Consider the following 72,089-nt stretch of genomic DNA (forward strand, 5'->3'; position numbering starts at 1 on the left):
TGTGACTGGGTGGACATGGCTTGGTGGTCATGCTATTGGCTGGGTGTGGTCAACACAATATCACTCACATCGAGGCATGCATCTCCTCGCCTGGCCTCTCATGACTGTGGGGATGCTGCAACAGTAGTAAATGTGAAAAATGGTCATAAGTCACGTTTTTCAGTGCCATTGTAACTTTGAATGGTCACTCCACACAAGCAAAGTACCAGCAAAGGAGGGGGGAAAAACTCCAGATAAGTTCCAGAGACAGGAAGTCTAGTCCTGCCAAGAATGTAATAAGGGAAAAACTCCAGATAAGTTCCAGAGACAGGAAGTCTAGTCCTGCCAAGAATGTAATAAGGGTTAATGGAGAGGCAGTTTCTGTAAGCAACACCAGAATGTTTCCTTCCTGCCTTCCTTACAGGATTAGGCCAGGAATTTCTTCTAGCAACCGGTTCTCCGAACTGCTTAGAATGTTAACAAGCGGTTCTAGTGAATAGGTGCGAACTGGTAGAATCCCGCCCCTGGGGCCACCTGGATCTGTACTTTTTCTAGAGATCTGCTGGGGGATGTTGCAACATTTAAAACCAGCATTTGGTTTAGTGGGAAACTGTAGCAGAACTGAGCTCTCCAGATAGGTTTCTGTTATGAATAATGCAGCCAAATGGTTTCTGTCAAAGTTATAGAACAGCTGAAGAATGGTTTGAAGTAGGTTCAAAAAAAAGCTTTTAGAGAGGATAGGAAGACACGGCAAGGATTCTTTCCTGCAGGGAAAGGGGCCTCAGGTTCTGCAATGAATGTGAAGCCGATACCTGCATTTAATTCAGTCAATTGCTATGCTGCTTGGGAAAACATCGTCTAGCTCAATATTGATTAAATTCTTAGAATATTGAAGTTTATACAGAATGGAAAAGGCTATGTAGAGTCGAGAAGAATAAACAGCCTGGGATAACTGCCTGCATTTGCTGCAGAACTATTAAGAGCAAAAATATATATATATATATATCTTCAAGGATGAAGAATGAACAGAAGATACTCTGAAGAAAAAGGAATAAAGATTTGGGTGGAGAGGAAGCCCAGCGATTTATTTATTTATTTATTTGTTAAACATGTACAAGATAACAAGTATAAGTATGAACATAAACAAGAACAAAGGAAGTAAATACAGATAAATGGGGACAGTAAGACAGGGACGGTAGGCATGCTGGTGCGCTTATGCACGCCACCTTTAAGGACCTCTTAAGAATGGGGTGAGGTCCATGGTAGAGAGTTTGAGGTTGAAGCTGTGAGGGGTGGAGGCTTTAACGATGGACTCTGTTAGGGCGTTCCAGGCACTGACTGTTGCTGAAGTCGTATTTTCTGCAATTGAGTTTGGAGCGGTTTACCTTGAGTTTGTACTGGTTGTTTGCCAATGTATTATTGTGATTGAAGCTGAAGAAGTCATTGACAGGCAAGATGTTACAGCAGATAATTTTGTGAACTATGTTTAGATCGGACAACAGGCAGTGCAGTTCCAGATTGTCCAGGCCTAGAATTTCGAGGCTGGAGGCATAGGGAATTCTATTGTGAGTGGAGGAGTGGAGTACTTTTCTCGAGAAATATCTCTGATCCACAGGTGGGATTCTACCGGTTCGGACCGGTTCTATAGAACTGGCTGTTATGATTCTGCGCAGTTCAGAGAACTTGCAAATTGTGCCCCTAGTACACAGTGAACTGGTGTACTATTTTCAAAACCTTTTCCTTCCTTCCCTGTATTCCTTTCACCTTCTTGTATTTGTGTTGTTTTTATATTGTGAACTGCCAAGAGTTGTCCCAGAACTGGGTAACATTGAAGTAATAAATAACATTTTGAAAACCATGTATGGAATTTATTTCTTCACCTCTTAAATCTACGTTTTTTCTTCCTAATGTTTTTCCTACAAGTGCACTTTTTAAATTAAGTTGTTGATTCATTGGTTGCAACAGAAATTGATCAACCAACTTGTCGCCTAAGCTTGATATCTTAGACTGGAGAGTGACTGGTCAGCCACCCAGCTGGCTTTCATGCCTTAGGCAGGATTAGAACTCACAAATATCCTGGTTTCTATTTTTATTATTTTTACAAATAACTCCAGGCGGCAAACATATCCAATGCTTCCTCCTCCCTTACTACAATTGTGCTAAATCAAGTATTTGAAAGATCTGAAAAAGAGAAATGGAAATACTCCCGTGTTTTTGGACTTGGTGGCGCAGTGGGATTTTTGGGTGGGGGGTGTCTATGGTTTGAATTTAAAATTAATATATTTTAAAACTACTTTGCTAGGAAATTTCAGCCATAATTGATACATTTATATTTTATGTTTAATGTTGCACAAAGTGGACCAAAATTCTCAGCTTCATCACTCCTTTATGATTTAAGTTTCATGCTGTAAAAATTATTGAGGCAGATCAGTTTTGAAATACAAATCGCAGGGCAATAAAGTACTAGCACACCTATCCATTCAAATTCCACAAAATCCTATTTATTCAATGCAGGTATTTCCTACGAGTTTAGGATCCTCTTTTGCAAATAGATCAAGAAAACTGAGTTGCGAATCCAAGTGTGATACTGTTGGTAACCTTGTCTTGTCCGTGAAACAGAATCTCCTTTCTTGTATGCCAAGAACCAAAAGAAAATTGTGGTAAGCAGCTAAATACAATATTCCTATTTTCCCTGCATACTTCTTCCTCCCTTGGTTAGGGTTAGGGTTACAGTTATGGTTATACTTCTTCCTGCAGTGAAACCATGCCGGCCGGGGTAACTATCTTTGGAAGCTGGTAGAGGCATTATATAAATTGGCACAACTTATATAAAAGACACCAAAAACCAGTTGGATCCTATAAATGAAATATGAATGAAAAGTCATGGCACAATACATCAAGCAAGATTCTCCCCTCTTTTTTAAAGATTAAAATGGTATTATGAAAAAGGAACATCAAAAGAGCAAGCCCACGTTGTCATTCGTGTTTTATATGATCCTCATTCACAGCAAGTCATGCTTTGCCTCTTAAAGCAATGGAGAAGGGCGAGGTCTTCTTAACTGTATAATCAGAGACACAGGACCTTAAGCTGGGAAGGACTATCACAATACAGGTAATCCTTGACTTACAACCACAACTGAGCCAAAAACTTCCACTGCTAAGCAAGACAGTTAATTTTGCCCAATTTTACCACCGTTCTTGCCACAGTTGTTAAAGTGAATCACTGCAGTTGGTTAAGTTAATAACACAGTCGTGAAATGAAACGGGCTTCCCCATTGACTTTCTTTGTGAGAAGGTCACAAAAGATGATCACGTGACACCCCCCGGGACACTGCAACCGTCATAAATACCAGCCAATGGCCAAAGGTCCAAATTTGGATTTTGTGACCATTGGGGATGGCTGCAACAGTCCTAAGTGTGAGAATCAGTCATAAGTTACTTTTTTCAGTGCTGTTGTAAATTCAAACAGTCACTAAACAAATGGTTGTAAGTCAAGGATATCTACCTATACAGGATATCGAGGTGAGAAATAGGAATTTTACAGTAGGCTTAAAATATTTTTTCAATAATTGGGAACCATCTGAAAAACAGTAAACTGTTGCTCCTCAGTAAAAGAGGTTTTATTTTTTTTTAACCCAAAAAAGAAAAATCAACCTTAAGTTTCACTGAATTAGATATTTCACTGTTATGAACAATTAAGTGGGTATTTTCTGGTTTTTAGATGTTCTGATGCTCAGATGTTTCTGTGGCACTATCACGTAGTTACTATTTTATTTTAAGTTCAAACATGAATTTTTTCTTACTGGAGAAAAAATTGCTTAACTTTTGCTTCAGGAAAGGTTGTGAAATCTTATCCAGTATTTCAAAAAACCATCATATTTTTTTCCCTATTTGTGGTTTTTACAGGGAGGAGAAAGTAAATGGTAGGCTTTAAACTGGAATTTAGTGTTTCAGAAACAATACTTAGAAAAACCAAGCCACAGATGAACACTGGAACAATCAATCATTTACCCTGTTTTGAACAGACACATGAAATAAAACTTTAAATTTCTTCCAAGAGAAGAAATTTCAACTTATATTATCAAGCTTCACCTCACCATTTAAGAGTGATGTGTCCTGTCATCACCTCTTAAATGAAGACTGACCTCTCCTCACCCCGTTCCTGTAATCTTAAATTCTGTAGAAGAATTTAAGTCTTAAATTAAGTTCTGCAGAAGAAAGACCTGCTATTTTAATTCACAGGATGGAACCATGTGAAAGTAAATCAAAGAGCATTCCAACTCTTTCTAAGTGATTGACAGCAGAGGATTATTTCCAGTGCTGATTTAAAAAGCGTGAGTAAAAACAACTCCTTTTGAATTGTATCTTGCAAGAGAAAGTGCACTGATGCACTTTAATCAAGATGAAAATTGCGATTTTGCAGTCCTTTTCAGAACTTTAAGTTATAGAAAGAAAATTGCTTAACATGATAGTTCCCCCACAGCTTAAACTTAATGCAAAGTATCAAGGGGCAGCTCTAATGGCCTTGGCCTTCATTCTATCCAGATTTCCCTCAAATATGAGGTTAGCACCCTGATCAAAGTAAATTAACATCTGCAGCGTTTTCTAAGGGAACAGTACCACAACCATTACTCTTACAACACTTTTAAAAATACATTTTGGCAACAAATCTATAAAAAAATGCTTTAAATATGGAATAGTCACTAAAAGCAAAGTTACTACAACAAGCTTAAGTGCTTTGCTGGCATTTCAAACTACTGTAAATTTTAAGACATGCCTAAATTGAATCTATTTTCTTTTATTTAAGAAAGAATTTTTCTATACACAATGATGTTGGATTGTTATGTGTAAAATTGATCTGGTTGTGCAGTTCCTGGTGCTGATCAGAAATACTTGCTTTAGCGTTCAATTGTTCTTTGTATCCTTGTTCAAATATATTGTGGTAAGCGGTACACTGATTAAGGTTGTTTATTAAGGTATTTTCAATCTAAGCCAGTGGTCACCAACTGGTGGGCTACGGCCCACTGGTGGGTCTCAAGAAAATTTTGGTGGGCTGCAGAGAAACGTCACCCCCAGAGCAATTAATCCAGACTCCGCAGGAACACAAGGCTGCACCGCCCACATGACCTGCAGGAACCCTCCCCACCCACTCATTCCTTACCTGGCAAACTTGCCTGCTAAGTTGCTATTTTTCCTTTTTCCGACCATCTGCTGTGCCGGGAGATTTAGATTAGCTAGAAAGCAGAAAATCGTTGGATTTCTTGCTTTCTAGCTAATCTTTAGATCTTCGGCTCTGCTTTTAAGCACAGCCGAACCTCCCTTAGGACTGAAAGTTCTCTTATTCAGTGCAGACTCACAGCAAGCAAATTTTATGTGACAGACTGAGCTAGCCGATGGCAGATAAGATAGATCACTGAATGATTCTGTAAGCAACTCAATCTGCCTGCCTGCTTTGCCTGCTTTTGGGTAAAAGTTGCTTTTTTTAATAAAAAATTCAATATTTACATACAAGGTGTGTTGTGAGTTAATTTTGTGAGTTTGCTTGCTAGCAAATTTTATGTGACAGACTTAGCTAGCCCATGGCAGATGGATCTCTGAATGAATCTGTGATTCTATGAGCAACTCAATCTGCCTGCCTGCTTTGCCTGATTTTGGGTAAAAGTTGCTCTTTTGTTATAAAAAATTCAATATTTATATAAATATTTATAATATTTACATACAAGCCATGCCCAGCCAGTCACATTACCACCAAGCCACACCCACAAATTAGGCCATGCCCATAGAACCGGTTAGTGGTCCCTGGGATCTAAAATTATGAGTTTGGTGGTCCCTGAGGTCCAAAAGGTTGGCGACCCCTGATCTAAGCAATCTAAATAGAAAGATCATTGGGCCCTATCCAACAAGATGCAGTTCAATGAGCAACGATGATTAGGGGACTGGATACTAAAACACATGAAGAACAGTTACAGGATCTGGTCATGGCTAGTCTGGTGACGAGAAGGAACAGGGGAGACATGATAGCAGTGTTCCAATATTTGAGGGGCTGCCTCAAAGAAGAGGAGGGGTCAATTTATTTTCCAAAGTACCAGAGGACTGGACAAGAAACAATGGATGGAAACTAATCAAGGAAAGAAGCAACCTGGAATTAAGGAAAAATTTCCTAACAGTGAGGACAATTAACCAGTGGAACAGCTTGCCACCAGAAATTGTAGGTGCTTCATCACTGGAGGTTTTTAAGAAGAGACTGGACAGTCACTTGTCTGAAATGGTATAGGATCTCCTGCTTGAGCAGGGGGCTGGACTAGAAGACCTCAAAGGTCCCTTCGAGCTCTATTCGGATCCTAAATGATTCTAAAGTTTCCTTTTCCCATTCCCTTAAGCAGCTGCACACAAAAAAAGGCACAAACAGCTTTGGATGGGCTAAGGTGACCCAGGTAAATGCAGTTTATTTTTTATAAATGGGGGGAAAAATGAGCACTTGCTTGAAACACATGGAAATAGAACCAGGAGGAACCATGAAAGTATTTGATTCAGTGATATTTTTGTGCATTATCTGAATCGCAAAGGTAGGGGAACTCACTTTCATGGCTAAAATCCGTTTTATGTGTTGCCTTCAGAGACATCTGCAGGAGGGGGTAAAAAAAGGTCAAGATAGCAACCATGACCACAGAAGTTCCATCTTGACATATTTTTTTAATAGCCTCCTTTGAATACCTCTGATGCTCTTTTATGTGATCTGGCTATTTTTCAAGTATGAAAATGCAGCCGCAATGGATACAGGAGTTCATTTTTCCTTCAAACTTAGCTCAATACCGAATGATTTTACTAAAAACGTGCAGCCTGCAGCAATTTGGGAAAGAAGACTTTCCTGTTACAGAGACAAGACAATGATTTACTGCTCTCTGAAGAATCTTGGATTAAGCTGTGAAGCCTCATAACTAAATCGACTCATGTGAAGCAAGAGGCCCTTTTCAATGATCTAGCACAACAGCTCCTTCTGCTTAGAAATACTGAATTTAACAACGAATGAATATCAATGTACCTGAAGTTATTAATCATCTCTCTTTAGTGAACTGTAACTCTTAGGAAAGATTAAGAGAGCTAAAAACTCTTAGTGGAGGCCACTAAAAAAAAATAAACAAAGCCTGAAATGGAAAAAGAGAGAAGCTTGTTGTATAGGTTGTATATATGAGCCGTTGGTGGAGTAGTGGTTAGAATGCATGATTGCAGGCTAACTCTGCCCATTGTCAGAAGTTCGATCCTGACTGGCTCAGCCTTCCATCCTACCGAGATCAGTAAAACAGGACCCAGATTGTTGAGGGCAATACGCTGACTCTGTAAACCCCTTGAGAGGGCTGTTAAGCACTATGGAGTGTATATAAGTGCTACTGCTACATGTAAGTTTTTCAGAATTATTTGTACTTAGTATTTCAGACACCTTCCTGTACGAACAGAGGCTTCATTTAAAGGTTTCTATTGGAGACAACGCACACCTGAGGCTCACAACATAAATCATTCTCCACACCATCAAGAACTTTCAAAAAGATTTTGTATTATAAATATATTGTCTTTTTTCAGAAAGCCCCTCCATTGGAACGTAAGATTTGGTATTGTTGGTAAGGGAAGTAGGCATTTTCTTATACATATGGTTTCATACAAATTCAGACTTGGTAGATAAGGCACAGTGCTCTATGTTTAAGTTAGAACTGATCTTGTCTCCATGCCTTCATGGGGTAAAATTGTTCTTCCTTACAGAATAAAAGCAGCAGTACATTTAAAATTACAATCTTGAGTCACAGTGAAATTTAAAAAGACGAGCCGTACTTAGACACACACAAAAAAGTCATTTTCTGCAACCTGCCTTCACACAGTGTCCTCCGACATATGTAGACAAAGCACAGCTGCAGTCTTTTAGATGTGGACAGTTACTGGCTCATTTCTTGGAATTAGCTCAATGAGCTTGTGAGGGATAAGGGGGAAAATCGATACTGGACAGGATAATTTGTTTCTGAAGTTTTTTGGCACTTGGTAAAACCAGACAATTTGGAGTGAAGGCCTAGAAGCACAAACGGCTAGGTGTAGAAATTTTGAAGTCAATCAAATCTGGTTTACGAGCCCTTAACCCAGTTCTGCAGAAAAGTTCAGGCATTCAAAACCAAAGAAACAAGCAGAAGTGATATATAATATCTTACCATCCAAGCAAAGCACTTGTCAGATGATGAGAAGTTGATATATCCATTCTGCTTCCTTCACAAACTTGGTGTCTCTACAGAACTGTTTTAGCCATGGCATTATACAGTTGTTAGAAATGAAATATATCACTCAATAAAAATGTTTAAATGGGTATATCTGCAAAATATATATGTGTATATATTTTGTCCATAGATAAAATATTTGTCCATAGATGATTGGCACTGGAGACAAAAGTTGGAGTGGGATATTAGTGTAAACTATCACTGTTAATCAAGGCAATGAGAAAGGGAAAATAATTTGGACTAAAACAATAAAAAGGGGAATGGTATCATTCAAACTCTGATAAGGCACACCGTCTTCGAAACTCTTGCCCACGTTCGTGGATCCATTTATTGGAGACTATAAAAGAAGAAGAAAAGGAAGTATCTGTTAGCTCATAAAATGTCCATCCGATTTTCCCTTCAAAAGCTCAAGACAGTGTACACAGCATTTGTTCCAGCAACCATCAAAAGGGTAGGTTGGGCTGAAAGACAATGACAGAAGCTAGTGAGATTTCTTGGACGAGGGTGAAGATGAACCTATTTCTCCCCCAGTTCTCAACCAACACCATAACCATCTCACCACACCGGTAATTCAACCTGGTTATATTTAATGATTAATCTACCTATAGAAGTGTCATATAAATTGCATCATATAGGTCAGTGGTGGCTAACCTTTTTGGGCTCCTGTGCCAAAAATTGTGTGCACAATCCCCTCACACCGCCCCTCCACTTACCTGCACTGTGCCTCACAGCTGATTTTCGAATAGGCCCGTTTCTTCACTTTCTGTAATACTGGAAGTAACAAAGCAGGCCTATTATTTGGGCCTGCAGAGGCTTTTTACAAAGGCTGAAAATCAGCTGTGAGGCATGTGCATGCACAGTGAGGTAAGTTTGCCTGCGGCTCACATGCCGGTACAAATGGTTCTGCATGCCACCTGTGGCACGCGTGCCATAGGTTCGCTATCACAGATATAGGTAGTCCTCGACTTATGACCACAACTGAGCCCAAAATTTCCATTGTTAAGCAAGACAGATGTTGTGAGTTTTGCCTCATTTTATGACCTGTCTTGCCACAGTTGTTAAGTGAATCAGTGCAGTTGTAAATTTAGTAATATGGTTTAAAGTGAATCTGGCTTCCATCATTGCTTTGCTTGTCAGAAGGTGGCAAAAGCTGGTGCACGTGACCCTGGGACACCACAACCGTCATAAATATGAATCAGCTGCCATATATGACCATAGGGATGCTGCAACACTCATAAATGTAGAAAATGTTCATGTCATGAGTCGCTTTTCTTCCAGTGCCACTGTAACTTGTAGATTGAAGACTACCTGTACTTATTATTGGGATGAGGAGAATTAGAGTGCTGTGCTTTTTTTTAAAAAAAGTTTGTTTTATAGCAAAAAGACAAACAAATAAAACCATCTTTCTGTTCAACGGTGTGTCGGTTGGGTACATATATCTTGTGCACATAATAATATTATCATACATTCTTACTTGTTTATATTTATAACCATTCTAATCAATATTTTATATCACATTTATCAGTTGTTGTATTATCATTAACATTATACCCTGTTTCTCCAACAATACGGCCTCCCCCAATAGGAAGTCCCAGCATGTTTTATAGGCATGAAATGAAATTAAGCCCCTCCCCCCAAATTAAGGCCTATATTAAAACATGCGAAATGGGGGGAATGGTGGGGGGGCTTGCCGTTAGGAAGTACTTTTGTTGCACACCCGGATATGGTGCTGCCTGCGTTGACCTCGATACGAAGTGCTCCACCAACGCTGAGGTCAACATCCAAGCTGTCACCGCCCGCCCGAAGATGCAAGGGGGGGGGGGAATTAAGTCACCCCCAAAAAGACGACCTAGCCATTTTTTCGGGGCTCAAAAAAAAATAAGACCCGGCCTTATTATATGAGAAACACGGTAGCTATTGTCTTTCAAAAATATATTTCATTTTTACTTAAATTATATTCATTTTCTTACTCAGTCTAAATTCAATCAATTATGATATATTACACTATTATTACATATTTCAATTTCTTACTCTTCTGTCTAGCCATTCATAGAATAAATTCCAAATTTTATAATAATCTTTTTAAAAAATAAGAGTGCTGTGCTTGAACCATGTCTGTCAGGCCTGAGCCCAAAGACAACACGATCCAATCAAGTTCAATCCTTTATTTGCTTACAACTACCCTGTTTCCCCCAAAATACGACCTACTATCTTAGCTTGATTTTTACACGTGCACCCAATATAAGCCCTACCCCTAAAATAAGCCTTAATTAAGATTCCACCCACTCCAGAGTGCACTGGTAAAAATCAAGCTAGGGTGGGGATTGGGGGTGGTGGAGCTGCTCTGCTACTTACCTTTGGACAGCTGTAGCCAGGTCTCACACACCCTGATACCTGCCTCGCTGGCCCATTTCTTCTGCAGCCGGCAAGGCTTTCCTGAAGGCCTCTGTAACTGGTAACAGAGCTCCAGATCGATCCGGAGCTCTGTTATCGGCTGCAGAGGCTTTCAGGAAAGCTTTGCTAGCTGCAGAAGAAGAAATTCCTGAAGGCCTCTGACAGCGAAAAGGAGGATGGTGGCGACAAGTGAGGTTAGTCGGTGGTTGACACCCCCCCAAAATAAGACCTGGTGCCTTTTTTGGGTGGCAAAAAAAAAAAAAAAGACAGGGTCTTATTTTCGGGGAAACAGCGTAATAGACAGAATCTTGTGAAGCAAAAGTGCTATCCTTTTACTATCTAAGAGATTCCAGGATATGGCTATCCTGAACCTTTTCCTTCCTTCTCCCACCAGCTCAGGTCTGCACTGTCTCTTAATCCAGGCCTTTCTGTGGGAATTCTCCTCACTGCTGTTTTAGATGCACATTCCATCAAAATACCTAAGTGTCAAACCATTTTTCAAGTTAGAAACAGGTTCTGGTTTTGGACCCGAACTTCACATAGATCACTGCTGGGACTAAGAGGTACTTAGCATCAGAGGGATCATTAAGTCATTTTCCACCCCCAACCCGTTTCTAAATAGCCCGTGTCGTACGTTGTAGATTAAACAACTTCTCTTCGCTGTTTGCAATGGGAGAAAGTAAAAATATATACAAAAAACATTCAAGTTTGTTTCCAATTCTGATTCCACACTCTTCCTAAAAAAGTTTAATAATTCCTTCTACATGAGACATTTCAAGTATGTTCCACACATGATTTAAAAGGAGACTATTAAAATCTTATCTTTCAAATTTCATACATACCCCATTTGTTACCGACTAATACTGGGCATGCGGCGTGCCGGGTGCTGTAGTCTCCTTCACCGCTTGGGAAAAGATTGTACCAAAATACCGCTGTCCCCTGGTAAAACACAAAGTAACAGCGACTTATTTGGGAGCTAACTTTTGAAAAATGCCATACTAAAGAGGGAATACAGAATGTAAATATTCACCAAGTGCCTGACAGGATGTGGCAAAGCACTCCCCATCACCCCTGCTTTGGTTTCTAATATTTCTCAAATGCTGCCATTTCAGAGGGTGGGCAAGATATAGATAGTCCTCAGTTAACAATAATTGGAAGTGGAATTTCCATCGCTAAGTGATGAGATGCAACATCATGTTAAAGAATTTCTTAGCAATAGCAAAACTGACACTTCCTATTGCCATTGTTAACCGAAACCCCGCCCCCCCGACCCGACATTAGTTGAAGATGCACCAAGACCACTTCCACCCATCATGCCAGGACAAGCTACCAGAGTATAACATGGGAGCAAATCCCATTTCCAAACAGCACTGATGGAAGTTACCTAGTTTGGTAATGAAATGTCTCCTAGAAAGCAACCAAGTTCAAAGGACCAAGGACCTCTCATTTCAACCCCGAGCTACAAATATTCTCCTCTATGAAGATCAACCCCAATACAAGCTATTCCTGGCTTGGTTCCCTCCCAGCTGTGAGCCTCAATAAGGTAAGAGTCTGCCGCCATTTTAACTCCTCTGACCCACTTTATCTTTCCCCCTCCATCTCTGCCCTTTGGGCCACCATGAACTCCACTGCTTCTGACACCACCACCACTCCAGGTGATCTACACTGTCTTCTTCCTCCCTGTTCTGACCCAGCTTCCCAAACACAACAAACCCTCTGAAGTGAACTCCACAAAGATTCCTTTACTAGGAATGCCAGCAGCCCCAGCAAAAATTCATCTCGCAGGCTAACAAGTCTGGCCGGAAGATGAATAGTTGTCTGCCACACCTATTCATCTCCACCTCCTGCATTTTGTCCCAAGCTAGGGAGGGGCCTCATTAGCAGCAGTGGTTCTTCCTTCCCCAGGATTGGCTCACGGCTTTCCATCGCTCTCCTCTTCTCTGCCTATTGTGCATCCACACATCAGGCACTGGACCCAGCTGTTCCTCTTCTTCTTCTTCAACCACCTCCAAACCTAGGAGCTGTTGATTCTCCATCTGAGGGCTGATGGATGGCCCAGGCTCCGCCTCTGTCTCTCTCTCTCTCTGCCAGCTCAATTTCCTCTTCCCCCTTGGGGCTCCCAGGTTGCCCTGATGCTGATCCTAACTCCCACGCTGCCTCCTCCTCTGATTCTGCTGTTGGAGGGGCCGGCGGCTGACAGGCCACAACACTCCCGCTGAAGAGGCACACCTGGGCTGGCCCTGTACAAGGCACTTGCTGGCTGTGCCAGGTCTTCTTCCCAAGAACGTTTGCAACCTTGTCCAAATAGTGTGTAGCTTACTCTTGAGGCTTTGGAAGTGGAGCATAGGGTGTAGGGCCAGGAGAGGCAGCGGAGTGGAGGGCAGTCAAGGGGGTAGAGATAAGGGGGAGACAAGCAGGTGGGAAGAATTGAAGCATCTCTGCAGTTATGAATGTGGATGGACTGCCAAGCCATCTGAATTTTGATTATATGATTGCAAGGGTATTCTTTCAGTAACCATACGTAACTACTATTCCTTCAGCAGTGCCCTAGCTTTAAATGGTCACTGAACAAATGGCCACCAGGAGAGGACTACCTGTATTCCATTTCAAAAGATTTTAAGGGTGAATTTTCACAAAATTATCCATCTCAAGCACAAAATGCTGAAAACAACTCAAAAGTAAAAGGTCGATGGAATTTCACCTGGGAAATGGTTGAAAACAGAACGTTTTGCACATCCTATCTACATTCTTCTCATCCAAGTTTAAACAGCTGTGCGTTATTTCAGTTTCATTACAAATGAGGACAGCCCCAAATCTTTTAATAAAAACATTCTTAAGACTATTTATTTCTTATAATTTATTGTAAAACGTAACAGGAATGGGCAAAAAAATTAGGATTGCAAACTGATGTTTGCTTCTGATGTGGAAGCTAAGCTTGTTGCCAGTGTTCAAATTGCTGTGTCTAAACTTAGATATAATAACAAAGAATTATTTTGTAAGTCCAGAGCTATTGCTTCAAGGCCTATGAGAGAAGAAAGAAAAAAAGACGTGTGGCACAACGATTCCTATGTACAGGTAGTACTTGACTTACAGCTGGTCTCTCAGTGACCATACAACTGACACCCCCCACCAAAAGCACCAGACTAAGAGAAAGCAAATTGACAGGTCATGACTGGTCCTATAGACTGACAACTTCCAAGGTGAAATCAGAAGCTGTTACAACTGCTTCCTATTCTGGCAACCCAAACTATTGATATAGCCTAAGATGGAATCAAAAGACATAAAGAATTCTTTGAATCAGTGTATGGTAAGAGAACAAAATGGCAAGCAGTGTGATGACCCGTAGTCTCTCAAAATAACACAAAACCCAAAACATACATTAAAGTCTGATAAGGCCTTCAACTTAACTTCATTGTTTTATTAGGCAGTTTAAAGTCACAAAAGTAAATAATGAGGCAAAAAGAAAACCAAAACAAACCGCATTGACGAGAGTTCTCAAGCAAGCCAAGATAACTAATCATAAACTCCAGGAAAATAACCGAGGAAACCTCTTTCAAAGTAAACACTTAACTCTGATTCCAGCAATTCTAACTGTGTCAGTTACAGACGTATATACATAGCTCCCAGCTGCAAGCCACGAGGAGGATCATGGTAATCTCCTCTTGAGTAGACCTCGCTTTTCCCTGATCCTCTCCTCCCTGCGTGACCTAGGATGGATAGGGGATGGGCCTGGATCCTCCTCTGACTGCTCAGCCGGCCTCTGCCCTTCCCCAGCCTCCTCCACCACCTCTGGAGCCACACTCCCACTCCCTGTTGGCTGTTCCTCCCTCCTCTTCCTCAGAGTCAGTCTCCAACAGAGGCATGACAGGCAGGCAGGCAGGGAGGGAGGGAGAGACGGCCTGGACTTGTCCTATCTTTTCTTTAAAAGTGTTACTTCCAAAACCCAACTCTTACCTTTCTGCCAGCAAAAATGAAAAGATACTAATACTTTTATGAGGTACATGGAGAGAATGGCCAGAGATGGTCACTTTACATGTACACCTTCTGCTTACCTTCTTTGGCCAAACGCTGGCTCCGACTTCAGGGAATACCGTTGCTCCTCCTGCTGCCACATCACTCATCTGAAAAGGAGAAAAAGTGGCTATCTATTCACAACTCTCTTTGAACCATAACTGAAAAGGAATCCCACAGATTCCATCAATGAACTGATAAAACAAGGTAAAATTTTGATGGCACCAAAAATTATTTATGCTACCCTGTTTCTCCAACAATACGGCCTCCCCCAATAGGAAGTCCCAGCAGGGCTCAAAACAAAATAAGACCGCCTATTTGACGGTAATTGAAAGAAAGCAATAATCAAAGATGGTAAAAGGCTGCAAGAATTCTTTATTTGGCAAAATAGTACATATAGCTCAGTAATACAGAGGTACATATATGCTGATCATACGAATGCTGATGAAACTATATTGTTAGGTTACGGACAAGGGAAAAGCTTTTGGGATTGTGGTGGAAAACTGAGAGAAAAAAAATTGCCCTGTGGATATTTGCTGTGAAAAAAGACAAATTCCATGTTGGGAAAATCAGGAGGAAAAGAATGAGAAAATAAAGCTACCAACATCATCATGTTTTCTTAAAGCTTAACCTGATTTGGTATGTTTTGTGCTTTTTGTGCTTGCCATAAAAATATTGTAGCCCTTAAAAAAGGGGCAGAAAATAATAAAATAATTAATCATCTGAAGCCAACATCATAACAAGGAAAAACTCCGTCCAGAGTACACTGGGGTAAGACAGGTGGCCAATAAATTTAATAAATAATTTTAAAAAGTGAACACAGATGAACATAAGGGGGATGACAGTGGTAAAGAAAGCCAATCGAGAGAGATATTCCCCCATTTTCTCACATCTAGAACTGAGATCTCCCAGTGAAGGCGAACAATGCGAAATTTAGGACAGGATAAAAGAAATGTGTATGACCCCTTCTTATGAATGCCTCCAATAACAGTACCTGCCCTTTGGAACACCTTGCCACCCCAAGGCAAGATCTGCTCCCATGCTTCTGACCTTCCCTAAGGACCTGAAGACCTGCCTCTGCCAATTGGTTTGGGGGCCCAATGGGAGTGCTGGAAGTGGTTGATGGATTAAGAGAAGACCCCCCTACCTCCCCCCTCCCATGCATCTTGCTCCCTTCCTTCCCATCTTTTTAATTTAATCTTTACTGTTATGAAAGATATTTGTTCTCCTTGGTTTCATTGGCTTTCATTGTTGTAAGTCGGCTCGAAGTGAGATGGACAGCAAACAAATCTTATGATTTTCAATATTTACTTAAAGGGGAAAAAAATACAGGAGGATGAGGAAATATTTTGCTCGTGGGCTCCTTGATGGGTTTTCCAGAAGCATTTGGCTGGGCACCATGGTAACAGAATAATGGCTTAACTGGCAGCACAATAGTGAAGTAAAAACTTTCCATGTTGAAAGTTCTAAATCTTCAATTAAAAGCCACAACTAAAGTACTGTACTATGGGAAGCTGGTTGGTCTGTTTGACAGACTTTAGAGAAGTGCTATCATTTATAGGTGACAATCTTCAATTGAATGTGCCAATTCCCTGACTTAGGATATGTCCATCGGCATAGTCTGGTACACACAGCACTGGATGGGCCAATCTTTGATTTGATCAAGCACACCTATTACGTTCTTACTGGATATTTATGATAAGGGATATCTAGCTATGGATACCAATGAAAAATTGGTTCACTCCATTAACCTATAAAAACATAACTCATGAGGTACAATACGGAATATTTCTCCCAAACTGCTGTGTGTAATACAAAACACTTGACCTTCTATGGTGCCATAACATAAATCAGAACAATACAACACTCCCCACCAAACTCTGTATTCTTCAGCAACTGATATTTTCTCTCCCACTGAGACAAATTCCTTCACTGCATTATAAGTGCGGACATCTTGTCTTACTTACGTAGAATAGCCACGTAGCAATTCTATTGCCTGTACCCAGTTCTTTAAAGGCATCTGGTTCATCTTTCTGTGTTCAAAGACATAGATGGTATTAGGAGTAAAAAAACCAATAGCACACAGAGGAAACATTTTTAAATATAATTCTTCTTGGAATGTCTGAAAAGAAAGGAAGGGTTTTCTCCTTGAAGTTAAAATTGTTTTATTCAGGTAATAACTCTTTTGAATACCTGGGTTACAAAGTTAGCCCACAAAATTCTTAAGACACAAAGCATGGTTTTGTTATTCCATCACTTTATATACAAGGGGAAATCTGCAACACGTACTTGTTGAAAACTCTCTTCTTTTGGGAATAGATAAGAGAGCCTATGTTCATGAAATTGATCAGGAGCTTTTTTGGAAACCCACCCAAACAATGCCAAGATACGTAATAATATCCTATGCATTTATGTTGTCTTTGTAACAGGTCACTGCAATGCAATGGTTCACTTTTTGGCAATTAAAATTCCAGCCATTTTGAGCCAACGCTTTATGAATGCCTGGAACACATCATGGATGATCTTCCACCAGATGTTATATGCAGGGGTGGGATATGACCGGTGTAACTACCGGTTCGGTGATTTTACATTTTGCGCAAACGTTTTGCATGTGCGTGTATATCATCGTCAGCTAGCTGCCTGGACAGCTGAGCAGCGCTGCACGCAGGTGCACAGCGGTTGAAAAAGCACTTTTCCTTGCTTTGTCAACCGCAGCTGTGTTGCGCAAAGCAGCTGTGGTTGAAAAACAGGAAATAAAGGTCAGGTAAGAGCCGGGCGGGCCAAAACAGCAGTAGACATAGAACCGGTTCTATGTATGCTCTTTGTCTGCTGCTCTTCAGAACTACTGGTTCTACAGAGGTAGACAGAACCGGTAGAATCCCACCCCTGGTTATATCCTATTTTTCCTATTTTACAAGATCCAATGTGTTTTGGAGAATCCATTATGCAATTGCCTTTAATCTTCTGTTTTGTGCGATTTGCCAAATTTGACTGGATGTACAGTCGCACTTGAAAGATTACTGGTGATATAAAGTCTACTTAAGGTACTACGATTCCAATACCACAGCCATTACTAAACAGCCTTCTTTAAAGCACACGGGTTTTCCAAATAGCCCACAAAGAAACAATCATCAGTTAAACAGAGCAGACATATGCAAATCTCTTTATACCCAGCTTCCAGTGTGCTACAGTACCTACAAAACAAACTCTCCTACATCTAAAAATAATTTTAAAAAGTCCAGACAAGAAGGGATTGTATGCTGTCCACTAGCTGCAATTCATGTCAGCCAAACAGCTAAATTATACTTGACAGCTTAACCATGTTCTGCCAATGCAAACAGAATGTCTTTCATCCTAGAATTACAAGATAAACCTTTTCGTGCTGGTAAACTTAATTACTTTCATATGCAGATGTTTAAAATAGTTTTTAAAATTGCGGTGCTTCTTCCATACTATTAAGGACTGCAATAGTTTCTTCCCTATGCTCAATTTAAACGGGAGATTTTTTTTTTTTTTTAATAAAAAAGTTTTATTGATTTTAACAACAAATAAAAACACATAAAACATAAAACATAACATAAGAACATCATCATTCTTCATAAATTTACAGACAGTGTATCGGTTGGTTTATCACTTCTTTTTGTGCATCTATTTCATAGTCATCATAATAATTATATTACATAATAACTCATATTATCAATCAACAATTATATATCCTAATATCCTTATTAAACAATCATTTGACTATAATTTAACTAATTCATGTTGCTTACAGATAACTATAATTTAGTTAATTTATAACAAATCGTAAAATCATACCAAATCTATCTTAATATAATATTCTAAAATATTATCAAAACCAAAATATATATATATTCTATTATTATATTGTTTTATCTAACCATTGATAAAAAAGATCCCAAACTTCATAGAATTGTTTATCTTCTTGTTCTCTAATTTCAAATGTCAATCTACTCATTTCAGCACATTCCAATAGATTTTATTTTTAAATGGCTAGGAACAAACTATAATCATAAATCAAGGACTCCAGTCATCCCACGGAAGTTTGTTTGACACCTGTGCTCTGATATTTTTTAAACCATGTATGTACACTATAATTAGCTATTTTTTAAAAAATCTTAATTGTCTCAGAAGTTGTAGAAACTGGGATATCATTGGATACATGATGTTTCTGCTGCTACTGTATTGCATTTATCTTCTAATTATTTGGCACTGATTTTACACTTCATGGTTTTCTTTCTTATAAATCACTATTTTATTGTAAGTAGCCCTGACAAGGCCCATTAGTGGCTGGAATAAAAACATCATTAAATAAATAAAATATTAAACTGAAATACGTTGGCCATTATGTAGCATAGTAGAATTTATAACACAACACTATAGAAGTTCACAGGTACACTGCAAAAATATTAGGACAGAAATTAAAGTTATGCATGATTACAGGTTAATACATTGTTGATTTTGAGAAACACACCAGAGGATTTTAAGCAATAGGGTGAATCACAGTTTGATCTTGTGTTAAGGCAAGAATTTTTTAATTACTGTCGGACAGGAGGAAAAATGTTAATTGAAAATGTTACTTTACACCAATGCTCTGTACATCACCATTTGAATTTATCCATATCTTTGATTAAAATAGTTCATTAAGAAAAAATAAATAAACAGGCATTAAAATGCAGATATACTCAATTTCAAAATCATTTTATTACTATTTTTTTGATCAGCACAACACTTAAACCAGGGATACAAACTGTCATTATTTTAATGAGCTAAATTTGAGAAATGAATATAGTTAAAAGCAAAAGCTATTGCATTGTCTATGTGCCGCTGATATAATATAAAGTTGCTTTATTCCCTATGAGTCAGCAACTTTTCTCTGTAAAGCAATTCTATGAAGTGACACTTTTAAGGCTTTCCTTAAGAGTTCACTGCAACTATCTTTTTATCGTTCAAATGGTGATTTAAGAAGCTTTATCCATTCAGACGGATTAGACCACTCAAAAGCCCAAATTTAATACAGATATAAGGCACTTTGGACAGGGTCCCCAAAGCCTAAAATCCGCAAACTTTTCCTTCACCCATCATTTTACTTGCCCGAGCAAAGTCATAGTGAGGCTCATATTGTCCTCCCACTCCATAATTTGCTACCTGGAAAAAAAAAGAAACACAGGACATATGAAGAATCCCAAAGGCGAAGAAAGACTTACCCTTCCGAAATCAAAATGAGGCTCGTACTGGCCTCCTACTCCGTAATTGGCTACCTACAGTAGAAGAAGCACAAACACCCAGTGAAAGATCTAGGATGGGATCTTATACATTTGCTTCATTTCTAACGTGAAATCCGGCTGAAAGACAGTAAAACAACTTGACTTCAGAGTCAACCAGTCTCCTTAAAGCAGGGGTGTCAAACTCAAGGCCCACAGGCCGCATCCGGGCTGCAATGTGGTCGGATCTGGCCCGCGGGGGCTGTCGTGGAAAATGTATCTGGCCCGCATGGCTTCGGCCTGGTCTATCCAATGCGAAGAGGAAACAGGGCAGCAGTTTGGGGAGTGGCATCAAGCTGGCTCCACTAACCCAGTTGGCAACATCCACCCAATCGGCCACGACTGCCCGGCGCCCCGAGGTCAACCACAGCCCTGATGCGGCCCTCAATGAAATTAAATTTGACACCCCTGTCCTAAAGGAATATACAAGTAGTCCTCAACTTACGACCACAATTGAGCCCCAAATTTCCATTGCTAAGCCATACAGCTATTAAGTGAGTTTTGCCTCATTTTGCAACCTTTCTTGGCTTAGTTGTTAAATGAATCACTGCACTTAAGTTAGTAACATGATTGTTCAATGACTCTGACTTCCCCATTGACTTTGCTTGTCAAAAGGTCGCAAAAGGGGATCAATGACTCTGGGACACTGCAACAGTCATAAGTACAGGCCAGTTGCCAAGCATATGTGACCATGAGGATGGTGCAATGGTTATAAGTGTGACAAAGGGACATAGGTCACTTTTTTCAGTGCTGTTGCAACTTTGAATGATCACTAAACAAATGTAAGTCAAGGACTACCTGTGTAAGCAATTGCAAAAACTAAAGCAGGAACTATTGCAGACTTGCAAATAACACTTAATGCATGAAGTGTTATTGAACATATCTGAACATATTATTTCAGTGGCCCTCCCAAATGTATTGGAATGCGTAATATGGAAGATTTTGTTTTTATGCTTTCAATTTCATTCAACATAAAGTGAAAGTTTATCTACTTTGTTCATTTTATATCCGATAATTTTAATGTTTTCAAAGTTTTATGCCGCAACCTAAGAGATAGATAGATTCTGAACTGGGTTTGATTATATATTTAAGAGTTGGGCATCAACTACATTCTCTATTTTTTAAAAATGAAAAAAAAAATCAGAAGGAAAGTTTGGGAACTGAATTAACTTGGGTTACTTGGCTTTCTTTTTCCTCTAAGAAAAAACTAAACTAAACAAATTGACGAATAACCATAGGTTCTAGCAGTTTAACTGTGATGAATATCATATAGACAACGCCAATAAAATACAAGACTAGAGCTGCATCACAATGAAGACAAGATCCTCAACTTACAAAAATGCGGAGATTTGGCATATACCTCTTTGTTTTTCAATCCTTCTTGGGTCCATGCTAACCTGGTCAGTCACATACTTTTTTTTTTTTTTTACAAACTCACCTGGAGCTCCTCAGCCGTGGAAACATCCAACCCTGTTAGATCCTGTATCCTTTTATTTATACGTGCCACTACAGGGTTTTCATATCCAGATAGCCAGGCACTAAAAATGGAATTATAGTGTTATTCATGAACAATAAGATTTGAGTATTAATTTTCATGACCAATCACAAACTAATTTTAATTGTGCAAAGTAGGCTATAAAACTTAACCTAAAAGTAATTTACAAGGAATATTTTTAAGTCCACACATTATTTCCACATGGAATTCAGACTTGTTTAGCTAGAGCACCATCCATGATTAATTAAAAAAAAAAATCTGCTGAGTCAAACTTCAGATAGTATGTCTACGACATTGCAACAGGATTTTATAGTCCTTTAGGGACAGTATATTCTGTGAGGAATGTATTATTTTCTGCATAGGATTTTGGGGGTAATATAAGTGAAATAAATAAGTGAACACAGGATCTCTTATGTTGTGTGTGTCAGAAAAAATACTGGATCACTGCTTTAGACCCACGTAATTTTTTCATCATTAACTATAATTGAAAGCGGGGGGAATATTATTCAAATATTCATTTATCCAATTCTTGCAATTGTCAGAATGCTATGAAGCAAACTTTAATACAACAAGTATTAATTTAAATGGAAAAAAATGACATCTATATAGACTTCAAACTGGAAAAATCAGTGAAAATTCTGCTTTTCTTCCTGATGAACTGTTAACTTTTCTGATGAAAGTGGGTTTTTTCCCCTCCAAAGGAAGTGTTTTAGTCTGAAATGTTTGGTTTGTGGCCACTTTTTTCCATGCTAGATTGTAGTTCTTTCAGATTATGTTTTTTATTTATTATTCCACTGATAGCACTGCTCCAGCAACTAGGAACTGACCCCCCCACCCAAATTCTTTCAAGATGTGAATCATCCTGGCTAGATGCGTGCTTGCCCATCGCTATTAAAAGCAGTAAATGTGATGGCGATGCTTGTGATCTTATATCTGGTAATTTAATACCACCAATGATCAGTGTACAGGAACTCCTCAATTTACGACCACAATTGAGCCCAAAACTTATGTTGCTAAGTGAGAAATTTGTTAAGTGATTTTTGTCCCATTCTATGGCTTTTCTTGCCGCATTTCTTTAAGTGAATCACTGCAATTGTTAAATTAGTCACACACTTGTTAAGTGAATCTGACTTCCCCATTGACTTTGGTTGTCAGAATATCGTAAAAAGGGGATCACAGGAGTCCAGGACATTGCAAGCATCATAAATGCAAGTCAGTTGTCAAGAATCAGAATGCTAGTCACATGACTATGAAGATGTTGCAACGGTCATAAGTATAAGTCACATTTTACGGTGCCGTTGTAACTTCAAACTGTCATTAAATGTTGTAAGTCGGTGACTACCTGTATTCTGGGGTGCACATTTCAAAAGAGACTGAATGAGCCAAAGCTGCAAGAGAACCCAGGATTACTTTTAAAAATCATCAATGACCACTGAAGGATTCGAGAAATCCTACACATTCTGCTGGATTGGAAGGATGAAGTTATGCATTTACTCCAGCAGATTTGCTACCTTCCTTTCTACAGGAAAACAACAAATCCCTAACCAAGAGCAGCAGATCGTGAACCAACAGAGATTACAGAATCTTCAAGAGTGTGGAGGAAATACAGTTGAACATTTGCCAGATATAGAATGATTTTTTTAAAAAAAAAAAATACTCGGTTAATGCACTTGTTAGTATATTGCTGGCATACTGTTAGTGTTGCGTATCGTTAGTATATGAATCAAAGCAGACCAGAAAAAGAAAAAAAAAAGAATTTCCTGCCTCAAAACAAGATGAAATTAGATCAAGCATTATCAGGAAGAGTTATCTCCTAAAGAGGGAAATTAAGTTTACAGCAACGAAGGTTTTAAAAGTAATGAATATGTAGTACATTCCATATTTAACTAATGAACAACTACAAGTAGCTGGGACTCCTGGTTGACATTTCATGCTGGCAGCTCAATACCTCCTAGCAACCAAACTAAAATAATAATAATGTTTTCTCACACTTCTTCTTACAGAGAACAAAATAAAGGTAGTTCCGTTGAAAGAGTAATTCTATACTGTTGGGCTTTAGCAACCTACAATTTGTCTATCTGCAATGTATCCTCAGAAGTGACTCTGATTGATTTAGACAGGATTTGCTCTCAGTACATTTGTACAAGAGTGTAATTTCAATGTGTGGCCCTGACACAACGGAATGCAGCAATAAGTCAAGCAGAGTCAAATAAGTCAAAGCTTTCTAAATCCCTCTGGGATTGCTTTGTCTACTAACTAGCTTTTAGACCTATATTCCTCATTCTTGACAGTTTTAAGATGGGTGGACTTCAATTCTCAGAATTCCTCAGTGAGCCTTAGCGGCTGGAGAATTCTAGGAGTTGCAGTCCACCCATCTTAAAGGTGCCAAGATTGATACATTTCATTTAAAGACTCACTTTAAAGTGCTGGTTATTATATTCAGAAACTGCTAAATAACTGGATCATTTCTTAAAGCAGGGATGTCAAACTCGCGGCCTGAGGGCTGGATGCCTCACATGCTGGCCATGCTCACCCCTGGTTTAGCGAAGAGGGAAAAAGTCATATATGTCATGTGACATGGTGACGCCGCAAGTTTGACATCCCTGTCTTAAAGTATTTTTTTTGTTTATTTATTTATTTTGTTTGTTTGCCACCCAACTCACCAAGAGATGATTTATCCCATATAAACCTTTACATGCTTCCTATATGCATTTGAAAGCAGTTCTGATTTCAATCCTGTTTTCATCAGTATCTGGATGTGCTTTCAACACATTCTTGATTAAGTTTGTTAAAAAGGAAGCCTGCCTCTTACTAGATTGTTACTCAATACTGCTTTGACCTACATTATCCCAGAAATTATGAGGTTCTCTTGCAGGCCAACTTAAATATCATTTTGGCTAAAAAGAAAGCAAAGGATTAGTTAATACTTAAATTTATTGCATTGCTTCTCTGTAGTAGTATACGTCACCTTCCTTCCCATCTTACTGTTATTGTAACATGTACTCTTCATTTTACAGTACTGAACCTTACAGTTTAGTCTTCAATGGCTCTCTTATTTTGACTTTAATTCATCAATTTTATATCCATTTCTTTTTCAGGGAACTTGAAATCTCAACACATTTCATTTTTGTTCAAAGTATTCCAAGGTAAAATTATTTGTATTGTCTGTACAATACAATTTACTCTTCAAAAAGTAAAGCTAGCTAAATACTGTTGTGGAGTTACAAATATGAATATTACATCTGAAATTTTTTTAATTCAAAGGCCAATCTAAATAGTTACCACAGTGGGGGGGGTGGTTGACTGAGTAACAACAGATCCCACCTTACCCCAATCTGCCCCCCCCCATGTAATTAGATTTTAAATTTTCATGATTTATTTATGTTTTAATGTAGATAGATGATAGATAGACAACATACAGACTTTTATGACTGTAAGATCCCCAGAATTACCCTGTGGTATGATGGGTGGCCAATAATTTTATAAATAAACAAACAAATGTTTTTCTGAAGTTATTACTATTTCAAATAAACAAGCATTCATCAGATATGTACACCTTTCTCTGTCACTGCAATAATAAATGTTGATTTTTTTTACTTTTTTCAAGATTCCACAATTCTACTGACAATCTACTAAATCTCCTGTTGCAAGAAAGGATCTTATAAAATACTTCAGTCATATTATTTTAAAGTATTCTCTCCTGTGATGAAAAAAAAATGTTTTTACTTAAAGTAGGAATTTCGACAGAGAAGAAAGTGGGTTTCTTAGAAGTATACACCCTTAACTGCATTTCGCAGAGGGTTGGGCTAAACTGACCAAATTATTTTAGTACAGCACTTGGCTTGACTCAAAATCCTGGGCCAGTTTATACTATCTGCCTGCCACATACTTCAGAATGAACAGGAGTCCTGTCATTAAAAAGAGTATACTGTAATATGAAAAGTATTAAGTAGGAAAAAGTTACTGGAATGCCTGGACAGAGAAAACGGTCTTCTCTTTAAAATACAAGGAGGAGTTATTTTGGTTCCTAGTACCAGGCCATGGCCTGTTTGAAACCAGGCCACGGGAGAGATAGGCAAGTGGGTGTGCATGAAGTTCCATTGGCGCGATCAGAGGGCGCTTGAGCTCACAGGTCCATTTACGTGAATGGAGCTTCGTGTTCGAGTACCCTCTGCTGGCACATGAAGGTCCATTACCACTCACACACCCCACTGCCACTCACACGCCCTTCCCCTGCCCCCCCAAGCTGGAAAGGTTGGGTACCACTGTCCTAGTGGATGCTTTTTAAAAAAATCAAGGAACTGTTCTGACATCCTTGTTAGTTTTGCCAATGCTGCTTGTGCTTTGGAAAATTTTAGCTTTCAACATATAGAATAGAAAAACAGAGTTGGAAGGGACCTTGAAGGTTTTCTAGTTCAACCCCCTGCTTAGACAGGAAATCCTATATAGCATTTCAGACAAATGGTTATCCAATCTCAACTTAAAAACTTCCAGTGTTGGAGCATTCACAACTTCTGGAGGCAAGTAGTTCCACTGATTGTTTTCACTGTCAGGAAATTTTTCCTTAGTTCTAGGTTGCTTTTGTCCTTGATTGATTTCTACTCATTGCTTCTTGTCCTGCTCCCAGGTGCTTTGGAGAATAGCTTGACTCCCTGTTCTTTGTGGCAGCCCCTGAGATATTGGAAGACTGCTATCATGTCACCTTCTAGTCCTTCTTTTCATCAGACTAGACATACCCAATTCCAGCAACCGTTCTTTATATGTGTTAGCCTCCAGTCCCCTAATCATCTTTGTTGCTCTTCTCTGCACTCTTTCTAGAGTCTCAACATCTTTTTTACATCATGGCGATATAGGTATAAGTTTCCTTAATCTAGGTAGTATTTCACAAAATGACATCAAAAATATCCCCCGTGAAGCTTAAAAATAAAAACAACCATGAAGCAATATAAAACATCACACTCCACATTCAGCAGCTTATTAAAATACTTTTTTGTAAATATTCTGCGATTGTATTTTTTTTAAAGGCAGCTGAAGAGCATGTACGGTATATTTTGTGTGTTCTCTATTTAAAAATAGGTGCTGAACTAGGAATTTCAAACTATCATTACCACTTGCGGCCTCCTGCTTGTTAAGAAGTCTTAAAATTAAGATAGATATTGAGACTCCATGGGAAAAAGCAAACAGATGGTAGGAAGTACTGTAGTCTCTCTAGTACAGGCACCAGGTTAGGAAATTCACACAGATTGTGTTTAAGATGAAATAATTCAATGTGCTAGTTTTTATTAGGATCATGCAGAGAAATAGTACACAGAATGCACCAACTGCTTTAAAAAGCACTAAACCACACTGAGTTCAATGAGTGAAGGACATGCTTTAACAACTTAATTTGGGTTAGCACATGCATCTCAAGGTGTCCTTTTTTAAAAAAACATTCCAAACTTTCAATTCCATAAGTGTTAGCAATCTGTTTTAAGGCTGTGTCTACTGATCAGGAAAAAACCCGTCCCAACCTTTGACGCCAACCCCCGATTGAAAAATCCCGTAGCAGTTCAGACGTAGCCGTCTCCTCTTACCTCTTAGAGACTCTGTAATGTGCTGTAGTCAGTTTCCCAGTCTGAGGGTCATGCACAGTAGCTCGGCTCAGCTACAAAAAAAATAAAAAAAGAGAAAGGACAAGGGCTTACTCTAGAAGCAAGCGTCTGGGCAAGCCACAGGCAATTGGGAGGGTTCCGATTGGTCAAGTTAGAATGTAATGCTCAGATCAGCAGGAACGCTTAAAGGATTGCAGTATCTGCTGTATTACTCTGCCCCAATTTAATTCAATTGGTTTAATCAAATTTTGTTAGGTTGTCCTTTCACTTTTTCTTCCCCAAATGGAAAGCTTATGCAAGCCACTTGTATCTGCCAAGTTTCACAGAGAACTTCTCCAGAACCCAGAAGTTAAAGGCTCTTCATCCTTTCTACTGCTTCCAGTTATTCTTTCTTTGAAAAAAATATGTATTAATAGGTTACATGCTTAAACCGTATCAAAGTTAGGGTGTTCCAACAACTAACAGACTGCTGCATTTATAGGACACACTATAAATATTCGGAAATGTTCTATCATCACAAAGAAAAAAAGTGGGATTAAAAAAAAGCGGGGTATGCCTTAAAGTGAAATAAATAAATGGAATAAATTAACAAAATTAAAAAAGTTTCTGAACGAAACACAATACTTCGCCTCTACAACAACATCGGGTAGGAACCACTTTTAAGAGCTGGATTTTAGCCAGAGAAATTGGAAATTCCCAGTATAAGAGACATGTTGGAATTCCACACAGGAGTGAGATCCAATTATTTTAAAATTTTAAAATTATTCTAATTGTGTATAAACAAGTGGGAATTCCCCATTTTCAGCAGTCATATATGGAACAATGAATAAATAACAATGATTTAAGAGGAATTCGTGAAAGCAAGTAGGGTATTTTGAGACTCAAACATACCTAAAACTATTCTAAACTCCACTTAACAGCATATGTGGCTTCAATAAAGCCAAGCGGAAATTAATCATAGGGCATATTAGTGTTACAATAGACACATATGGAAACAGTGCATATTTCAATATAAAGAATCAATTTGTAGCCTTGTCAAGACAAGCTTGATTTTTGTATATAGGAAGCAAAAAACTATGCATATTACTAAATAAATAATTGTGCATGCCCACACTATCATGAAAAACATAATTCCAAAAAAAAAAGAAGCTAGACTTTTTGGAGGAAACTTTCAAACCGCAAGGCAGAAAGCAACATGAAATCTCTTTGTCAGTTACACCAAGCATCAAATATTCAAAATATACTTTAAATAAGCAAATAAGGACAAAACTTCTGGCTACAAGAAGCATCTGAGAAACTTAGCAGTAACGAAGTGTTAAAAGTCTCTGTGAATAGCACAAATGACCAGAAAAGTTATAAACCAACTTTTTTCTTCTTCTTCTGGTCACTCTTCTACACAAATGAGTACTACAGAAGGTCTCGTCACAAGGACCGAAGGTATGGCAAGTAAAGTCTTACCTTTTGCTAATTCTGTAATGTGCAGTCTCCAAGACTCCCGTTACGGGGTTTGAAATGGTGGCCCGCCTCAGCTGTGAAGCGAACCAATCAGAACAGTCGCATTACAAGGTACATATTTGCATCACATTTATGTGACCATTCAGAATCCGGGGGCGGAACCCCAATTTCAGTAGGGTTCTTTTCCATTAAGGAACAAAAACCACCACCACCACCGAACAAGAAACATGGAACACGAAACAAGTTAAGAATGTCAAAAATAATAATATTAAGTGCAATACTGAATTTTTTTGCCATACCAATGCAGGGGTGGGATTCTACCGGTTCGGCCTGGTTCAAGCAAACCGGTAGCTCTGAGGATCAGCTGGGAGTAAAGAGTTTGGTTTGCTCTGACGATCAGCTGTTGGGCCCATCTGCCCACCTGGGCTCTAGGCTGTGCTTTATATCCTATTTTTCAAGTTCAACTGATTTGCGCGGCACAGCGGATTGCAGTGTGTTAGCTGTTTAACACACAGGGATTGCTGGAGAAGGTCAGTAGCAAATGCTTTTGCATGTGCGCAAAGCATGTGCTCACCGAACCGGTTGTTACACCGGTTGAATCGCACCCCTGTACCACTGCTATATTTTTGTAGCGTACTAGGAGAAAACAATCTAGGCTTCTTTTGAAGCCACAAGCGTTATAATTATCATTCTAAACTGGGAAAGTGTTAAGAGTGCATGTGAGCATCCTACGCGTTACTTACCTTCCTGGTGCTCCTAAAATAAAAGGAAGGATTATTGGGAAAAGTTAACTAGATTAAAACACTTTGAACCCTCAGAGTGGCATTGCCCAAGCCAGCACAGGCACAAAACTATTTACAGGTAGTCCTTGACTTACAACCACAATTGAGCCAAAAATTTCTGTTGCTTAGTAAGGTATTTGTTAAGTGAATTTTGTCCCGTGTTATAACCTTTCTTGCCACAGTTGTTAAGTAATAGGGTTGTTAATGTGAATCTGGCTTCCCAATTGACTTTGCTTGTCAGAAGGTCACAAAAAGTGATCACATGACCTCAGGACACTGCAATTGTCATAAATATGAGCCAGTTGCCAATTGTCCAAATTTTGATTGTGCAACCATGGGATGCTGCAACAGTCTTAAGTGTGAAAAACAACCTTAACTTTGAACAATCACTAAACAAATGGCTGTAAGTTGAGGACTACCTGTAGTAGCATGAACAAAAAAAAAAAAAAAGAAACATCAGAAGCTGATTGCTGAAGAAAGGCAATCTTTGGATTTAGTTATAAAAGAATTCCTATTTAATAAAGGTGATAAGCAGAAAAACTTTAATCTCAACTTTTCAATTAAGAACAATAAATCCAAGCTTCCTTAAACTTTTACTGAATTGGAATCTCTTTTTTAAAAAATTGCCTTGATACAGAATGGATCAATCAGACATAACATTCTAGTAACTTGCTGCATGATGATTTAATCCTACAGAAATAAGACTATACACCACTGTACTGTACAGAAAAAATCAAGCACATAATTATCCGTCGTTAGAATTATAGCTTAATCTACTATTAGAATTTGTCTTGACAAAGTGTAACAATGGTACTAAAATTTGTCAGTTCACCTGCAGTAAAGAATTGTTAAGCTTTTCATTACTGTTTTTCACAACAAGCTCCCAAAACAGGGCATGCCTACATTTTATTCGACATAATTGTTGGATAAGCAACAATGGTTCAAATATTGGAGCTATCTGTCAATCTATTCTGCTTGGGCCCAACCTGATAAGCAAAAGCTAGTTTGCTACTTCAGTAATAAAATGAAGATGCTATTAAGCTAAAGGACTGCAAGAGGATATTTAGCAAGGCTCAAGCAAGCTGTAATCAGGAAGCAAGCATTAGGGTGAGGAAGTCATTCCTTGGTGGTCTTGTTCAAAGAGTGTGGACAATTTAGATTCTTTACCCTTGGTTTTGCAAGCTCTTTGACTTTTTCTATTTCTTCGTCAGAGATAATGTTAACAAAGCGAACAATCCGAGGGCGATCCCACTCATCTTCTTGTTTGACAGGTCCCAGGATGTAATACGGGTTCCTGTTCCCATCGAAATAACGGCAAAACAGCTCCTTTTCCTTTCTAGGAGTCTAAAAGTTTGAAATAAAGGGCAAGCATTAGTAACTCAATGCATTATTTTTCATCATCCACAAATATTCTGTTATGTTGGTATTGCACACAAGGGAGGACCCAAAGGTGCTTTTTCAAAAGGCGACTGGACTTTCTTTGCTTTATCCTTAAAGACGTTTGGCTTCTCATCCCAGAAGCTTCTTCAGTTTTGACTGAATGGTAGGGAATGGAAGGGTTTATATTCCTTGCAGTCATCTGGCCATTAGCACTCTTTCTTATCTCTGCTCTTAGGGTCACCCAAATAGTGCAAATGGATGTGGAACCTTCTTGGAACTGCTGAAAGATCCTTCTGAAAAAGCACCTTTGGGAAAACCATGACTTGTATGATTGTGAACTTCCATAGACATCCCCATGTTTCCCTGAAAATAAGACCCAGTCTTATTTGTCCCCCCCCCCCCCAAAAAAAATAAGCATTAGGGCTTATTTTGGGGGGGAAACACAAAACCAGGGTGGTCAACTTGGAAGATGGTGGGATGGAGTGAGCGGGCAGCCATGGGAGGCTCATCTGTGTGTCTCTTGGCTTACTTGCAGCCTGTGCAACACGCGCCCGGATCACGTGTCTTCTCCCTGCCTCTGCCTACTGCTTGGACAGATAATAAACTCACCTGCGCTATGCAGGCTATGGCTGCTGCCAGACACCATCGGCCCCCCATACCTTCGCTGCCTCCGGTGCTGGCCATACCACCCCCCACCTATGACGATCTTAACTAGGGCTTATTTGGGGGGGATGAGCTTATATTAGAAGCACAATAAAAATCAGGGTAGGTCTTATTTGGGGGGAAACACAGTACAAGGGAGAACATACCATTTTAAGACCTTCACCACGGCATAGTTTTTCATACTTCTGTCTCTCGGGCAGATAATCTTTGGAAGGTCCTCTTTTCTGAGTCTTCACTTTTTTTCCAGTCTGCTCATCTGTGCTGGCCACAGACGCATTGGCTTCTTTTTCTTTTTCTTTAATCATGATGTATTCAAAGTATTTCAAATTTCCGTTTGCTCTCTGATGCTCGGGATCTGTTGGAAAAGCAGATAGAGGACTGGTTAACTCCATGGAAGAAAGCTAATTTTTAAGTGATTTTGTCCTTTAGTTGGAGTTCAGTTGTCGTGAAGTTTTGATGAAATCTGTATATGTCAGCATCTAACCCACTTATGTCAGCTGGAATGTATCTCTATCTTCATATATAAATACCCAAGTCACAGGAGCAAATGGCACGTAAAGCAATGGGGGGAAAATTAATGCTTCCTAACCACATTTGTAGTTACAGGGATTCCCAGCAACATTTTGTCCTTCACTCCACTGCATTAATTAGTTTGAAAAGCTTGTACATCCAAGTGGAAAATGTCTGAGGGGGGGAAAAAAAAGTTAAAGCAGTGCAAACATGCTGAATGCAAGAAATATTAACCTACCCAATTCAAGTAACCGTTTGGTGAGCATCATTGCTTTGTCCAAGTCCCCCTGCTGGTATATAGCATAACTTAAGTAATCTAGAACAGAAACTTTGTTGATCGAAGAAGAAACTTCTCCCGCATCCAACTGTTTCAGAGCTTGCTCCATCCACAATTCAGTATGGTAGTAGTCTGCTTCAGTATAGGCAATCTTTCCTAATTCAAAGCAATCTTCGGCAGTTAGAAATACCTTATGTTTCACTCCTATGGAAATAAGAACCAGCAACAGCTGTTAAAAACCCTTTGAAATCATGTGGTTTTGCATTTATGTTTTTTTTCCTGCAGCCACACTGTTTAATTCTTATGCCCTCATTGATAAAACTAGATAGACTACTAGAGTTATTTAACTGTGTTATCAAATGAAACAAACAAAAAGTAAAAAAGTGTGATATTTACAATATATAATTACTTATGAAGCACATCGAAATTATATTAAAGTAACCGAAATATGTTTACAATCCCCAAGGCATGTCACAATTTTTGAGCACCCCTAATGTTTGGAAATTGAAAGTTGTAAAAATTGACACACCATTTCTCGATTTATTTTTTTCTCGTTTTGAAGTGATTGCACTAAACTGGATATCAGATAACAGATAATCAGAGTTGGAAGGGACTTTACAGGTCATCTAGTCCAACCCCCTGCCCAAGTGGGAGACCCTACTCCATTTCTAACAAATGGCAGTCCAATCTCTTCTTGAAGGTCTCAAGTGATGGCGCTCCCACAACTTCCAAGGGCAAGCTGTTCCATTGTTTGATTGTTCTCACAGTCAGAAGTTTCTCCTTATTTCCAGATTAAATCTTTCCTTGTTCAGTTTCCATCCATTATTCCTTGTCTGGCCTTCAGGTGCCTTGGAGAATAGCTTGACCCCCTTCCTCTCTGTGGCAGCCCCTCAAATATTGGAAGACTGCTATTATGTCTCCCCCTGATCCTTCTCTTCACTTCATCATATAGCAGGGGTCTCATCACTTCATCATATAGCAGAGGTCTCCAACCATGGCAACTTTAAGCCTGGCAGACTTCAACTCCCAGAATTCCCCAGCCAGCTTTGCTAGCTGGGGAATTCTGGGAGTTGAAGTCTTCCAGGCTTAAAGTTGCCGAGGTTGAAGACCCCTGTCATATAGTACACGTAGTTCTTGACTTACAACCACAATTGAGCCCAAAGTTTTTGTTGGGAAGTGAAACATTTGTTAAGTGAATTTTGCCCCATTTTACGAGCTTTTGTGCCACAACTGTTAAATGAATCGCTGCCGTCGTTAAAGTTAGTAACAGGGTTGTTCAGTGAATCTGGCTTCTCCATTGACTCTGCTTGTCAGAAGCTCACAAAAAGTGATCACATGACCCTGGGACGTTGCAACCTTCATAAATACAAATTGGTTGCTAAGCATCTGATTTTTGATCATGTGACTACATGGATGGTCATAAGTGTGAAAAATGGTCATCAGTCACTTTTTTAAGGCCGTTGTAACTTGGAACAATCTGTAGGTCAGGGGTGTCAAACTGGTGGCCCGCGAGCAGAAGCGTCAAGTGCAGGCCACGTCCGCCCCAGCTCCGCAAAGGGGAAAACGTCACGTGACAGCAACGTGATGCTGCGGGTTTGACAATCGTGCTCTAGGTCAGGGGTCCCCAACCACCGGGCCGCGGACCGGTCCCGGTCCGTGGAGCACTCTGTACCGGGCCGCAAAGAAAATAAAATTTTAAAAATGGCAGCTTTCTTCGCCTTCGGTGAATGCTGCTGGGATCAGGGATCAAGGACACAAATGAAAGAAGGGGAGGGAGGAAGCAACCAAAGCCTGTCCTGCTCTCCGGCTCAGCGGCTTCGGTTTCCTCCCGCCTCGTTCCTCTCTCAGTCGCTTCTCGCTCCTCCACCAGCCCAGGAAGAAACTGCTTCAAAGAAGCCGGGGGGTGGGGGTGGTTCGTCGCCCTGTCGCCGCAGCCTGCCTCCGAGCGCCCGCGAGCACATGAGAATAATAACTATTCGCCTCTTTTTATCAGCCGAAGCTGCTCCAAAACAACCAGAAACGCAGGCAGGCAGGCAGGCAGAACGGAGCACTGGATTGAACCGCGGGCGGGCGGGTGGGGTGAACGGGCGCTCGGAGGAGGTGCGGCGACAGAAAAGCCACCCCGGCTTCTTTGAAGCAGTTTCTTCCTGGGCTGGATGTTAGAGGTCCATTGTAGCTCTGAATGATCCCTAAACAAGGACTACAGGAGCTTCCTAGGGAAAACACACTGACTAAATGCTCCTCATTCAATTCCTGTTTTCACCAAACAGAGCTAAGAGAAACATCTGCATGAAATTTTGTAGCTACACAGCTGGGCAAGACCTAGAACTAGAGAGACTGCAGTCAGGTGTCTTTAATGCTAGTTGTAGGGTAAACATAAAGTTTTGGGAATGGAAAATAGAATCTCCCCCCCCCCCCGCCAGTCCTTGAAAAAGTGTTTCTGCTTGAAACTGGTCCCTGGTACAAAAAAGGTTGGGGACCACTGCTCTAGGTGAACTGTTGTAAGTCAAGGACTACCTAAATCTTCAGATATTATATTACATACAATTTTACATTTATGTTAATATTGTATTTTTCTAGTATGATATTCCTAAATATAATTCAGAGATACATCTATGGCTGAATGTTTAATTTGTTAAGTTTTTAGATGATTGGAAGATTTCTTTGCAGTGTTCTATGGTGTTTTTTTTTAAATTTCCTAAGTTCTAGCAGTACCAATAAAATAGTGACAGAGCCACTTAACTTTTTGAGAAAGAGAGGGGGAGACCTCTCACGCTGAATTTTTAATTCACAGGCTAAATCTGCCTTTTGTCTTGCAAGAGCAACTAAAAAAAAAGCAGACCGAAGGAAAGCAAATCCTGTTAAAGCAAATATGGTGGTGGTGGTGGAAATCACAAGTTTCAAATCACAGGAGAACCACCATCTGCACTTGATTCTGAATGTCATGGATCTAGTGGGAGAATAATCCTGAGACCAACACAACTCAGGTGTGTGCTTTCCTCTGTTAGTTTCAGCTATCACCCCCAATACTTAACCTTTTCCAAAAATGATATGCTTGAAAAAAATCTTTAAGAGATTCAATCTCTTAAATGATCAATGCACAGGGATGTATTGCATTATACACTGTTCTAAAAAAAAAGATTAATATACAATGCAATTCCCAGCTTTAGTTATTGATAGCAGCAAGACTAAGGTAAAAAAAACAACAAAGATGCACAAAACAAAACTTCTGTATCATAAAAGGCCAACCAGAAATAATACTAAAAAAATTAATGATACCTACGATAATAACCCGAATATATTTTAGTTTTTACACATTATGATGCCCAGAGTTTTACTTAGTTATAGAAATTCACACAGGAGATCATTTGGTCCCATACATAAAAATTGCCTATATGTTACCTGTAATTATTATTTCTAAGTAAAAATGATTTTTTAATGCAGAAAGCATAATTATATATTTTCTTTTTTACTGTTATTCCTTTCTTCTCTTCCTCTGTCTACTTATTCTGCAATGAAAAATTTGAAACACACACAGAAAAGTGTGTTTAAAATCAGAGCTTCTTAAAAGAAGAGAGAGAGAATAAACTATGAGGCTGTTTTGATCTTCCCTACAGCTAGAAATCACATATGAATGCGCCCTGTCCCTCTGAAACAAAACATTAGGGAAACATTTTGCTTCCCTAAAATGCTGGTATCTTACATACCTGGAAGGTTTCCCCTTGAGATCGTGTCAGTATCCAACTTATATGTATCTTGGAGTCGCAAGAGAGCTTTGCCAGCACCAGTCTGATCTTCATCATCAGGGAAAACCAGCCGTTGAACTGTCATGTTGGAAATAAACCCTAAAAATAATTTTAAAAGGGGGTTCTTGAAGTAGATAAATGATTTTTATTATAGTCACAGACCAGCATTACAAATAAAAGCATTTAAAATAATGATAAAAATAAATAAAAAATAAAAACAGACAAATAATATGATTAGTGGTTATCAATGGGCAGTCAGCCTAATTTTGCATACAGTATAACAATTTGGGTATATTCAGAGAAACTACATCGGACTGAACTGACCACAGAACTGTACAGAGAAGAGATTCAATGTTTTCTTAGGTATTTTATCAGGTGAGGTGTTACAAAGTGGGTGTTTGAGTCCTTACAGAGCAGGGGTGTCAAACACAAGGGTTTGGATCCAGCCTGCAATGTGGTCAGATCTGGCCCGCGGAGCTGGCCTGGAAAGTGTAAGGGGTCGGCTTTGGCCCGGTCTACCCAATGCAAAGAGGAAACATCAGGCCAGCATGGCTTCGGCCCAGTCTACCCAATGCAAAGAGGAAACATGCCAGCAGTTTGGAAAGTGGCGTCAAGCTGACCACACCCACCCAGTCGGCCACGCCCACCACCCCGAGGTCAACCACAGCCCTGATGCGTCCCTCAATGAAATTGAATTTGATACCCCTGTTATAGAAGATTCACTATAGCAGACATGAGTTGTAGCTTCAATACTCCCTTGACTACAGGGGCACAATCTCAGCTCATATGGCTTTTTTTCCCCCTATGAACCTTTCAAAACTGCTGCAAGAATTGCATTATAGTACTTTCAGTTCCTCTGCATGGATCACAATTCCAAACCGATCTCTACCCGCCTTCCTTCCCCCCCACCCCATCTTTGTCCATAATTTATCCTCCTCTTCTTCCTCTTAGCTGCTTCCAGACTGATGACTGGCTCATGAATGCTTTAGGCATGACTAAACCTGGATCCAGTCCCAGATTTTTTTGAGGGGAGGAGGGGATAATGTCACCATCTGCAGCCTTCTTGTTATAAATCACCTTCTTTTCGATAATGGAAGTGATATTACTTTGTAAGAAAAATGGGTTACGGGTCAAATGCGTACTTTACATAACTGCAATAAGGCTTAAAATATTGTTATGGTTCAGTAACAATTTCTTTTGACTATTTCTGGAATACACGGGAGTATTATAGATTTACACGGATGTGTAAAATTGATTGTTTCAATGACAGAACAGAATAGAATGACAGAGTTGGAAGGAGATCTTCTAGTGACTCAGGGGTGTCAAACTTGATTTCATAGAGGGCCGCATCACGATTGTGTTTGACCTCGGAGGACCGGGGGTGAGGAAGTGGCCAGGGTGGCCATGACACAGGACTCATGTTGGGGGCACCTGTGGTGGCCAAGTGCTAAGGCAGGACTTCCCTGGGACCTTCCCTCACTCTCACTGTAATCTCCTTCCTTCCTTTTCTTCTTTTTCCTTCCCCTTTCCTTCTTTTTCCTTCCTTGCTCCCTTCCCATCTTTCCTTTATCTTTCCTCTTTCCCTTTCTCATTTTCTGTCCCTTCTTTGCATGCTCAAATGCAACAGGGGAAACATTTCTCCTTTTGTTTTGTTTTTAGTTTGTTTTGATAGCCCTCTGCCAGTGAAAATGGAGCTTGGATGGGGGCTGCGCATGCTCAGTTTTCGCTGGCACAGGCACCGCAGGCTGGTCCTTCTGCTGTTTTCAGGCTGGCCCCGCGGGCCAGATCTAAGCACCCCACAGGCCAAAGTCCAACCCCCCCCAATGGCCTAGTCCAACCCCTGTATTATTCTGGAGAAATGGCTGTTCAGATTTTTCTTAAAAACCTCCAGTGATACAACACCCACAACTATTGGAGGCAGGCTGTTCTACTGATCAATCGTTAATTGTTCTTGCTGGTATGAAATTTATTCTTAATTCTAGGTTGAATCTCTCTTTCATAAGCTTCCAAAAACAAACAAAAGCTTCCCTCCCCCCTTATCAATGGATCCTTATCAATGGATCCTTTTGTGGAGTGGGGGTGTTTGAGCAATTTTTAAGAAGAAATTCTTCAAGAATTAGAAGCACAGGTCAAGGGAAAAACCTATGGTTCTCAGAAAACAGTATTTATTACATATAAACATATCCTTGTATATCTTATCTAACATATCCTTGTATATCTTATCTAACCTTACAAGCCACCTTTGCTTTCATTGGAATTTCTGACCACTATCTTTAATAAATACATATAAAGAAACACAATTTTAATTTTATGAGTTCTTTTTCCTCCCTGGGGGAGGGGAAGTTTTTAGGACAATTTAGAACAATTTCTTTAAATAAATCTAAAACTGTTCTGCTTTTTTTCCCACGATTATATAAGCTATTGTCTATACTTTGGGTTGTTCATAAGATTGTTGTTCTCATTTGCTATACTAAATTTAAATATTTCTTTGGTTAGGGGACTTTACTTAAAGTATTAGATTACTAAACATTTAATTGTAATCAAGTATATACAAAACATGTGTTCCAAAGCAAACTGGAATATCCCGTGTATTTCCCAAAAGGGACCAGTGAATCCAAGATAGTGCTTGTATTTCCAAAAATGGACTGTTCAGTATGTCTTGAGCCCCACAAACTTCATTTGGCTGAAACAAGCCACTTCCAAAAATATACAAAGTGCATATAGTGTGTACTGTACATACAGTACAGTACATCAGTGCTTATATACATAGATTAACCCTATTGCAGAATAAATGATGGGATAGTTCCATACATTTCTCAAAAAGGAAATGGTTTTATACTTTTCCCACCAACACTGACAGAGCAAGTCATTAGTATATAAAATGAGAGCAAATCCCATTCCCTTCTGCACTGATGATGTAATCTAGTTTGGTAAAGAAATGTCTTCAAGGAAACAACCAAGCTCAGAGAGCATCAAAAGACTTCACAGTTCAACCCTGAGCTACAAATATTCTCTTCCATCAGTTTTACACTTTATTAGAATTTAATTACTTATACAGTAAAAGCATGATTCAATATTAAAATTAAATTCAATACATTTAATGCAGAACTCTTTTTTGTCAATAAAGAGGCATTTGTTCTTTCCTGGCCAGACAGGCAGGTTCAGAGGAATGGAAGGAGTCATTCCAACAAGAAGAAAACTTAGATTTTTAAGCGAGCTCAGAAGCAAAGAAAGCACAGGTAGTCTTCAACTTACAACCGTTTGTTTAGTGACCATTTAAAGTTACAACGGCATTGAAAAAAGTGACTTACAACTGGTTGCCACACTTGTAGCATCCCAACGGTCAAGTAGTAAACATCCAGGCACTTGGCACCTGGCATGATTCACTTAACAACTGTGGCAAAAAGACGTGACTCGTGTAACAACTCGCTTGCTTAGCGTGGAAATTCTGGTCCTAACTGGGTTGTAAGTTGAGGACTACCTGAACTTAGTTGTTTCTTTTCTTTTGAATATGTGATTGCTAAGAAGCCAATGCTCTTAATTGCAAGGGAATAAAACAGATTATTGATAATGACATTCATCAGTAATTTGCAATATTATCCTTGATGTAACTCCAATCTCATCACAAAGGAAACTATTGTTGGTATTTTATGTTATTATGAAGAATAACAACTGAACTCAGGAAGAGAGAGGCTCCCATTCAGATGTAATTAGTATACACTGCCTTGGTGTGTTCTAAACTTATTTATAGTTACATCCTCTGGTCACTTCCAGCCAGAAGTATCCATTACCCTGGCATTTGGGCAAAATACAAATAGTTGCGCTGCTTAGACTAGAAGATCTAATACCAAATTAATTTTTAGTAGTTAAGCATACTTGAGACTCTTCCCAGTGAATTCATCCCTAAGACGTGAACTGAAATCCAGATTTCTTTGGCTACTCAATGTATTTAATGATCGATTGCTTCAAATGATTCCAAAAGCCCTACCAGCAGACATGTCCTTCAAGACCAAATTCTCAAGCTCGTTCCACTCAGTGTTCAGTCGTTTCATCAACTTGAATGCATTCACCGGATGTCCCAAAAATCCCTCTGGGTCTTTGGTTGCAGTATCTGTCAGCTTATCCAACCTCTCAGCCCACCTAAGCATAGGAAATAAAAGCTTAGTAAATTGTTAAGCCAACACTACGAATAACATGAAGACTTACATCCAAACACACATGCATGCTCATACACACTCTATCGTGAGGTATATACATTTTTGAGTTTGCTCTTAATAAAATTAATTTTGTTTATATTTATTTTATATTTACTACCCAACCTTTAAAACGTATACAAATAAGTGAAGTCGGTGAACATATGCAATACAGCTTCCTCTTCCTATTTTTACCACAACAACTGAGTTGAGTTGGGCCGAGTGTGTGTGACTGGCTCAAAGTCATTTAGCTCAGCAGTTCCTTAACCTTCCTGGTTTCAGTGCCCAGCTTTGGAACAAAAATTATTTTCCATGGACTGGCAGCGGGGAATGGTTTCACAAGTGCAACCTAGATCGTATGCAAGCACAGATGAAGCTTCGCTTACCCGTCTGCCACTCATGCGACCTGGTTCCTAACAGGCTGCAGACCAGTACTGATCTGAGGCCCAGGGGTTGGGGACCCCTGATTTAGTTGGTTTTCATAACTAAGGGGGGACTTGAACTCAAAGTCTTCCACTTTCTAGCCTGAAGAATTAACCATTAGATCAAACTGGCTCTGATACATATCACATACCAGGGGTGTCAAACTTGCAGCCCGTGGGTGGGATGAGTCACATGCTGGCCCCACCCCCAACCCAGTTTAGCGAAGGAGAAAGAAGTCCCAATATGTCATGTGACCCCACTGTGACACCGCTGTCCTACACCATATATCCTATCTTTTCTCCAGGAGTTCAACGCGGCTTACATGAAAATCTCTATTTTATGCACTGTGAGGTAGATGTCTATGGTGATTTTCAATCATCCATGTCATGATTGTCCCAAAGGTGCTTTTTCCAAAAGGCAACTGAGCTTTCTTTGTTTTTGTTCTGAAAATATTTCCCTTCTCATCCACTGAACCAAACCCATGAACTGAAGAGGTTTCTCGGATGAGAAGGGAAACATTTTCAAAGAGAAAACAAAGAAAATCCAGTTGCCTTTTGGAAAAAGCCCCTCTGGGACACTGTGAGGTAGGATGAGCTGAGAGAGACTGAACTTACCCAACTGATTTTAACAATGCTTTTGTTTTTTTCAAAGATATGAAACAAATGAGGGAATGAACCTCAGGAGCACTTACTGAAATGCCATGGCTCAGCATAGATATTTATCTCTGAAGATCTTCAAATACACTTTTACAAAAATTGTAGAGAAAATCTTACCCTTAAAAAATGGTAGATGTAGTTTTACTCACAAAAGAGCCATGAAATTAATTAGCATAAGTTTTTTTTTTTCATTTTGGCTGGTATAGAACACTGCTAAATATTAGTATTCAAAGAATTACATACTGCCTTAATTGTTCCAACTTGCTTTCTTCTGCCTTGATATAGTCTTTCAGTGATATCACCAGGTCCTTTTCTGTATGAATCAAGTCTGTCATATGACCTAAAAGACAGATCAATACAATCAGTATGTTTATGAACATTGCTATGAAATTCTACCAACCTTTCCGATCGACAAACTCAGTGTCTTATCCACTGAGTCACCACATTCGAATCCCTAGCACCGCATAACGTTACTTGTCCCAGCTTCTGCCAACCTAGCAGTTCAAAAGCATATAAAAAATGCAAGTAGAAAAATAGGGACCACTTTGGGAAGGTAATAGTGTTCCATGCACCTTCGGCATTTAGTCATGCCAGCCACATGACCACGGAGGTGTCTTTGGACAGCACTGGCTCTTCAGCTTTGTAATGGAGATGAGCACCGCCCCCTAGAGCCAGAAATGACTAGCACGTATGTGCGAGGGGAACTTTACCTATGAAATTCTAACAGTTTTAGAACAGAAATTACAAAACTTTTAAAAGCCAACAAGCCCAAATAAGTAATTTTACTTTCTTGCAGTTTTTTTTAAAATTATCACGAGCATTTTTTTCTTCACTATGGAACCATTAAATTAATCTTTCCTATTTTGTTAGGTAAGAAGACTATTACCAGAATAAATTACAGCTGATTGCAAGCTGCAAGACAGCGATCTATTTTGCCACTCATGTCTGGCAAATACAGCAAAAATAATTTCATACTGACCTGCTGAAATTAAATTATCCCGGTATATTGTCCCAGATTTTGAATGCACAAACCAGTTTCTCAGTGGAAGGTTTATAACAGATTAACTACACTCATAATTTTGCAGCTCTTATCTTATTTGCTTTTTGTAATCCAATTAGTCATTTCATGGGCAAGCCAATGAAACAAAAATTTAGAATTTCATAAGATTAGTAAGCACATAGCTAGAATCTTAATTTTTATTCTTTCCAGCTTCACATTCATTCAAGTTAATTCTAGATATTAAGTCTGCAGAGCCTGCAGGTATACCAAAAAAGCACAAATACTCTACTATAAGGCCATCAGTCACACATCTAATTTAACATTTGCTATCAGAATTGAAAACAGGTGAATTATGTTGATTGTTTTCATAAGTTCAAACAACAAGGCAATTGACATTTATTGAACTGTGATAAAGTACAGTTACATTAATTGTTCTAATGTAAATAAATATATCTAATGTAAATGTTAACATAGCAGAGTGGATGCCAGAAATGCCATGGAAACAGAATTGTGCCATGTACAAACAGGAAGAAAAAATTAAGATTATTTTTATAATTTACTGATTGTGGATTGAAATAAAATTAGTTATAGACAAAGTGCTATTGCATATAACAGTCAGATTATGTGCCCAGCCATTTTGCTGGACATTGCAAACAATATATTCAACCAATTCAGAAATGTCACCAACAGATCTTAACACATATTCTTAGGCAGTTCTCCCTTTACCAATAAGAAGCAATACTAAAATATAACCAACAGAATTCATGTAAACTGGTAATAGTATTTCCAACACATTTTTACTGCTTCTTGAGAGCTTAAACCTACGGCATTTTATTATTTGCTGGGGGTGGGTGGGTTGGTTGTTGCTGTTTTTTAAGCGTATGGCATGTGTTAGCTAGGGATCACCGAGGTGGCTGCTTGCCTCTGTGAATGGAATTTTTTCCGGCAGTATTATCTTTACATGCAGGATGCCTGAGTGCCAGTTAGGCAATTGGGGGAGGCTCCTTTCTTGCCCCTACGCAGTTAATTCACTCACGGGAATCGAGCCGACCTCAGCAGTGCGTAGGCCCAGCGTCTTACCACATGAGCCACCATAGTCCCCATTTGCTGGTATTTTTATATAACGCTTACATTTTGTGACTATTCTAGCCTTCAGCAGATGGATAACTAATATAATCCAAGCAATTGATTTATCTCACCTTTGGTGCTGTTATTGCTTAATCTGTTAGAAGTGCTTACAAAACATCACTTACCAATTGAAGTGAAGAAATCTGTATGAGCGTGAGAAGAAGGTAGAAGGATCCAGAGGACCAGAAGATACCACTCCCTTGAGACCATCATAGTTTCACTATTGATTTACCTTAACACACCTGCAAATACAATTTTAATACAATTATGAAGCAAGGTTCGTTTCTCAATTGCCCAAACTATTTTCTAAAAAATACATACATCACAATATTTGTCCTGAGCAATATTTCAATATTTGTACTGGCACAACTTCTACCTCCTCCTTCAACAATTAAAGAGGAGAATATAAAGGCTCTTTTCAGAATACTTTGTTTTTTAAGATTACTACAGATAATTCTCAGCTTACAACCACCATTGAGCTCCAACTTTTTGTTGCTAAGCAAGACAGTTAAGTGAATTTTTCCCCATTTCACAGCCTTTCTTGCTACAGTTGTTAAACGAATCACTGGTTGTTAAGTGAATCTGGCTTTAGCAGTTATTAGCAAACATAGTTGTTAGATGAATCCCATTGACTGTGCTTGTCAGAAGGTCCCAAAAGGTCATCACATGACCCCAGGACACTGCAACCGTTATAAATATATGCCAGTTGCCAAGCGTTCCAATTTTGATCACGATCGTAAGTGTAAAAAATGGCTAAGTCATTTTTTTCAATGCTGTTATAACTTCAGAAACAAATGGTTCTAAGTCAAGTACTACCTGTAAACTACATGGGTGAAAATAAGCATTTTGAAATCCAAATTCAGCTGTATTTCTGTAATCCAGAGTACATTCAAAGATAAAAATCAGTTCTTAGATATGCCATCCTATTACCTGTGCGTAACACTGTATCTGCCCTCAACATAGTAAATTATCTGGTGCAGAATTATGCAGTAAACAAGCTATCAGATGAATTATGAAAGCTACAGCTAAACATTTCTGGGGATACATGTTAGCAACTCAATTTATTTTGTTATTCCTCTGTAATAGAATTGATGATATAATGCTATTACTGTAAAATTTAATCAACCTTGTAACAAGCTATCTATCAAATACTGTACACTTGGTTTAGGAGAAGTCAGTGTAAGGACTTGCTTATTTTCCCACATTGTGTACTTTCTACAAGCCATTTTTCTATTAATGATTATTCCAGCTGCAGTCCTATCAAATCATACCATGGTCATTACACATGAGTAATGTTTTATCTTCAGAGTCATTCAAGGCTCATTTAATATATATTGTTCCCTCCCTCCATCCCTTCCTCCCTCCCTCTCTCTCTCTCCCTCTCTCATAAGCCCATTATTTCAGACATTTTTCATTCTTTCAGCGAAGCTCTTACAGAAGCATTTCTGACTTTTGTCCCATTTACTCTGGCATTTAGAAATGATGCAGTTATTAACCATGCAAAACCTGGGAAAGTTGACTTATTAAAAAAGGTTCTCATTCCTGAATACCTATATCTATATACATGAACACCTAAACCGTTTGAAATAGAAATATAATATTCACGATTCTGTTTACTGGGTTTTAGGTGTGAAAGCATCAGGGATCAATCAAGAAAACAACATACAGCCCTTTAAGCATATAATTCATAATTTTTTGCATTAACTGAATGCTGACATTTGGAAAAAAAATAAAGAATGTTAATACATCAGGACAGAATAAGGTGCTGAAAACAATAGTGCAAATCAAAAGCAAAATTATTCCCTTCTTGGGATTATTTTTAAGAAATGGACTGAAGGCTACAGTCACAAAGTAATATGACGCTACAGGACAAGAACTATACCTGATCTCATTTTATTCAATAGCAATAGCGCTTAAGACTTATATACCTCCCCATAGTGCTTTAAAATACTATCTGGGTGATTTATAATATCACCCAACAATCAGGGTGCAAGATGCAAAGGAAATAATTGCTAAAATATATAAATGTTTATCAAAATTTGAAACAGAAGAAAAATACATCAACGAATGCATAATAAAGTGGATTAAAACTTTGGTTATAATATACAAATGGAACAATGGGAAAATATGCAAACATTGAAAATTTTCTTAAGGAAATGTTTATAAAATGATGTACCATGTACTATATCCAGAATGCATGAAAGTACTTCAAATTTATGTTGGAAATGTGAGCATCAAGAACAAGGTAATTTTGTCATGTTTGCCAGACATGTAAGAAAGCTAGAAAATATCTGGTTCAAATGCATACATTGATTCAGAGGATTTTAAAAATTCAATTCAATTGAAAGCAGAACTTTTACTCCATGAACTAATGGATAAACAGTTAGAAAAAAGCCATGAAATACTGTTGTTATATATGATAACAACAGCAAGAATATTATATGCACAAAGGCAGAAAGATTTGGCAATACCTACAACGGAGGAATGGTTGATGGATACAACTGAACTTGCTGAAATAGCAATAGCACTTGGACTTATATACTGCTTCACAGTGCTTTTTACAGCCCTCTCTAAGCGGTTAACAGAGTCAGCCTATTGTCCCCAACAATCTGGGCCCTCATTTTACCCACCTCGGAAGGATGGAAGGCTGAATCAACTTTGAGCCTGGTGAGATTCAATCTGCCAAATTGCAGGCAGCTGGCAGCCAGCAGAAGTAGCCTGCAATACTGTACTTTAACCACTGCACCATCAAGGCTCTAAATGGCTAAACTGACTTTTTAGATTAGAGCAGAAGTCTCCAAACTTGGCCACTTTAAGACTTGTGGATTTCAACTCCCAGAATTTTGAGGACCCCTGGATTAGAGAAAAGACACTATCTGCCTTTATAAGTTACTGGAAACCTCTTGTGGAATCTTTGTGTAAAAGCAAGAACAATGAACTTATTAGTGGTTTTGATGATTAGACAGGATACATTTTAGGGGGAAAAATAGAATATAACGTGTGAGAGAGAGAGAGAGAGAGAGAGAGAGAGAGAGAGAGAGAGAGAGAGAGAGAGAGAGAAACTAAAATATAATTGTACTTATAACTGTTCTGAAGAAGATTGGAAGCCACTTCTTTATCTTTATATTGTTTTTTTTCTGTTTTTCATTTACTTTTTTCTTTCAGCATTTTTAGTTTTTTTCCTCCCTTCCTCTTTCATTTTATATCCATCCATCCAGTGTTCAACTAATTAAGAATTGTTAGAATAGACAGAATGAGTTTGGCAAAACTTTTCTGTATTAACTTTATCCAAAACAAATTTTCATTATGGTTCAGGGATTTTAGGATCGTTGATTGAAACTGGCACCGTACTGGTACAATGCAACCATATCTAATCTCCACTAGAAACTACCTCTTCTCAAACAGCAACATCATTTGAAATTTATACCGTATTACCTCCACCCCAAAAAAACTTACTATAGAATTCTGCACTGCAATTTTGCTTTTTGCTAGGCATAACAATGTGTATTCAACCAGGACTGCAAATAATTTGCAGCATGTTCCACAACATAGGGACAGTGTTATATAAGCAGTCCTTGACTTACGACCACAATTGTGTCCAATATTTGTGTTGTTAAATGAGACATTTGTTAAGTGACTTTTACCCCATTTTATGACTTTTCTTGCCGCAGCTGTTTAGTCAATCTCTCCAATAGTTAAGTTAGCAACATAGTTCTTAAGTGAATCTGGTTTCCCAATTGACTCTGCTTGTCAGAAACTCGCAAAAATTGATCACATGACCCTGGGACACTGCAATATGAATATGAACCAGTTACCAAGCATCTGAATTTTGATCACATGATTATGAGGATTCTGCAACGGTTGTAGGTGTGAAAAAGTCCCACGTCACTTTCTTCACTGCTGTTGTAACTTTGAACGGTCACTTAAAGAACTCTTGTAAGTTGAGGACTACCTGTAAAGTAATGACCGATGGCCACCTAATATCTTCACCTCTGCAGGTTCTCAAAGATATCTGAGACCACAGTTGAATACTTAAATTTCAGTAGTCACCAATCTCAGTCTTAAAATGAGCTTAGGAGTCACTGATAACAATGAACCAGCTATTGATGAGACCAGTCCTGCCTTTCTTTTCCTTCTGTTCCAAATATTTTTTCTCAGGCATATGCTGTAAAATATTCCACAGTATACAAAAGATTATTGTTAGGGCGAAAAAAATAGCTCTTCCAAGCAATTTTAAAAAACACTGTCAGAATGACTTTTAATTAGAACATTCAGTACATCAAATTCAAGAAAATCCTAAGTTTGCACCCTTTTCTCATTCGTCCCACTACACAGTATTATGGCTCTATCATAACTCTCAGAATTCCTGATCAGTGAAGATCACATTGGCTAAGTATTCTCAGAATTTGGCCTCCTGCATTTTGAGGGCACCAAGGTTGTGGGGATACTTTTGAGAAGCTCCTATTACTCTGTTTCATACATACTCTGCCCCTATCTTGTAGAAACCACTAAAGCATGAGTTGAGAATTGCAAAACTCAAACTCCTATGGAGTAAATAAATTAATACAGTGGTACCTTCGTACTCAACGGCTTTAAAACTCATTGAATTTGTGAAAATGTCCGGGTACTCATTGTTTGTTTGGTACTCAACATACAAGCTAGAACTTTTCAGTTTTGACTGCTGTGTGACTCACTATATTATTCCTTATGGGAAAAAATTGTTTGGCACTCATCTTTTTGTTACTCATTGTGCCTCCCAGAATCAATTAACGATGAGTACCGAGGTACCAACTGTATATTTTACTTGTTTTTTGGTAAGTTACTTCATTAATTAGGCAGGTCATAGTACAATCTGTGTTCCAATGTAATTATGTCAGCAAACTAGAAACTATATTTTAGTTTCTAATTAAGAGATCTGTATTTTACTACAATCTTAAATGTACTTGTATTTTCTATGCAGAAGAAAACCCTAAAGCATTTGGAGATTGGTGATTTAATAAAGAAATTATTTAGGGATAAATAAATTTCAAGGGATAATTAAAGGGGCAGGAAACTTCCTTTAATGGGATAGAAAAAGCTCATTCACTTATCTATAGCTCCAGCCCATCAGCCTCAAACTTCGTTATATCTTAAAATAGAATCCATCTGTGGATATCATATATACTCAAAGAAAGTATGCAATACAGATAGTCCTCGACTTACGATCACAATTGAGCTCAAAATTTCTTTTGCTGAGCAAGAAAGTTGTTAAGTGAGTTTTGTCCCATTTTATGTCCTTTCTTGCCATAGTCGTTAACTGAATCACTGCAGTTGTTAAGTGAATCTGGCTTCCCCATTGACTTTGCTTATCAGAAGATCGCAAGAGGAGGTCACATCACTCTGGGGACACTACAACCGTCATAAATACATGTCAGTTGCCAAGAGTCTGGATTTTGATCACAGGATCATGGGCCATTGCAACCGTCTTGTGAAAAGCAGTCATAAGTCAACTTCTTTCTGTGCTGTTGTAACTTTGAACTGTCACTAAACGAACTCTTGTAAGTTGAGGACTGCCTGTAAAGTAATGACCGATGGCCACCTAATACCTTCACCTCTGCAGGTTCTCAAAGATTTCTGAGACCATAGTTGAATACTTAAATTTCAGTAGTCACCAATCCCAGTGTTAAAATGAGCTTAAGATCAAAGGGAGTCACTGATAGCAATGAACTAGCTGTTGCTGGGACCCGTCCTGCCTTCTTTTCCTTCTGTTCCAAATATTTTTTCTCAGGCATATGCTGTAAAATATTCCACAGTATACAAAAGATTATTGTTAGGGGAAAAAATAGCTCTTCCAAGCAATTTTAAAAGACACTGTCAGAATGACTTTTAATTAGAATATTCAGTACATCAAATTCAAGAAAATCCTAAGTTTGCCCACTTTTGTCATTCGTCCCACTACACAATATTATGGCTAGTTTGTGGACATCAGAAAGGTTTACTTATCCCATCTATCATAACTCTCAGACGTGTGGACCAAGTCTGGGAAGTTGAAAAACATCCTGGAAAAATTGGCAAACGATGTCTGGATTGCCCCCAACAAAACAACGTGGATATTATCCAATGAAATTGCCAGGGATCCATTTAGACTCCGGAGGTTTTACCTTTTTAAAACAACTTTGCGATCATGCAATAAGCCTTTCTAGATGGAGCAAGTGCTATTTGTAATATGGCATTTGGGGTTAGCATATTTTGCTGCCTCCGTCTTCCAAATAAATCAAAACCAGATTATAAAGATCCTGATAATTTATTACACTGTGTAAGTATCCTGTCTGTATGGATTTGAATTCATTAAAAACATGAAAAAAGGACAATATTAATGAAGGAAAAATGAAACCACTTCAAAAGACGGCTGACCATTCAAGACCTTTCAATAAAGGCCCCAAGACATTGGAAGGGCTGGGAAACAGTCTAGCTCAGGGGTTTCCAATCTTGGCAACTTTAAGTCTTGTGGACTTCAAAGCTGGCTGAGGAACTCTGGGAATTGAAGTCCACAAGTCTTAAAGTTGCCAAGATTGGAGACCCCTGGTCTAGCTGGAACAGACATTGGTGTCTTCTTCATCTGCTTCCTATTTTTCTTATTTCTTCCAACAGAACAGTGTGTGAGTGGACAGTAAATGTCTAACTAGAGTCTGGCTTTGTGGACCAGTGGCAGCAGCAACAGAAGGGTGGGGGGGGGGGAGAAGAGATAGTTCCATGTAAGCAGTGAACATGCGCGAGTGCCTATACCCACGCAAGTGTGCTCACCCACTGCTTGCATGGCCCAGTTCCAAATGGACCATGGACTGGTAGACCCCTGTTCTAATGTCTTTACTGCTCTTCTATAGTCCAGAATAGTTTCTATAGTTTCAACATTTTCTTACACAGAACACAAAGTAGTCTAGAATGCAATCCAGGATGGATGGATGGATGGATGGATGGATGGATGGATGGATGGATGGATGGATGGATGGATAGATAGATAGATAGATAGATAGACAGACAGATAGATAGATAGATAGAAAGAAAGAAAGAAATAGCTAGATAACCGATAGCTAGATAGTTAGTACAGATAGATAGATAATAGATAGATAGATAGATAGATAGATAGATAGATAGATAGATAGATAGACAGACAGACAGACAGACAGACACCAGTAGATAGCTAGATAGGCAGGCAGGCAGATAGATACCGATAGATACCAGATAGATAGATAGATAGATAGATAGATAGATAGATAGATAGATAGATATAGCTAGATAACTGATAGCTAGATAGTTAGTACAGATAGATAGATAGATAGATAGATAGATAGATAGATAGATAGATAGATAGACAGACAGACAGACAGACAGACAGACACCGGTAGATAGCTAGATAGCTAGGCAGGCAGGCAGACAGATAGATACCGATAGATACCAGATAGATAGATAGATAGATAGATAGATAGATAGATAGATAGATAGATAGATAGATAGATAGATAGATAGATATAGACAGACAGACAGATTTATTTATATGAAGTACCTAAATAAATGTAAATCGTAGCATTCTCAGAATTGTTGCCTTTTAGATGTGTTAAGGCCCCACTCCTTTCCATTCAATCATGTCTAATTCTTGGACACTGACTGGACAAGACTCTATAGTTTTCTTGGCAAGGTTTTTCAGAAGTGGTTTACTACTGTCTCCTTCCTGAGAAAAAGTGATTGGCTTAAGGTCACCCAGTGGGTTTTGTGTCCAAAACAGTACTAGAACTCATAGTCTCCAGGTTTCTAGCTTTATGCCTTAACCACTACACCAAACTGTCTCTTTTACATTAAGCCTACAGTTCTCAAAATTCCCACCAAACATAACTAATCCACGTGGCAATGAATTTTGGGAGTTGAAAGTCCCAGCACATAGGAAAGCCATCTTTTGACCATATCCTATGCACATCCCGGATAATATAATCACATCCCGGATAATATAATCACCATATGATAAAATCTATGTGAGTATGTACAATAAAAGTGTAATCATTAGAAACATATTATCAAAATATTTTTTGTTGTTTTTGTTGATACTGCATCTGTATTTTAATTATTTTGAATTACAATGGAATCTTGTACTACTACTATAAGAAATTTTACAATACATTGATATGGAAGCCATTCTAGATGAGATTGTATACATCTATGAGAATCCAATATACCGTAGAATTAAAATATAATTAAAATATAATATAATCACATCCTGGATAATATAATCACTACTAATATTACATTGAGTGCTGCATGACTTAGTTACATAGTATCTTCAGATACTTTTATGCAAGAAAAATAAATCTGTTATGTGCCCATTCCAGGTTCAAATCAATTTAATAGAATTTGTGAAGAAGTCAACCAATGATAATGCATCCATACAAATTTTTATGAAACAAAAGCTATCATTTTTCTATCCTCCTGACAAAGCATGCGGAATTTAATACCTCAAAAATGTTACTTAGTATTAGGCAATACAACTTCCTCAGAAAATTATTGTGAAACATTTGAAGGGAAATCAAACACTACAGAGAATCAAGAAATGATTTTATCCAATTTTTAAACTTGGATTTATACATCTTTCTATCCAAATTTATCCAAAGGGGCTAAGAAAAAAAAAGCAACATAATTACGCATTTTTGAAAGTGTACATTTTTCATTGGCCTGAAAGTGCATATTATTCATATTTAGTAAGCAAATAGTAAGAAGGCAAAAACTTTCTTGCCAGAAATTTCTAATGTGACAGCAAAAGGTTAATGGAAAACTGCTACTGCCACGTCTCCCAAGTCATGTCCTGTAATGGACACTTGGCTTCAAAATTCTTTCTTAGCCAAGTCTGAAAAAGTACAACCGAACACGAAAAGGTTAAATTACTACGTAAACTATTTTTTTATGACCTCTTCCATCCATACCCCCCTCTTTTGTTCCTTCTTATTGGCAAGAAGATCTACTGTATTTTCAGTACTTTCAGTACTGAAGATTTCAGCATAGGAACTTCTCCAAATATCAGTCCAATGCTTTTTCTAGAAGGTGCATTTCATCATCTTCTTTTTTTAAGAAATCAAATTACTACCCTCACTTGGCTAACCTCAAAAGCAAAGCTTTAAAATCTAGTTAAGCTAGAGGATTTTTTCAAAGTGGTTTTGCATCCATCCTGAAACGAGGGCAACGCCAATTAGATGAAGCATGGGATAATCCATCTCTTTTCCCGAATAAATCTTAGAGGAGATTTGGAGATTCTGTCTAGGAAGGATCAGATTTCTTCCCGAGGGGCACTTAATCTGTTAAAAAAATAATAATTTCGGGACTGCGAAGAACTCTCTGAAGTGCTTGCCTTGAGGAAAGAAGGCTGTGAACCAAAGTTGGAACACATGTAAAGGATCCCCGTCCACGTCAGCCACAGATGTCCCCGTCCTTTCGGAGGATAAAGGGAGAAAAGCAATCTTCTGGCTTGCTCTCGACAAGAGTGGACAAGTCGGGGAGTTAGTTATCCCTAGGAAATGATCCCTGCAGGGCTCGCACGCTCTTCGGTTGCAGCGTTGGCTCAACTCCCGGGTTCACGGAGGGGAGAAAAAAAAAAGATCTATCTGCGGGATCCGGAGGAAACGATGGTCCCCAAAATCGGTCCATCGATCAACTCCGGGTGCTCAACGCGCCTTTGCAAAAGAAGACAACAAAAACGAGAGAGAAACGAAAGAGCCCGAGGACATCGGAGCAAAGGAAGGCTAAGCATGCACGGGGACTTTCCGTGACAAGAGATAAAAGGGGGGGAGATAAAGAGAGGCTTGACACGCGAGGCACCATCCTCAAGGGAAGTTTCACATTCAGACGTGCGCTGGTCCCGCATCGAACTTGGGTTTCCCCGCAGGGAAGCGAAAGGGAAACAAGACGAGGAGCTTTCGCTCTACTGGGAAGAAGCGAACGGAAGCCTTGCTCATCCAGGCCAAAGCGGAATCGAGTCCGCCAGCGAAGCCACCTTACCTCGGAGAAGAGCCACCGCTCGAGCTGTCGCCGCCCGCTCCCAAGCAGGCCCCTTTCGGAATGCTTCTCTCGACTTGGCCCCGCCCACCAGCCTCCGGGGGCGTTCCTTGGAACGCGGCGGCCGCGAGCGGAGCGGCGGCAGCGCCTACGTGAGGTGGGTCACACACAGGCGGCCGAGCGGGCCTAGAACTGCGCAAGCGCGAGCGACGCCTCGGTGGTCCCCGGCCTGCTCTGAAGGAACGCACGAGACGAGTAGCGGATGAAATGGGGGGGGGAATGTTAAAAGGAGATTAGGATGGGCTGGGGTTCCCTGTAGGGAAGTTGGGAAGTTACTAGCGAGAGTGGGGTTAGAATTTAGGGAGTAGGGAGCGATTCCCCAGCATCATCCAGTCCAGTGTTTCTCAAATTTGGCAACCTTGAGAGGGGTGGACTTCAACTCCCAGAATGCCCCAGACAACCGTACAAGGCTGGGGGAATTCTGGGAGTTGAAGTCTGCCCATTTCAAAAGTTGTCAAGTTTGGGAAACACTGATCAGCACTCGGGGATGTGTTTGACAAACCCTTTAAATCATCCATGAGAGCAATACTTTTTAAACTTTTTAAATTAAAGTTTAAAAATGCAAACCTTTAAAAAAGATATTTTTAAAGATTTAAAGAAAATTTTACAAAACGAATACAAACCAAGACAAAGATGAACAGTTAAAAAAATGTAAAAGGAAGAAAGGGAGAAGAAAAAAAATGTAAAAAAAGTAAAGATATTTAAAGAAATGGTTTCTGCTTTTATCAGGATGGGTACAAACAATTTCAATAACTCACTTTATTTAACATTTCAACTAAATATCTCCCCCCCACCTATATCTTATTTGCTAAGTACAAACAAATTAGAAAGATGCAGCATTCAATCTTAATCAACAAAAGTCTTGGTGGCTTAAAGGTGGATAGAATTGGTGGCTGGTGAATTCTGGGATACAGAATTGAAGAACAGTTGTAGAATTCGATTAACAGAGTTGGAAGGGACCTTGTAGGTCATCTAGTCCAAGCCCCCCACACCCAAGCAGGAGATCCTACACCATTTCTGACAAATGGCAGTCCAATCTCTTCTTGAAAGTCTCAAGTGATGAAGCTTCCACAACTGCTGAGGGCAAGCTGTTCCATTGGTTGATTGTTCTCACTGTCAGAAATTTTTTCCTTATTTCCAGGTTAAATCTCTCCTTGTTCAGTTTCCATCCATTGTTCCTTGTCTGGCCTTTGGGTGCCTTGGAAAATAGCTTGACCACTTCCCTCTCTGTGGCAGCCCCTCAAATATTGGAACACTGCTATCATGTGTCCCTTGGTCCTTCTCTTTACTAGACTAGCCAAGCCCAGTTCCTGTAACCGTTCTTCATATGTTTTAGTCTCCAGTCCCCTAATCATCCTGTTTGCTCTTCTCTGCATACTTTCTAGAGTCTCAACATCTTTTTAATAGTGTAGTGACCAAAGCTGGATGCAGTACTCTAGGTGTGGTCTTACTAAGGCTTTATAGTATTATAAATAGTATTAGTATATCACTTGATCTTGATTGTATCCCTCTGTTAATGCAACTTAGGATTGCATTGCCTTTTTTGGCTGCCGCTGCATACTGCTGACTTATATTTAGTTGGCTGTCCAAGATCCCTCTCACAGTTACTGCTATTAAACCTGGTTTCACCAGTCTATATGTGTGCTTTTGGTTTTTCTTGCCCAAGTGTAGGACTTTACTTTTCTCTACATTGAATTTCATTTTGTTAGATAGGGCCCAGCACTCAAGTCTGTCAAGATCCATCTGGATCTTGAGCCAATCTTCAAGGGTGTTAGCTATTCCTGCCCACCTGCAAATTTGGTAAGTTCCCCTTCTATTCCCTCATCTAAGTCATTTATGAAGATATTGAAGAAGAGCAGGCAGAGTTGGAAGATGGAGTAAAACATGTCATTAATTGGTCATTGCATTACCACAAGTGACTCAAATCCACCACCCCCGCCCCCGTGAATTTCATTGACTTTTATCTAATACCAATTTAGCACTGACCATTAGTTGACTACATTTTTCTAGTCAACAATAAACTCTTCTGTGCTTTGAACTCAGTAAATGCCTCTGGTTATTTGCTCCTGACAACATCCACCTCCAAGCCACCAAGGTTGTCACAACGTCTCATGATTACCATGTGGGTGCTTCACAACCAATACACATTTAAGACCATCACAGTGTCCCGTGGTCATATGATCACTATTTGCATGGTTCATAACCAGCTTCCAATAACCGAAATTAATGGAAAATGCTGAAGTGAAATTGCAAGTTGCAGTCATAGGATGTCTCACTCAATAATCATGGTGTGTAACAATGGAAGAGGAAATGTTGTAAGCCTGGCATTGTTACATGATGTCTCTCTTAGTGTCTGCAGCACTTAGCGATGGAGTTACTTGTCCCAATTGTAGTTGATAAGTGAGAACTATCTGTACTGTAGATAGGTATCCTCTTCCATGCAATGTGTAGATTAGCTCAAACAACCATCTATTCCTAGGTTTATGATGCCTTTCCATATGCAAGAACATCTGATTATTTTGCTGTAATTGTGATTTGCAATGATTATTATTTGTAATCTTTGTTTTATCATTGGTGAACTTATAACAATTTATTTTTTATTTCAACACTTTTAAAAGGAATGCTTATGTTTGCCATCATTTATGTTTGATTCTATTATCTTCTTCCTCCCCAAGTATTATTAAATGGGTTGTAATCAACTAATAATATTTCACTCTCTCTTTTCTGGTAATTAAAGAGCCATAGGTTATTTTCCAATCTGAAAGGGTCTCTTGTAACATTTAGGCAATTACATCATTTAGAATGAGTACATGTCATTAGAATTTCTGATAGCTTCTTTGTTTTAGTGGGCCCCTTGCAAAATATTTCACCATTTTAATTTGTGCAACCATTGCAATCCTGTTTTTCAGATGTTGCTTCTTGGCATTATCATAAAAAAGCCATCAGCCTTTAGAATGAAGAACAAACATTTGCAAGTTGATTGGCTCTTTTTGAAGAAAGGTCCATATTATCTAAAATTGTAGGAGACCTTTATCATCCTTAACACATACAAAGGACCAAAGGTGGGAGAATTCTATCCTTGTCCCAAATTCAAAGTGGTCTGATTTAGCAGTAGGGCCATTAATATGAAGACACAATTGGAAGAAAAACACAAGAAATTTGCTGACTTGCAATCTAAAAGACATAAGTGCCATTCTATTCAACATATTTTTTTCATAATTATAAAGATTTCTTATTTGCATTTATTCTCTACAGTTAGAAAGAACAGAATACTTTCCCAAGTAAGATAGGAAACATGACCAGGTGAGCTAATTCTACTGTTATAAGGCTACATTCATAGAAACTTGCAAATCTGAAAATATATTTCTCTTGCTGTCCCCTTTGTAGCCTGAGAACTTGAAGGGGGGGGGTGTTTCCCTTCTGAGCCACTTTCTCTGCCCATTATGCACCTATGTTCTCTCTTATCTGACATTCCCTAGGCAGCATCTTTTCATCTTCACCATTCCATCTTCCAAGATCATTTCCAAATACTATCACATCAACCTGGGTCAGGAAGGTGAGGTAAGTCCCATAAAAACAAGGCGTTGTATATTCAGTGTATAGACATGGTATATTTCATAAGAAGATAAATACACCATTAAATCCCTAATATTATACAGACACTGGCCATAATTATAAACTGCCAACTGGAATACTACAGGTGCTTTGTTTAAAGAACTACAAAATGATTTGTTTAAGAACCAAAATCCTATCTGGCCTGGAGAAATTATGCTTGGCCAATACAGATAGTTCTTGACTTACGACAGCAATGAAGCCCAAAATTTATGTTGCTAAGCAGGACAGTTAAGTGAATTTTGCCCCATTTAACAACCTTTCTTAACAGCAGTTATTAAGCAAATCCCTGCAGTTGTTAATAACACCTTTGTTAAGTGAATCTGGCTTTCCCATTGACATTGAATGTCAGAAAGTTGAAAAAGGTGATCATGTGAGCCCAGGACACTACAATCATCATAAATACATGCCAGTTGCCAACTACACAAGTTTTGTTCACATGACCGTGGGGATGCGACAATGGTCATAAGTGTGAAAAATGGTCATGTCATTTTTTTCAGCACCATTGCAACTTTGAATGGTTGCTAAATGAATGATGGTAAGTTGAGGACTTCCTTTATGTATGCATGCAGCATAGGCAGGAGTATGACTGGGTTGAAATAAATGGAATGTTTTCACATTTAGGATTAGTTGTTTTCATTCCAGGTGATGTGATGGATCAGATAAAACCACTAACTTATGCAACAATACTATAGGTAAAGCTTTGATGCAACAGAAAGAGGCATTCACACAAACAACTTCATTATTAGGGAAAGATAGTTATTTAATTGGTACAAGTCTCTTAAACATTTAGAAACAAGATTCCCAAATTTTGTTTTTTGTGATTCCTCCATGAATAAAATTAAATAATTAAATAAATGTTAAATAAAAGTATTTAGTTAGGGTTAGAGTTGGGCAAAACAAATATCCAATTCTGTTAAATGTTCACCTATATTTCATGCAGTTCTGAGATTTTGCAAAACCACAACTGGGCTTGTGCAAACAAAACAAGGAAGAAAGGCAGAAAGTGGTTTTTCCATTCTGCATTTCACAAAGATGACCCTGTTTTTAAACAATTTGTGCCTGCCTTCCTCTGAATTGCTTATGATTCCACAGCTGAGAACTCCTTAAGAGATAAAGTAATGATGCAAAATAAGAAAGATTATAAATTTTGGGATTATTTCGATGCTGATGGTGCTTGTGATAAATCAACTGATTTAGCCACTTAACTACTTACATTTTTAGGCACTCTCAAAGTAAAATGTATTGATGTATTCTATGAGCTTAGTGATTTACATGTGTTTAGATTTTTCTCTTTGTACAAAGCTTTCCTTACTTTTTTTAAAGTGTACTGATTAATTAATGAATGACTGAATTCTGGTATTATGGCTTGTAAAATGTACATTTTTCTCTGGCAGCTTTCCAGAGAAAAGCAAGTATCTGTTCAAGTTAGCTGTGCTAGAATATGCATGTGTTAATCAGTGGAAATACCTTTCTGCTAACCAAGCTGGAAATTTTTGTAACAGTTATAATAGAAATTACTCTAGCTTCACCTCCCATTAACGAGAGATTAATGTGAGTGGTTTTCTCAGTTTCTCTTGTTAGCACGTAAGAAACTATTGCAGCATTTTACATTATGAAGATATGTCTTCTAATGAAATACTTGACAATCTTTATTACTCTCCTGGAGGATAAGACCAATAAAGGGATGACATTGTTCCAATATATTTTGTAAACATCCAATTTATTTTTGTATAAAAGTCAAGAAGGGGCCATACTAATGTGCTACTACTGTAGCATAAGTGACACACATAAAAAAGAGACGGGGTTTGATCATATGGCTATAGCATTCGTTGTTTCTTTCTTTTTAAAAAACCTCCCCACATTTCCCCAGCTTTGAGTGCACACTCCTAACCAGAGCACTTGAGAATGTTATTCTCAGTATGGTTGTCTAACAAAACCTATGTACAAGTACTTTACTTTTGTTCTTGTACTTGCTTATGTTTGTAAGTTGAATTGACTATTCAGTGGTTAAGATCAACCCTGGCTGCAATTTGATAGGTATGTGACTTCTATTAATTGGATTGTTAAGCCACAATTCCAATACAAATAAAACAATGCCAACGAAGATTAACTGTGTGTTCTTACATTCATTGCTTGGAAGGTATGGAGTAGCCTAATTTGTGTGGCAGCTAGGAAAGTTGTAAATGAGGAAAATCTTATCTTTAAAATGTTCTGTTAAATAAACCCTGTTTTTCTGGAAGCCATATAATTCTATGGAGATGCTCCTGAGGAACATGGAATATCTCTAAAACATAGCTGACATAGGGGACGCTTGGGAGACTGATGGATATGGAGGATGAATTGGCCCAAATTCTCTTTTATCTTTAATTTCTGCTGCACTATCCTAACTTATCATGTCTGTGCTGGTTAGTTTGGGAATGAGAGCTGTCCCCTTAAGGGAATACCTCATGGGAAATGTAGTTAATGCCTCATGGGAGATGTAGTTCATGTCATGTGGTCACACCTGTACTCCTGATTGGTCACTGAATTGACCTCTGGTTGGATTGGGGGGAGTTTTGTTCATTCTTACTTGAACCCCAGCAATGTGCTGGAGTCTTCCCTTGCTGTATCATTATGGGATGAAGATAACTATCTTTTCACACTATGAAGACGACAATGCAAAGATTGGACATTAGATGAATCTCAACGTAACTGTGAGTTATACCTTGAGGATGCCTGATATAATCCAATAAAGAAACTTTGTATGGAAGCCTTTGTAGTGTTTAGCTCCTTATCCCAGGTATTTTGGGAAGATAAATATTGTCTGGGACAAGATAATGTCACTTCTTTCTTGTTCATTCCTCCCTTCCTCCTTCCTGTTTCTCTCTCCCTCTCTCTCTCACACATACACAAACACAAACTTTTTTTTTTTAAGGGCTGAAGCTAACACATATGAAGAACTGTTGCAGGAACTGGGTAATATGTCTGGTCTAGGGAAAAGAAGAACTAAGGGTGATGTGATAGCAATGTTCCAATATTTGAGGAGCTGCCACAAAGAAGTAGGGTGTCAACCTATTTTCCAAAGCACCAGAAGGGCAAGTCAAGAAGCAATGGATGGAAACTGAACCAAGAAAGAAGCAACCGAAAACTAAGGAGAAATTTTCTGGCAGTAAGAAGTATCAACCAGTGGAACAACTTGCCTTCAGAAGTTGTGGGTACTCCAACACTGGAGGCTTTTAAGAAGGGACTGGACAACCATTTGTCTAAAATGGTACAGGGTCCCCTGCTTGAGCAAGGAGTTGGACTAGAAAGACCTCCAAGGCTCCTTCCAGCTCTGTTATTCCATTCTATTCATTTATTTTCTCAATATTTCAGCTCTTCCTTCAGCTCTTCCCATTCCCAATTCCAGACTCGCACTTCTTCATTTCATTATGTGAAATCACCCTTCTCCTGCAATCATTCTCAAGCATCCTGGCTCCTCAACAGTGGAAATGCAGGGTGCAGGAAAAAAACATTACAATGCACGATACAATTTTATTTTATTGATTTAATCCATTTTAATTTGTTTTTTTGGATTGAGATTTACCTACTAAAAGTATATTTGTGAAATCAAGACATTAGGTGGCCATAGGTCATTACTTTCACCACCCAGCTAAAAGTGATTTAAATATAAAAATGAATCACAGGCATCAGCAGAGAGTTTTATAGGCACCTGGGGAAATTACTTGTAAGTGCTCCAGGTGTGCCCTAGTTTCTGTTTTTAGGAGTATCCATGTATTTCACATTTTACTTCACAGAAGTAGTCCATCAGTCTCTAAAATCCCTTCTGATTTTTTTTATTGTGTGGGACTTGAGTTACAGCACAATGAGTTTTAATGGGATTAAAACAATGTGTTTTAATCACAACAATATAAAGTCTGTGGTACAATTAAAATTAAGTAACAATAAACAGCCCACCAAATTATATCACAGATTCATAAAACCAAGCAAAAGCAATAACCACAGAGACAACTATTTTTAGATGAACCGGGAACAGTGGTAGTGAAGAAACAAGGGGTCATTTATATAAATAGCTGTCATTTAGGATATTATTCTGCTCTGCCCAATAGTGAATACCACTACCACATAGCTGACTATATTTCTTGGGTGCTCTTGTTTCTGTGGCTATACATTCTATTTCATAAATCTTCCAAATTCACATTATTTGTAAGGAAACTATTTTAGCACTGACGATGTTACCTAGTTGGGTAGTGAAACATCTGCAAGAAAACAGCCAAGCTCAGAGAGTGCCAAGGACCCTAAGTCATATGGTTTGGTCTTGTCCTGTTATTGTCACAGATTTGGGATGACATTGTTAGACTTGAAACTATGTAACTTTGTTTTTGTTAATCATATGTAACATGTATGATTTGCTGCATGCTAACGATATATATGTTCTTTGTCAATGAAATATATAAATTGCCACAATATGTGTAGTACATGTTCTTTTGGTATTTGGAACCTATCAAAATATGAATAATTACAAACCTGGGGCTAAGGATTAGCTAAAAAAATTACAGGACAACACTAGAAGAAACCTAAAACAAATTTGCAGCTATGGATTATTGAACGTATTGTCTGCCTATATTTAAATTGGAGTTTGGTTTTATTCTTTTTAAAAGGAGAAAGAAATCTTTTGAGCAACAGGATTAAAATGTTTGGAGTTGTTTATAACAGAAAATGCTAGGAACCTTTTTTTCTTTTAATGTTATTACTAACAATACTTTTTTTTTAAATGACCATTACATTTGAAATTACAGGATACTGTTCCATTCTGTTCTACGCCTGTATACTTTCCTCTTAAATTAGCCTAGTACCTAACGTTGATTAAAAAGGTTTATCAGGAGAATATTCTAGCATGGAGAATTGACAAGCTGTTTTGTATGTAGTTAGCTATCCCGTCTACTGTCAGGGCTGGCTAGGGAATTCTGGGAGTTGATATAATTTCCAGCTGCAAAAATGAAAAAAACAACAACCCAGGTCTACATTAACTGCCAGCAACCGTCTCTCTGGCGATTCATCCTCGGGTAAAACTACAGTTTTTCCATTTATCTTAGAAACATGAGGAGCGTCTTTTACAGTTGAGTAGCCCTGGAGCTAAACGGAGATCTATTATCAGAATCGATCCCAGTTTGGAGCTAGCTCACTTTCCTTTTATATTCTTGAGCAGCCTATTTTTAAACTGGTTTAACAGAACCAGCGTTTTGGTTTGTTTGCTGGTTTTGTTTTTTTTGTTTTTGCATTTTATCTTGGGCAAAAATTATTCAGCATTTGCAGCGTTAATCTTACAATTTTTAGCAACTCCTTTGCTGTTTTAATCCTATCGTTAAAGGAAAAAAAAATCAGCAGGGCGCTTTAAACAATTTGCAACTTCTAGTACCTCCAGCATGTAAAACGCAACATACGCTCACATGTCTTGGGAGTACCAAGGCGAGGCATTACGGTCAACGTAGTTTGCGGTAGCAAAGCTTACTCCTTCGTGGCGGAACTGCAATGCAATACTTCCTGCTGGCGGGAATTGTTGGGAGCTGCAAGGCTAGTAAGTGGGAGGGGTGCGTTTGACTATCGTTGATATTGAAATCACTACGTCCAGTGAATGGTCACATCTTTTCAGCTCTCTATATTTATTTGTGCGTCTCGGTGTTTTGCTGTCTTTGAAAGCAGAGCCACGCTTTTCAGCATTTCCCGGATTAAAAGGTTAGAGGGTGACCGAGAAGTTTTAATACCCTTTACTTTCGGATTAAAGATTCCCTTCTGCTCCCCCCCCCCCTTTCCCGACCGTCGCCGGACTTTGGTTTATATCCATAGCTTGTTCTAGAATCCCTTAGTTTCATTTAAAAAAACAACAACCTGAAAAACGTTAACACGGTTTCTTTTTAAAGATACTGTTTACTTTGCAACCCTAAAGACGTGCACGAAGATACTGCATTGCATTTACCATTTTATTCTGGTAGTCTCATAGTTTGGGTGAGATGAGGATTTTTGTTGTAAAGAAACGCAATGCCACTTGCCGTTTGAGAGCTAGAACAGTTGCAGCTGTTCATAGATACTACTACTGATAGCAAGTTCGAGTAGAGGGAGAATATTCAAAAGGCTTCTAGTTATTTAGGGTTGTTTTCATATTTCAGTCATTAAGGGCTTCTTAGGTGAGCCAGTAATAATAATGAAAAAGCCTAAAATCTAAACAATAGTGAAAGATAAAATGATATATAATAAGTTTGAGCTATGTCTGAGTAACTGCTAGCTTTGGTATGTGATAGATCATTTCTCTCTCCTGCAGCCTCGCCTGCCCTTATGAATGAATAAGATGGCTTGTTCCTTCCATAATCTGGTTAGGAAACTGGTAATTTACCACTATTTTTATAACTCTGTTTTTTTTTCCAGTTATGGCATGCAGGATGGTGATAGCTTTGGCATGTCAAGTGGGATATAGAAGAACTTCAGCTCTATATTGTAGGATTTATTCAACTTATGTGGGGAGAATGAGGTATGTATGTAATTAGCCCATGGGGAGTCTAAGGCATAGGCTGGTTCTATCAAATCTTCTTAAAATAAATTAGCTAATGAAAAATTAAGAATTATCGAACATTATAGTGAAGTTTTACAAAATTTGTGAATATAGCAGTAGATTTGGTCAAATACTTTGGGTTGTCCTGCATTTATTTACAGAAGATAGAGCCCTATTGAATAGTTTCTTTCCATGTGCAGGAACTCTTGCCAATTTATAATCCATGCTGCCCTCTTGTGTCTCCACAATACTGTGCAGCTCTTTGCAAGATGGAAGTTTAATTATTTTTTAACTATATAAAATAAAAATGAAAAAGCAGTTATGCATCACCAGAAAATCTCTAGAACCGTAAAGCCTACAAACTTGAAATTTGGCATGTGTTCTTTCTCTTAGCTTCTAGGTGTTTCCTAAGAAAGGATTTTTCAAAATGACCATCAGAGCATTAGTATTTCCTATATTATTAACAGGCTCTGATGCTAAGGGTTCTACTCCCCCTCCCCCACCTGAAAAGAAATCTCTTAAATGCAAAACACAAGCAGAGGAGTTTCAGTTTCAGTTTCACAGCAGCAACCAGCTTTATTACAGAACAGTTGAGCTGAGCCACACCCAGGCTCCTTGCTGTCTCCTCCTTGCTCACACAGCAAATACTGTTTGACTTTCCAAACAGCCCTCTGATACTAAGGAGTTCTACTCCCCCTCCTCATCTGTTAAAGAAATTTGTCCCAGATGCAAAACACAAGCGGAGAAGAGGAGTTCCAGTTTTACTTTCACAGCAGCAAGCACTTTTACTACAGAACTGTTGAACTAAGCCATGCCCGGGCGCCTTCCTGTTTCCTTCTTGCTCACACAGCAAATTTTTCAAATTTTTATCAAAGTTTTCAAACACCCCTCAATTCTCTCACACACTGACAGGGTGCTAGCCAGATGAATACCAATGGATGCTGGTAGGCAGAAGCAGAATTTTCCCCCTTATTTTCCCCCTCAGTTCAAATGAATCTGTTCCTTCTACTGTAATACCAGTTAAAGGGAAAAGAGGCAAAAAACGCAGAAAAAAATTTACAGATGCTATTAGGAAAACACAAGTAACGGAAACTACACACAAGTATCGTCAAACTCATCCCCAAGTCAGTAGAGAGGCTGTAAAAAAAAAACACTATACATCTAATAGCCCCTACATTAATCAGTCACAAATGAGATCAATGCCTTGGACTAATAAGTATTTGGTTTTCAATATGAACCTCAGATTCATTATTCCAGAGAAAAGGTTGTTGATCTCAGACCTCGGTTGCTTGTGCCTGGTGCCATGCTTTAAAGTGGCAGGATGAGAGTCCCGGGATGTGCTGCTGTGGCGATAAAGTCCACCTCCCTCCCCTTCAGCTCTACCCTGAACCCTTGCACAGCCTTCTCACCCACCAGCATCCAATGGCAAACCACTTTCTGCTGTCTGGAAGTACAATGGATGAACCAGACAGGTGAAGGAGGGAAATTTCATGCCAACATTCAAAGTACAGGGGCAGGTCTACCACAGGATAGGGAGTATCATGGCGGGACCTCAGCAGCAGCCTTCATTTCTCCAGATATACTTAGTTGGTGATGATGACAATGAGAGGGACATCCATTGTGGAATCTACATATACCAAAGCGAAATATCACTCATGCATCATCACAAAATCTCCAGAACCGTAAAGCCTACAAACTTGAAATTTGGCACGTATGTTTCCTCTTGACTTCTAGGTGCTCGCTAACACAGGATTTTTTGAAATGACCATCAGAGTATTAGTATATCCTATATTGTTATTAACATGCTCTGATGCTAAGGAGTTCTGCTCCCCCTCCCTACCTGAAAAGAAGTCTCTTCCCTCTGTTAAGCCAAGCCCAGGCTTCTTGCTGTCTCCTTGCTCACCCAGCAAATACTGTTTCAGTTTCCAAACAGCCCTCAACTCTCCTCCCCACCTGAAAAGAAATCTGTTCTAACTGCAGTTGAGCTAAGCCACACTCAGGTTCCTTGATGTCTCCTTGCTTACACAACGAATACTATTTCAGTTTCCAAACAGCCCTCAACTCCCTCACACACTGGCAGGACACTAGATGAATACTGATGGATACTGGTAGGCAGTGGCAGAATTTTATTTTCCTTATCTTCCTCCCAAAAAATTAAGCCTGACCACATCGTTTCATAGCAAAGCATGGTTATCATAGAGGTGGATTTATAGAGGTGCCTGATGTGACTTTGGCTGATGTACAGCTGAAATAAGCCGTAACCAACACTTCCTGCCCTCTATATAGCATTAAAAAGGAACAATATGTAAAACGATGAGCAAATGTGATAATTAGTCAACAAAAGGACACTTAATTTGGACCCAAATGTTGGGGGGAGAAAGCCACATCTTGATGGAATTTTTAAAGTTTTCAGAGTTGGGGCTTATCATATACAGGTAGCCTTCGACTTACAATAGTTAATTTAGTGACTGTTCAAAGTTACAACGGCACTGAAAAAAGTGACATGACTATTTTCCACACGACTATTTTAGTATCCCCACGGTCACGTGATTTATATTTGGATCCTTGGCAGCTGGTTCATACGTATGACAGCTACAGTGTCCCTGGAGTCATGTGATCCCCTTTTACGACCTTCTGAGAAGCAAACTCAATGGGGAAGACAGATTCACTTAACAGCCGTGTTACTAATTTAACAACTGCCGAGATTCACTTAAGAAGCGTGACAAGAAAAGTCATAAAATGGCAAAATTCACTTAACAAATTTCTCCCTTAGCAGCATAAATTCTGGGCTCAATTGTGGTTGTAAGTTGAGGGACTACCTGTATAGGGGTGGAGACTATTCCTACAGGCACACTTCCTAGTGTTCATATGGTCACAATATTTAAAGGAGAACCTGGAGCGTGCTTTCCCTGTGGGAATGTGTAGAGCAGGAGTGTCACTCGATTTCATTGAGGGCCGCATCAGGGTTGTGTTTGACCTTGGGAAGCTGGGGTGGGGTGTGGCCAGCTCAACGTCACTCGTATCGTGGGTGCCTGTGGTGATCTGAGCGCTCTTGTCAAGCGAAAACGGGCTCTCGAGCTCTGTTTTCAGCTATAAAGGCTTCTTGCAACCCTTTGTAGGTGAAAACGGAGCTCAGGAGGGCCACCCGTGGCTTCCTGAGCTTTGTTTTTGCTGGCAGAGGCACCGTGGGCTGGTCCTTCGCTGTTTCTAGAGAGGCCCCATGGGCCAGATCTAAGCACCCTGAAGGCTGGATCCAGCCCCCAGGCCTTGAGTTTGACACCCCTGTTGTAGAGGGAGAAAATGTTCTTAGGAGAGAGGCAGTCTCTCAGGTAACCTGGATCTGTGGCCTGTAGAGCTTTAAAATGGATCCAGCACCTTGCATTGTGCCCAGAACCTAGAGAGAACCAGTGTAACTTGCAGATGGCATAATGACCCACACCACTGCATTCTGGACCAACTGGAGCTTCTGAATAGCCTTCAGCGAGAGTCCCATGTACTTCAGCTGCTGCACCAGAAAAACACTACAAAAGATAGTTTGCAGTATTACTTCGCGAGCTGTGGGTGGATAGTCCTGCCTCATCTTCTCACAAAGTCCCTAGGATTCTTCTCTCTGTCTTGAAGCCAAGACAGCTTTGCCATGATTTTCTTTGCAAACTAGAAAGTTGCTGCTCAGATGCTAAGAGAATACAAAGAACAGCAAGGAAAGCTTGCTCTGATGACTTGGCAGCCATAGACAGCAACTGTAAGAAACGAGTATTGTTTTGAACAGACATTAACAGGATTAAATAGTTTCATGTAGCAAAGCTGAATGAATGCAGGGAAGATTATTCTTTCATCTATTCACAAGGTGCTCCTTCTAATCTTTTCCTAATTACAGATACATGTTCAAGCTGAAAGAAGATGATGATGCTTGTCGGCAGGCCTATAATTCCGGAACTTTCTTCCTGTTTTACAACTTCTCTCCCTTCGTGCAGCGAAAAGGAAAAGCGTTAGTAGCCCCAAAGTTAGAGACAGCAGGTTGTTACCTTCTATATTACTCAGACATCATTCTACTAGATCAATGCTGATATTCCTGAGCTGTGCTCTATGTATAAGAATCATGGATTTGGAAAGGACCAAATCTCCAAAGCATCAGAGGCAGGGCAAGAAGGAATGGATGGAAATTCATCAAGGAGAAATCCATCCTAGAACTAAGGAGGAATTTCCTGACTGTTAGAACATTTGATCAGTGGGACAATTTGCCTCCAGAAGTTGTGGGTGCTTCAACACTGGGGGTTCTCAAGAAGAGATTGGACAACCATTTGTCTGAAATGGTATAGGGTTTCCTGCTTGTGCAGGGGATTGGACTAGTAGACCACCAAGGTCCCTTCCAGCTCTGTTATTCTGTTAAAGTGTCTTGAGAGGTGGCTTTGTACCTTCTGGTTGACCACAATCAATGATGTAGAAACATCATTCCGATTCATTTGGTTCCATCAAGTCTCTCTTACTGCTAGGAAGTTTCTTGACTATCAAGCAATGAGAATTTACTTAGAGGGACAAAACACCTTGAAGTAAAGAGCAGGGGCATCGTTAATGCTACAAGATATCAAAGATGTCCTTGTTTTCTGCTTGCAAGCAACCTGGGATGATAGCGATTTATGAGATGAAGGGAAAGGAGTTGGGAGATCTTGAATAGAAAATTAAGTCTCAGTGCTCTTGTAAAACTGCATGCATTGGATTCCTTTGGGAATCACTTTTATTATAACGTTGCTTTCTATTCATCCAGATTTGTGATAAAGCATCTGTGCATCTGTTTTAGACTTGCTATATTAAATGGCAAATACGTTAATGAATCTTTACGGGGTGGTGGTTGTATCTTTTAAGGTATCTCCTTATTCTAATATCTTTCAGAAATAAAAAGACTTTTGCAGAAGTTTCAGAAGAGCGAGAAGATGCTAGAGGAATCCATGCTGGTGGGCTGTTCGGAAGAGTGCACTCCATATTTTGCTCTTGACCTAGGTTAGAACTTGTGTGCATGAACATTAATAACCTGACTCTTGTTGCTACATTAAAAATCATGAAACTGAATCTCATATCCGAAGGATGTACACATTTGGTCAATTTGGGAATGATTAATTCCAAAGGGTTCTGGTATGATCCACCCAGACTGTGCCATTTTTGGCTTCTGGTGGCAAATCCTCTGCATTGGAACTAGTTGGAGGTATTCTGGGCCTCGTACATTTGGTTCTCAAAAGAAAACTATTTTACGAATGAAGGCAAATATCTGTGTCCCAAGGTAATGTTGCAGGATCCAAACTGGGTCAGTTACTGAATCCAGAGGCTTAGTCTTGTGAGTTTTCGGACTCGTTCTGGATGGAACCCATCTTCAGGGAACTTCCCTCTGCCAGAATGTGTGCTTTGGGCTATTCTATGCATCGTATTTATGTGGTGCCTGTTGGGTGTGGCTTTCTATTAGTTAATTGGCATGTTAATGGCCAGCTACTAAATACGACTCAGAATAGCCCAAAGCACATATTCCGGCAGAAAGAAATTCCCTGAGGATAGGCTCCAGCATGATTCCGAAAGCTCAGAAAACTAAACTTCCGATTCCTGTGACCGACCCAGACTGGATCCTGAAAACTGTTTTTTATTTTTGGAGTATTTTGAGAGAGTGATTAAAAAACACCCTCATAATTCTCTGCCATGCCTCTTTGCTATAGTCGTTTTTTTAAAAAGATTGAAATTCAGCCATCCGCAGCAATCCACTCTCATTTGTAAAATGAAAAGATCATAACTGTACAAAATAGTTCAAGGTGGATGTAAGGTATTCTCTTTAACCTTGTATTCCCTAAATGGAACGTGCAAGACTGATGCTCGTTCATTTGCTAAGGGAAATTTTTCAGGGGTCCTGAATAATTTGGTGGTCTTTGCAAACTTGATTTCCAGTCTAATTGTGTGTTCTCACCAAATACAACTGGACCTATATTTTCTGAAAACATTGTTAGGTGTTTCTGAATTCCTTAAGTGCTGGGAAGCTTTATGGGATACTTGCCCAAGACTCTTTACAAAAAGCAGAATGGTGTTTTGTATTCATTGAGTTTATTTGTAAACATTTAGCAGATCAGGTCTTTAGGTTCACTATTACAACTTCTATAGCAATGTTATTTGTTTTTCCAAATTTCCTAGAAATTAACCCCCTGATCCTGGCCATAGTTTTCCTCTAAAAGTGATAGCTGGTTCTGTTTTTAAAGGCGATAATCATGTCTTATATCAGGATATGCAGCAGAAAATAGGGAAAGAAAGGGTAGGTTTTTTCCCCAGAGCAGTATCTGCCTATTTAATGTGAGCCGTTAATCTCCATTTCTGTGATAAGTTAATTGCCACAGCCATTCACCTTGCTCATACCACAGCCTATCCTTTATATAGAATCACTGACCTGAATAATGTTGTTGAATGATTATTTAATTTTATAGTACAATTATTGGTTAACTGTATCAGCAACAGTATTAACTCTACAATAACTGTGGTTTAATCCATGGAAAAGGTCTGGGGGAGGGGGTAATAATAAAGATGCTTGATTCCCACAGATTTATTGAATTCCAGGATCCTTGCCAAAATCTGCTGTTGAGTCTGAACTTGATGGATCGTTTGGAGAATTACAGAAAGCTTTCTTCCAATTAGAGGAGGAAGATGCATCTTTGATTTCCACGGTATGATTTTATGCATAAAATACTGTAAAAACAAATTACATAATGCAAACTCTTATATAATATATAATGCTGATAAAGAATTGTAAGCATTTCCAGAGGAAAATAGAAATTTTAGCTTCCTGATATGGGCAATTTTTGACTGCTTGATTTATGCATTTTCTCTCTTATTTTTCTGTCTTCTCAATTCTGTGAACTGCCTTTCTATAAGTAGGGCTCTTGGCTTCTGATCAGAATAGCTCAATTTTGTCATTACCATTTAGAAATTTTGATTGGAGCCAATCAATTTCCATTCACTGAAGAATCTGGAATCTGTCATACATTACCCCAGTGAAATTTATGACAAATCAGAGATACTTACTGCATTATTCCATTGATTTATTAGAACAGGTGAACATAAGGAAGATCAGAAGTGATTCTTTTTTATTTGCTTGTTTAATAACTTTATTCCTTGCATTTGGCTATTATTTGTTTTAATTGTAGTTTGTTAAATAGGACATAGGGGCTAGCATCACACATCATACTAACTGATGTGAGCTGATAAAGCATATTAAACTGCAAATAGAAGGAGGCTGATTTTAAAGCCAAAGCCAGATAAGTCCCATTATGGCTTAAGTGTGGTGCTGGAACTCAGTCATCCAGCTTTTTACGATGTAACCACACCTTTCATGTTGATGTGGTCAGGTATTCAAGATAGATTAGGATATCATCTTTCCAGCTTCTATCTGCCTGACCCAGATGTGACAACTCTTACTCACCACATTTTTGGGGGGAGTGGAAGCAATATTACTGTGCTGCAGACCTGGTTCAATCCCAGGAAAGGCCTGGCAATAATGAATTCTGCTTTGAATATAATTTGAGTGGATGTGGCATCCAGTAATGGGATATTCATGATTCTGTATCACTAATAAGTGCTGGAGAAACTAAAAAGAATCTCTGAGGGAATAATTTATTTTTATTTCCTAAATAAAAAGGAGGGGATAATTCAAAGCCTTTCTGGCAAGGCTCTTTTTGGAAGGAATCTCATGTAAGGGAACTGTACTTTTCTCACACTAGTAAGAATGGTCTAGATTCTCCAGAATGAAATCTGTCAGTTCTGCATTTCTTAGCACTCACACCCAGGGCTCCTCTCTTTAGGCCAGCCCTGGAAAAAACCAAAAAGTCCTGTCTCACTCAGAAATGCAGAATTTAATAAATCTTGTGCTGGGTGTACACAGGAGTTAACTGCTTAGTTACATAGCCTTGCCTTGAGAAGATGATTTTAATGAGAAACTCCCTCATTAAGCCAATGAAGCAGATTTCTAAAGACAAAGGTAAATTTATTGGGAAAGGAAAAATATTAAAGGGAAGCAAGAATTGAACAAATTCCAAATAAAATCAATGCAAACAGTCTAGCTAGAGTAATTGAAGGTAGTCCTCGATTTACAATCATTTGTTTAGTGACCGTTCAAAATTACAATGGCACTGAAAAAATTGCTGATAGTTTTTGACACAATTATTGCAGTACCTCATGATCATGTGTTCAAAATTGGGATGTTTGGCAACTGGCATGTATTGATGGCGGTTGTAGTGTCCCAGTGATCCCTTTTTGTGACCTTCTGACAAGGAAATTCGATGGGGAAGCCAGGTTCACTTAACAATCGTGTTACTAACTAAGCAGTTGCAGTGATTCACTTAACAACTATGGCAGGAAAGGTCATAAAACGGGGCAAAACTCAGTAGCTGTCTTGTTTAGAACAGACATTTTGGGCTCATTTGTGGTTGTAAGTCGAAGATCACCTGTACTAAAATTTTTGTTCGATCAGAGCCTTTCCTATCCTGATTCACTGAATTGACTTTTGTAGTCTCAGGCACTCCTGCGTTGGCATGATAACCACCAATATTGCAGCAAAACTGGAGAGCCCACAATGAAGAATTTATCTGGGAGCAAACGAGTTTGTCATACCAATGGAATCATCTATTATC

At 39.0% G+C, this 72,089-nt stretch overlaps 2 protein-coding genes across 7 annotated transcripts in view; one reads left to right on the plus strand and one right to left on the minus strand.

The window, feature by feature from the left end:
• Positions 1-7,511: 7,511 nt before the first annotated feature.
• On the minus strand, positions 7,512-53,302 carry P4HA1 (prolyl 4-hydroxylase subunit alpha 1). Of its 6 annotated transcripts, none has more exons than XM_026681240.2 (15): positions 53,241-53,302; positions 43,349-43,465; positions 41,339-41,435; positions 39,812-39,963; positions 35,785-35,922; positions 32,039-32,281; positions 31,437-31,645; positions 30,415-30,591; positions 26,993-27,063; positions 21,363-21,462; positions 19,755-19,808; positions 16,607-16,672; positions 14,681-14,749; positions 11,471-11,567; positions 7,512-8,571 (listed from the first exon to the last, which is right to left on the minus strand). In XM_026681240.2, exons 2-15 carry the CDS (start codon positions 43,434-43,436, stop codon positions 8,501-8,503), a joined length of 1,632 nt encoding a protein of 543 aa, XP_026537025.1. In that variant the 5' UTR covers positions 43,437-43,465; positions 53,241-53,302; the 3' UTR covers positions 7,512-8,500. The 6 variants fall into 6 exon arrangements, with proteins under 6 accessions (XP_026537025.1, XP_087820237.1, XP_087820236.1 ...); XM_087964111.1 differs by having other exon boundaries at positions 16,607-16,668; positions 19,751-19,808; XM_087964110.1 differs by lacking the exon at positions 19,755-19,808 and adding an exon at positions 19,868-19,921.
• Positions 53,303-62,450: 9,148 nt separating this feature from the next.
• The window catches only part of NUDT13 (nudix hydrolase 13), a 19,768-nt gene continuing 10,129 nt past the window's right edge, over positions 62,451-72,089 (plus strand). Inside the window, exons 1-6 of the mRNA XM_026681244.2 lie at positions 62,451-62,627; positions 63,315-63,417; positions 67,316-67,455; positions 68,329-68,436; positions 70,021-70,127; positions 71,969-72,089. The exon at positions 71,969-72,089 is cut by the window's right edge and continues 5 nt beyond it. Coding sequence (XP_026537029.1) covers positions 63,317-63,417; positions 67,316-67,455; positions 68,329-68,436; positions 70,021-70,127; positions 71,969-72,089 — 577 coding nt within the window. The 5' untranslated portion in view covers positions 62,451-62,627; positions 63,315-63,316. The remainder of the gene's footprint in view (positions 62,628-63,314; positions 63,418-67,315; positions 67,456-68,328; positions 68,437-70,020; positions 70,128-71,968) is intronic.

Source organism: Notechis scutatus, chromosome 4 (genome assembly GCF_049901735.1).
Source record: "Notechis scutatus isolate UNSWTSFEM ecotype Mainland chromosome 4, rNotScu1.2, whole genome shotgun sequence".
In the NCBI taxonomy this organism is placed as follows: domain Eukaryota; kingdom Metazoa; phylum Chordata; class Lepidosauria; order Squamata; family Elapidae; genus Notechis; species Notechis scutatus.

Coding starts and splice junctions, on each gene's coding strand:
- P4HA1 (XM_026681240.2), bottom strand. CDS start 43,436: ATGATGGTCTCAAGGGAGTGGTATCTTCTGGTCCTCTGGATCCTTCTA. Junction 31,646..32,038: donor CAAACGGTTACTTGAATTGG/GTAGGTTAATAT, acceptor CTTTTCCAACAG/ATCCCGAGCATCAGAGAGCA. Junction 11,568..14,680: donor CCAGCGTTTGGCCAAAGAAG/GTAAGCAGAAGG, acceptor GTGTTTTACCAG/GGGACAGCGGTATTTTGGTA.